The 71,461-nt window shown below is 45.1% G+C and overlaps 1 protein-coding gene, 1 long non-coding RNA gene and 1 pseudogene across 4 annotated transcripts; 2 read left to right on the forward strand and 1 right to left on the reverse strand.

Annotated features, from left to right (window-relative positions):
* The first annotated feature begins 258 nt into the window (after positions 1–258).
* Positions 259–16,842, forward strand: YPEL5 (yippee like 5). Of its 2 annotated transcripts, XM_028099441.2 has the most exons (4): positions 259–388; positions 1,646–1,834; positions 13,043–13,207; positions 14,921–16,842. In XM_028099441.2, the coding sequence occupies exons 3-4, from the start codon at positions 13,067–13,069 to the stop codon at positions 15,143–15,145; spliced, it is 366 nt and encodes a 121-aa protein (XP_027955242.1). In that variant the 5' UTR covers positions 259–388; positions 1,646–1,834; positions 13,043–13,066; the 3' UTR covers positions 15,146–16,842. The 2 variants fall into 2 exon arrangements, with proteins under 2 accessions (XP_027955242.1, XP_027955241.1); XM_028099440.2 differs by lacking the exon at positions 1,646–1,834 and having other exon boundaries at positions 261–388.
* LOC148163510 (protein mago nashi homolog 2 pseudogene) lies at positions 8,214–8,657 on the reverse strand (annotated as a pseudogene).
* A 3,864-nt stretch (positions 16,843–20,706) lies between the features above and the next one.
* On the forward strand, positions 20,707–48,626 carry LOC114205983 (uncharacterized). 2 transcript variants are annotated; one of them, XR_015768919.1, is made up of 5 exons: positions 20,707–21,464; positions 27,110–27,278; positions 27,929–28,032; positions 44,617–44,726; positions 47,954–48,626. It is a non-coding gene; the product is annotated as an uncharacterized LOC114205983 (long non-coding RNA). The 2 variants fall into 2 exon arrangements; XR_003608520.2 differs by lacking the exon at positions 47,954–48,626 and having other exon boundaries at positions 44,617–46,710.
* Positions 48,627–71,461: the final 22,835 nt, after the last annotated feature.

Below are 71,461 nucleotides of genomic sequence, written 5' to 3' on the forward strand. Positions count from 1 at the left end.
CTGTACGAGTACGAGGAGTAGAGTCAGGGGCGGGGTGAGCTGCGGGAGCTCGCCCTGTGTCTGCGGCTTCTGGGAGGGGTGGGCAGCGACGCGGAGGGGAGAGAGAGTGGGGGAGGGTGAACCAGGGAAGGGGCGGGGCCCAGCGGAAGGGGCAGGGTGCCGGGGATGAGGGCGGGGCCTAGAAATGAAGGGGGTCCTGGGCCAACCGGGAGAGCCGACTGTTCGAGGGGCGGAGCTATATTGAGTGATTGACGCGGAGGCCCAACCAGGGAGAGGCGGGGCCAAGGCCGGGGCCTGACTAAACCTGGAGACTCGGGTGGCCGAGGGGCTTCATCCCAGCTGAGGAGCGAAGAGCCGCTGGCGGCCGCGGATCTCACAGCCGCTCGGGGTGAGTGCGGTGGGCGGGGGGCTGGGCTCGGAACCCGACGGGGGCAGAGGAGCCCTCCGGGCCGACGGCTTCGAAGCACTCTGGGATCGGCCCGGGGCGGGGGGACTCAGGCAGGAAGTGCCTCTTCCTCGTCGGGCTCCCCCCGGGGTCCCAGCGCGGCCGCCCTCGACCCCTCTGGGCGGGCCCCAGTGCCGGGGCTGCGCGCTGGGCTGTTTCCTCTTTGTGAGGCCCAGGCGCGGCCGCCGCCGTCGGCCCGCCCCCGCCGCGCAGCCGGGGCGACCGCAACAGCCGCGACCCCTCAGCTCGGCGGCCGCGCCCTCCCGCCGCAGCCTCCCGCCGGACCAGGTCCCCCGGCGCCGCCTAGGAGGCCCTTCCGCGGGCAGTTTGGCCGGCTATCCCCCCCACCCCCCGCCCCGGCTGCCCCGCCCCCCACGGGCCGCGTCCCCGCCGCAGTGTCGGGGGCGCGCCGGGGTTCCGCGCCACCGCAGACGTCCGGAGGCCTGCTCCTCGGCAGCCTCGTCGCGCCCCCGGCCCCGGAGTGAAGTCCGAACCCGGCGCCGAGCTGCGGGGCCATGATTACGCCGCGGCGCGGCCCCTCTTGAAAAAGGGCCACCGTCCCGGCCCCTGGCACTAGCTCCGGGCGGGGGGCCGTGTTGGCTTTGTGTCTGCCCCGCCTGGTGAATGTCGGCCACCCTGCCCTGTAGCTCGCAGGCTGGCCCCAGAAGCGAGCGTGGGGCCCCGCTGGCCCGGTGGAGGGCGGGGTGCGACTGTTAGACGGCCGTCGGGCGTCCCCGGGCCCCGGCGGCCAGGCCGGGACCCCGCGCCGCCGCCCGCTCAGCTGTTTCCGGCCCGTGTTTGTGGTGCGGGAGGAGGCCGCGCCGCGCTCGGCCCGGCCCCTCCCGATTGGCCCGCGGCGTCACGTGCCCGCAATCAGCTGGGGCCAGCTGGGGCCGCGGGCGGCTGGCGGGGTCTGGGCGGCTGCGGGTCGCGCCCGCCTCGCCCCACGGTGGGAGGGTGGGCGTGCTCTTGCAGCCCCTTTATTCTACCCTCCTTCCAGGTAGCTAGGTAGGACAATGAGTATTGTGAACAGCGGGCGTTGGAAAACGGAACTGCTACCAAAAGATCTGTTTATTCCTGACACCCATTACTCTCCCCCCCTCCTCAAGGGAGAGAGTCTGGGAACGTGTACAGCTCATTTATTTTTAAACTTTTTCTGTTTACAGAGCCCTGTCGGTAATCTGAGGATTTTTATTCCAGGTCTCCTTGACAGATGGAAAACCTGAAGTAACCTCAGGCTAGCTAACCTTGTGTTTTTGGAAAACTAGACTTGCTGGTGAAGTCACACTGGGGGTAATAGGATATTAGCTCACTTTGCGTGGCCGTGTATACAGTTGTTGCAGCAGCGTTCCAACACAGACGAACCAAAATACACGAAGTGTTCCCAGGGTAAATATTTCTGCCAGATGTGAAGTATCTTGGTCGTTCTTTTCCTAAAACTTGATTGCATATTTGTACTGTGTTAGATAAGAAGGAAGTTACCAAGAACTTTGGAAGCCTGTAGCTTAGTAAAAAGTCATAGACAAATGAAATTGAGTAACAGTACAAACGTACGTGTTAGCAAACTATGAAATGAGTGTCATGGGAGTTTCAAAATGGGGCAGTGGAAAAAAAAAAATGGGTGAGTGAAGTGGGAAGCATTCTTAAATGGATTGGTATTGCTTAGACCTAGAAAATGGGAGAGTCTTTGGGTGGCTTGTGGGCAGACAGGCCTAGAAGGAAAAACAGGCCTGGAGCATTTACAGATAGTGAGAAGGTGGAGCTTGTGGAATTTGGCACACAATGTGTTTTTCCATTTATCCCATTATCTTTCTGGGAACGTAGTGGAACACCAGGTAGAATGTACCTCCTTGGAAAGGACATATCTAACTTTATCATATCCTCACCCATCTCAGTGCCCACTATAGGCCTACTGGTTGACTTTCTTTTTTAAGTTTATCTCTAGCAACCATCTTATCTGTAGGGGAGGGAGATAATAAAATGTGCTCAGGTAAATTATTTAATTCTATACAGGGGAACTACAGAAATTGGATTTTTAGGAAACAACTTTTCTAAAAAGGTTAGTAACATGCATGTGGTTTCTAAAAATAATATATGGTTGGATCATCAAGGACCTTTCCCCACTTACCTGTCTTTCACTTTACTGAAGTGATAGAAGAGAGAAAAAGGTTTAGAAACAAAAGGGAAGGGAAATAAAGCCAAAATTAAGTCTAAAAAGATTTTTTTTTTTAAAGATTTTATTTATTTGAGAGAGAGAGAATGAGAGACAGCAGGAGAGGGAAGAGGGTCAGAGGGAGAAGCAGACTCCCTGCTTGGGGACTCCAGGATCATGACCTGAGCCGAAGGCAGTCACTTAACCAACTGAGCTACCCAGGCACCCTAAAAAGAAGATATTAAATTAGACACTACCCTCCAACATAGTCCTAAATATGTTCATGAGATGTGAAAGCTAGTTCTAAATATATTCATGAGATGTGAAGATAGTCCTAAGTACATTTGTGCCCAAAATACCATTTTAGGTTTTATAGAGCCTAAATGGCTATATAAATCATTATCTGTTTTTCTGGTAATCCTGTGTCCTAATATCTGGGTAATGTAGGAACTGAATCTTAGCTATGACATGAATTTGTCACTTGACACCTTAATCGGGAAACCAGACAGTTAATATACTCCAGTCCACCCAATAAGGCTTTTTTGACTCATGGTATTGCATCACAACAACTGAGAGATCTCAATTTGTCTTGCCAATGGGGTGTTTTGGGGAGATTACCAACTCAGTTTAGCTGCCTCACTGAGTTACATAACTATTATTTTCTAGTGATGACTAAACAATAAGTATTAATAGAAATACAGTAAACCTGGAAAACATTCAACAACAAAGGCATTATTTGAAGGACAAAAACAAAAATATAGGTTACTGCCCATTGAAGACCTGATTCCACAACCCAAACATTTGACACAGCAAAGGAAACTGGTCGGGTATTACAAGAGAACAAGAGGAAAACAACTTTCGCTTGTCACTGAAACCTTGGTTTGGTAAATATTTTGTACAAAAATTGGTAAATTGGTTTTATGGATTGAACTCAATTTATTTTCTCCCTTTTAAGTTTTCAATAGAATTTAGTCACAAGTCAGTATGAAAATAGTTGATGAGAGAACAATAGCATTAAATGTTAATTATAGTAATCGACCGAAAACAAAAGTCTTTAGGTTTTGTTCCTTCTTTTGTCTTGGAGAGGGGAGAGACTGAAAAACAGATAAACAGGCTTCAGCGTGTTTTCATTTTACCAGAACCATCGCAAAATACAATTTCCTCTGGAAGGGCAGATTTCTTGAACCCTTTCTGCACTAGGCCTCTGCACATTCAGTTCCCTGCTAGAGTCTTTGTAGGTTGCATTTGCCAGCCACCTCCTGGCATTGGAAAAACCCCACTCACTTGTCCAGCAATAGGTAGAGTCCCAGTATTGTCTGTTCTGTGGTCCATGGAAATGCCCTGAGGAAATAATTGGTTTACAGAGGAAAAGTCTGTGAACAGGGTGTTTTTCTCATCAGTGGGTCCTTACAGATGCAAATCAATACTTACTATTCTCCCTGGTATTTTTAGGGCTGGGCAGTGTGATGCTTTCTTTGGCCAAATCTACCTGCCAGGGTTGGATCCCAACTGGATTATTAATTACAAGGAGGCCTGGAACTGTGACAATGAGAATTTGAGATGCTTCAGAAGGTTTCTAACTTCCCTTCTGCTTGTAATTTCTGTCACCTCTTCGCTTAGCTTAGCTTTGTAGTAATTAACATGAGGTGAAGCCAGTTAACTGTTATTTGTCTCATGTTCTTTCTGTGTTTTGCTTTCTTCCTCCTCTTTTTTTTTTTTAAGAGATTTTATTTATTTGAGAGAGAGAGCATGAGCATGGGGGTGGGGGGTGGGGGGGTAGGGAGCCTGATGGAGGATTTGATCCTAGGACCCTGGGTTCATGACCTGAGCCAAAGGCAGGCGCTTAACCGACAGAGCCACCCAGGCGTCAACCTTCTTCCTCTTTAATAGGATGGGGAAGTTGGGGTGGGGAATGTGGATGAAGGAAATCTGATTTTACTGCATTGACCTTTGTTTAACATTTGTGGTGTGCCGGGCACTATTCTCATAATGTATAATCTATACTGAATTCTCACAACTCAGAGATGGATACTGGTATCTCCATTTTACAGATGAAGAAGCAGAGGATACCTTATCCAAAGTTTACACAGCTTTTAAGGGGCAGGGCTGAGTTTTGAACCCAGGCTGTCTGATTCCAGAAATCAAGTATCTGGGCCACATTGTTTAAATCCTGGGGATGCAGAGAGAGGAGGCAGCAGTTAGGTGGTATATATTATTTATTTTTGCAATCTTTTTAGAGCTGATCTGATTATAGAAAGTTAAAGATTTTAGCTAGGAATATCTGTGAAGAAAAGGGGAGCAGGATTAAATTGATCCTGTCTAATACTCCTGTTGATCCTTAAATCTGAGTGCCAACTAAGTTTATTTTTTTACTGAGAAAGACTGCTTTTTAAATGAAAAGCCCTTTTCGCCGTCTGAAAGCATTTTTAACAGGGGTCAGCATACTTTGTCAGGGGCCAGATAGGGAATATTGTGAATTTTACAAGCCATAAGGTTTCAGCCACAACTATTCAGACTCTGCTATGGCAGTGAGAGAGCTTTCCAGTATAAACAAATGGATGTGGCTGTGTCCCAATAAAACTTTATTTATGGATGCAAATTTGAATTTCATGTAGTTCTTCTGTGTCACAAAATAATCTTTTGATGTCTTTTTCCTACCATTTAAAAGCATAAAAACTATTCTTAGCTTGTGGGCCATTACGAAACAGGTGGTGAACTGAATTTTACCCACAGGCCTTAGTTTGCTGACCCCTGCTTTTAAGGAAAGTATATAGCAGTGAGCCAAAGAACAAGATACCGTATTTGTCACTGATTTTGTGTGTGTGTGTGTATGCATATATATATATATGTATATATATATTAGCTGTGAACAAGTAGAATTTGAAATGAAAAACAACATTTAGCATCCAAAAAAATGAAATACCTAGGTATAAATCTAACAAAATGTTACAAGATCCATATGAGGAAAAATAAATGAAATCAGGAGGGGCATCTGGGTGGCTCGGTTGAGTGTCTGCCTTCGGCTCAGGTCATGATCCCGGGGTCCTGGGATCGAGCCCCACATTGGGCTCCCTGCTCCGCGGGAAGCCTGCTTCTCTCTCTCCCACTCCCCCTGCTTGTGTTCCCTCTCTCACTGTGTCTCTCTCTGTCAAATAAATAAAATCTTTAAAAAAAAAAAATGAAATCAAGAAGGAAATAAATGGAGAGACTACATGTTCATAGATAGGAAGACTCAGTGCTGTCACACTATTAGTCCCAATTTTGGATTCATTGCAATACCACTTAAAATCCCAACAAATTACTTTGTGAATATCAACAAACTGATTCTAAAGTTTCTATAGAGAGGCAAAAGAATAGCCAATCTGATATTGAAAGAGAACAGTCAGAAGATTGACACTACCTGACTTTAAGACTTAATATAAAGGTACAGTAATCAAGACAGTATGGTGTTGACCAGAGTAGACAAATAGATCAATGGAACAGAATAGAGAGCCCAGAAAGAGATCCACATAAATATCATGAACTGATACTTGACAGGTGCAAAGGCAGTACAGTGGAAATGAAATACAATTTCATTTTTTTTAAATTGTTTTTTACAATTTCATTTTCAATTTCCTCATATAGATAGTATTTTCTTTTTTCTTTTTTTTTTTTTTAAAGATTTTATTTATTTTTTTGAGAGACAATGAAAGTACAAGAGGGAAGAGGGTCAGAGGGAGAAGCAGACTCCCCGTTGAGCAGGGACCCCGATATGGGACTCGATCCCGGGACTCCAGGATCATGACCTGAGCCGAAGGCAGTCACTTAACCAACTGAGCCACCCAGGCGCCCTAGATAGTATTTTCAATAAACCAGTGCTAAAATAACTGGACCTCCACATGCAAAAAAAAAAAAAAAAAAAAAATCTAGACACAGACCTTACACCTCATTCACAAAAATTAAAATCAGTCACAGACCTACATGTAAAATGCAAAATTATAAAACTCCTAGAAGGTAACATAGAAAATCTAGATGGCATTGTGTATAGCAGTGACTTTCTGAATACAACACCAAAGGCATGATCCATGAAAGAAATAATTGATAAGCTGGACTTCATTAAAATTAAAAACTGTGCAAAAGACATCAAGAGTGCAAGAAGATAAGCCACAGGCTGGGAGAAAAAATTTGCAAAGACATCAATAAAGGTCTTATCCAGTATATACAAAGAACTCTTAAAAACTCAACAAAAAGAAAACAACCTGATTTTAAAAATGGCAAATAGCATATGAAAAGATGCTCCATATCATATGCCATTAGGGAAATGCAAATTAAAACAACGAGATACCCCTACACACACACCGATTGGAATGGCCAAAATCCTGAACCCTGACATCATCAAATGCTGAAGAGGATGTGTAGAGTAACAGGAACTTTCATTCCTTACTGGTGGGACTGTAAAATGGTACAGCCACTTTGGAAGACTTGGCATATGATCCAGCAGTTATACTCCTTGGTATTTACCCAAAGGAACCAAAAACTTATATGGATACAAAAACCTGCCTTTCATGGATTTCTTAAAGAGAAAAATCTTGGCAGGCGTTTTTTTGCTGTGAACCTAAAACTGCTTTAAGAAAAAACCCTTAAATCTCAACTAAAAATAGCCATTTTTAGAAAGTTGTTTTATTGACTTGGACTCAAGGAAATTACATAGTCCATATTGTCTAATTTTTGAAATAGTTGACTTTGGACACAGGTTGGAACTGCATGAGTCTGCTTATGTGTGGGTTTTTTTCAATAAATACAGTACTGTAGATGTATTTTTTCATGGTTTTTGTAATGTTTTCTGTTCCAGCTTACTTTATTGTAAGAATACAGTATATAATGCATTCAACATACGAAAGGTGTTATTTGATGCTTATGTTTATGTTGTCAGGCTTCCGGTCAACCTGTTAAGTTTTTGGGGAGTCGTTATATGCAGATTTTCCACTGTGCAGGGGGGGCGCGTGGTTGACATCCTTAACCACCACCCCCACATTGTTCAAGGGTCAACTGTTACACATTCCTGGAGACATTGTATTTTGTGAATTTTTCAAAGCAAAACTTTTTTTCTCTTACAGATTCTGTAAATCCTGTGAATTTTTTTTAAATTCTATAAAAAGAGTTCAAAAATGTGATTGCTTCACTGGGGTCTCCTATTAAAATAGAAATGGAAAATTCTAGCTAGCTAAATGTACTGTTGAAGGGGGAAGGAAATTGAAACAATTACTAAAATGTGATCTTTAGATCATCTATGAATTTCACTTATATTTTTAACCTGGCCCTTCAGTTTCCATTACTTTCAGATACTGATAATAGGCTCCTAGTAAACAACCATGTTTGGTACTTATTTCAAGCTTTTAATGATTTTAATTACCTGGAAGTAAGAAAAGCTAGTACCAAAGAGGACTTACTTATAAAATTATCTGGGAAATGGTACTTATTAAAATTAAGATTATTACTGTTTTTTGCTTGAGATTGTAAAAAGCAAGAAAACATCTTAAAGCTTTAGCTATGATGATTTTGGCCCTAGTTTTGGTTATAAACTTGAACTTCAACACTGACAGATGCCAAAGCATTTTTTTTTTTTTTTTTTACAATTTAGATTGGTTTAATCTTGAAACGTAATCCGATAAGACTAAAAACTAAACATTTCAGGTCCTGTACTAAATAGTAAAATACTCAAAGGCCTTCAGGATCCTTTGACTGATTTACATCAATAAGTGAACCTATTTTCGATGTTGTAAAAGAAATATGTTCATCTCCAATTACAATTTCAAGCTCCTGTCGGCCAACTCTGTCAGGGGGAGGCCATAACGCATCATCTTTTGTAATTTCACTGTCGTCAATAATCCTCTTCAGTTCCTCCATTACACTCTTGTGCACATAAGCCTCCTTTCTGATCATGACATCATTTTTGTAATTGCTGTTGTTGGCATATCTTAGCTTTCCGTCTGGCCGAAACTCGAATTCCAGAAACTTGTGTCCAAACTTGCGCTTGTGCCCTACATAGTAGCGCCAGTAGAAATCGCTGGCCATAGCCATTTTTGTCCCCCTGAAGCCAGCCCAAGGCCTCCCAAAGCATGTATTTTATTACTTAGAGACACAGTAAGGTGCCCCTAGAGTCAGCACCGAGAACATTAGTCTTGTGTAAAAGCAGCTCAATTTTAAGGTGTTTTTAAAATACGTGGCTGGGGCGCCTGGGTGGCTCAGTCGGTTAAGCATCTGCCTTCGGCTCAGGTCATGATCCCAGGGTCCTGGGGTCGGGCCCCGCATCGGGCTCCCTGCTCTGCAGGAAGCCTGCTTTTCCCTCTCCCACTCCCCCTGCTTGTGTTCCCTCTCTTGCTATATCTCTCTCTCTGTCAAATAAATAAATAAAATCTTAAAAAATAAAATATGTGGCTGAAGAGATTTGGAACTCTTCTAAGTCTAAGCAAGATACTTAGCATATCTGGGAAATATTTTGAATGTAAAAACAAAAACAAAGTAGATCACTGGTTGCCTGTGACTGCAGAGGGCTTTGTGGGAATTTTGGGGAGGTGATAGAAATATTCTAATGCTGGGTTGTGATATAAAGTAGTGGCACAACCCTATAAATCTAAAAATCGTTCAATTGTATACTTAAACAGTGGCTAAATTTTATGGTATGTAAATTATTCCTTGAAAAATCTGGAGACTTTTTTGCTAAAAGAATTAGCTATATTCTATTCTGTCAGAAGAAAAGTTTTGAAGTTTGTAGAGGAGTGGTCTGTATGAGCTCAGAAAAAGATGGTGGGGCACCTGGGTGGCTCAGTCAATTTGGGCTCAGGAGTAATCTCAGAGTGGTGAGATCAAGCCCCAAGTTGTCTCTGTGCTGGGTGTGGAGCTTGCTTGGGATTCTCTCTCTCATCCTCTGCCCCTCTCCTCTCTCTCTCTCCTCCCTCTCTCAAAAAAAAAAAAAAAAAAAAAAAAGAATGATGACTAAAGCACATGCCTTTGACCTTATTTTTGTAGTGCTATCAAATTTAGCAGAAATGTACGGGTACCTGTGAATGTGCATTGCATTTAATAATATACACTCCCTGGCCACAAGAGGTTTATCTAGAAGGGATAAGAATTTGAATTAAGACATTGATGGGGAAGGAGGAAAGACCTCCAAAAGTGATTTAGGAAGTTTTGTGAGAGGTTGCCAGGGTTTACTAGTTTAGGAGAGTGTGTCTTTCGAACTGGCCACCACCTAAGAAAGGAAATACAGGAGGGATCAGCATGGAGGCAGGAAGGGTACATGATAAATCTGAGGGAGAAAGGCCATGAATCTGGCAGCCCTCTGGTCCCTAGAGAATGAGGAGAGGGAAAAGAACAACTGGAGCAAGGTTTCATTTCAGGCCCCAGTTTGGCCAGTGTCAGGAAGTCACATAGACTTTTATTTCTTCCTCTGCAGAAATAGAGTGACGATTAAAAAACTGTCAGGATTAAATGTGGTATATGAAGTAGTGTCCCATACAGTGTAGACACTAATTACTAGGTCTAAAGCAGAGTTCAGTATATCCTCCAGGTCCAAAGGAGTCTGATTCAGGCACTACGTCTTAGCTTTTTAATGACCTTTCTCCTTAAATATAAAGTGGCATTCTGATTGATAGCAGCCTCTTGAGAATTTGGATAGTGTGAGTCAGTAGGTTGTTTCTAGCCTTGCAAAACTAAGGCTTAACACCTAGAACGTAATGACCCTGCAGAGGTTTTTCTACTTCCAAAAGATCAGACCTTTGATAGAAAGGGACGTTTTGCTTGCTTTTGCTAGATTCCATGGCATTCTAGCCTCTCTTTTTTGGCAAATAAGAACTAATTTTACAGTTTTATATCCATATATAGTACTCTATAAATGGAAATCACAACTAGGAATAGTGATTGTGCACAGATATTTTTGGTCTTGGTAATGAATCATACAATTGAATCCAGTAAAAATACTTGGGTAAAAGTAAAAAATAGACTGAATTTGAAGCAAGGAAGAAAAAACATGTTAAATCTCTTTACCCCATTTAGGAATAAAGAGATTGCCTATATCCAGTAGCAAATGGTCATAGCTATATGGTAATTTTGAGTTAAAGATAGAATGATGTAGGCAGAAGTTACAGGGAGAGTTCATTTTGAAGTCTCAGTACGTTTTCCACAGCAACCTTGTGTTTGCCATGGCCAGTTCAAAAACATCTAGTTAATACTGCATTATGGTTGAAAGAAGTTACAATATGAATATTTAAAAGTTTGAAGGAAAATTCGTTTTAAAGTAATGAGTCCCAGAAGCCCAAGCAGGAGGCTAAATCACTGCACTATACTGGTTTTCAGAGAACTATGGAATCTGAGGACTGTGTCGTAAGAGGTAAGACTGTAAAACCTTGCTATTGATTACTTTCTGTAGTTGAGCAGCAGTAAGAAACATGACCCAGATCACCTGCTCACAAGTTGTTGTATGCTGTGGTTATATGAAGAGTCATAAACCCAGATGTCTTACGGGGGAAGTAATTATGTGATGCAAAGTGGTGACTGAGCAGACCCAATGACCTTGGGGGAGTGCAGCTACCACTCACCTCCAGTCATTGTTGCCACAGGAGAACACGTGCCCTGTGGGCCAGATCTCCCTATTGTTTAAAAAAAAAAAAAAAAACAAAAAAAAAACCAGGCTCTTTAATGAAATCTTTCATGTTTGATGGTGGCCCAGGTGTTTTTTATTAATAAACTTTGTGGGCCAAATTAAACATGTCCACATATGTTTTGTAAGGGAAGGGTTGTTTTGTTCACTGTTTCATCCCTATGCCACCAAATGAATTCAGCCTGCAGGCCTAAATTTTGCAACCTCTGACCTTTATGTAACAAATACTGTGCTCTGAAGCATCTGAAAAAAGTAGTGCTATCATTTTAAAGGCTGTAAAACAATAGTAACTCTTTTGTTGTCATTTTGCAGAAATGTAATCAAAAAGCTAAATATTTCTTAAGTCTTGTTTTCACCCAGGGTTTATTCATTGACATGTTTGTTAATGGGCAGTGGTTTTCCTTTCACTAGCCACAAATTTTAATTGTATTTACCATTTTTCATTCTTATTAAACTTCCATATCAAAATGTTTAATGGAAGTCATAACCTTTGTGATGACTTTTTTGATGACATTAGGACTGCCTAATAACTAAAGGAAGTTCACAGATGTAAGAAGGAATGATGGAATTTTTAATTTGTAATGAAATTTCCCCAAATTTAAAATGACAGTGGATTCTTACTAGAAACATAGATTTTAGAGTTTGTTTTCATAGTGGCAGCTACATCAGCTCTGCATGCCATTTTAAAGATAGGTGATACAAATATTCAAAACGCAGGAGCTGAAAACTATACCAGGAATAAATTCTTTAATGAGAGCTGTAGTGTATTCTTGGCTATATCTATATCTTTAAAAAATAGTGTTTAAGGGGATTAATTGCTATGAATTCAAGGAGTTGCACATATTAACTCTAACTTTTGAAATACTGAAGTGATTATCCTTGTTTCAGAATCTGGGTTTCAAAGCTTCTTGTTTCAGTGTTTCAGCACTTCTGTGATTTATTGAATCAGTATGGTTTCTTAAATACAAGTTATGTAATAATGGCTCATCTTTCCCTTCTTTTCTGTGCTTGTTTTCCTAGCCTTATGCCAGGGTAATGCAAGACTTTTGGCTTTAGGGTGGGTGAACTGCATTCCGGTCATGATTTTCTGTACTTGAAAGCCCTGTGACCTTTGATCAGTTAATAACCTTGGATAATTTATGAAATGGGGGTGATAACCTCACAGAGTTGTTGGGATGATTTTGAAATAAGAAAAGCACCGAGTACAGTGCCTCACAGACTCCCAGCATACTGCTGGTAGTGCCATCGCCCCCCATGGTTGTAGGGTGCCTGATGGCCAGAGCTACCCCCTCTCTTAACCGGGACTACTCTCTTCCCATTTCTGATTGTCCCTTTTTCTGCTCTTGTGATCACCCACACGTGCCCCACAAGTCTTTCCTCAGATTACATATGCTCAGAATGTACCCTTAACACTTAGGCTAAAGCCTTTTTTCTCACATCTCTGCCTGTGCTTCTCATTATTCGGTTTCTGATACTCCACTTTCTTCCTGTGTTTGTCATACCAGCCAAAAGAGAAGTGATATTGTTCCAACCTTGCCTAAACATGTTTGCTTCCTTGGCTCACTGCTTCTAAACAGTTCTTAGCTTGGTATGCCTGTTTGTTCCGTGCATGAACCTTGGATCCTTTAGCACAGAGTCAACTACTTCCCATACTGAGAACTACAAAGCAGAGATCATTATATATATATATATATATATATATATATATATATATATATATAAATGGTTTTCTATGACCCCCACCAAGTAGATACCAACAATTTTTTTTAATCCTAATGCTTTCTTGTTCTTTTCCATTTGCTTCTAGGTTTTTAGAACTTCAGCTATAAAAATGGGCAGAATTTTCCTCGATCATATCGGTGGTACCCGTCTGTTTTCTTGTGCAAACTGCGATACAATCCTGACCAACCGCTCAGAGCTCATCTCCACACGGTTCACAGGCGCCACTGGCAGAGCATTTCTTTTTAACAAGGTTGGTGGGAAAACCAGCTTCATTTCCTAAGTGAGTTCAGTGGATATTTTTGACAGCAATACCAGAATATCCCTCAGAGCTTGGAGATAGCAGAAAGAGTCCAAATGAGAGCTGTAATCTGCATGCAGGAAAGAGTGTCCACTAGTTTGTCTTTGGGACCTCAGGAAGGCATTCCTAGAATGTGATGTTTTACTATGGGAGTTTGAAGACTGTGTTACAATAAGAAGGGCAGTCTTCATTGCTTCATGAAACATTCAGTGTAAGAATTTAGTAGTGACTTCACACACTATGGAAGAAGGGGCAGAAGTACCCCTATACCCATGTCACTGATTTATCCTAGGGAGAGCTGCATTAAGCTTTCATAGTTTGACAGTGCAAGTGAATAAAGATCATCTAACCAGTTTCCCTTGTTCTAATTTATGCTCACCAGTCATCCTGATTATGTTGTGGTTTATTGCATGCCAACAGGAAGAGTGTTCCCTGATTTACAAATTAATGACTAGTCTGTCTCCTCTGATTTCTGGCTTGCTTTAAAATTGGTTGATGTGAGGGACACCTGGGTGGCTCAGTCGGTTAAGCGTCTGCCTTTGGCTTGGGTCGTGATCCCAGGGTCCTGGGATTGAGCCCACATGGGGCTCCCCGCTCAGCTGGGAGCCTGCTTCTCCCTCTCCCACTCCCCCTGCTTGTGTTCCCTCTCTCACTGTCTCTCTCTGTCAAATAAATAAAATTTTTTAAAAAATGAAATAAAATAAAATTGATTGATGTGATTCTGCCTCCTGGAGTCTGATGTGTTTTAGCAGAGTTGAATTTCCAAATCTTTTAGGCTGAGGGGCAGAACTAGTCCAGGGTACTGCTCTTAAAGGTCAGCTAGACTTCCCCAGTGGACACCCCTCTGTTCCATTTAGAAATAAGCTTTTCTCTGAAAGAAATGATAGTGCAGATCTCTTGATCTTTCTTTAGGTACAGAGCAGGAGTTGGTATACTATGGCAGGCCAGCTACCTGTTGCTGTAAATGAAGTTTAATAAAGCACAGCGTGCTCATTCATGTACGGATGGCCTCTGGAATAGTTAAAACAAAAATCATACAGCCCTCAAAGCCAGAAATATTTACTGTCTGGCCGTTTACAGGAAAGTAAAGCATAGAGGATTATTGGATGTTCAGAATCACTGGAAATGCTTCACAGATTATTTGAACCCATTTGAAAACTGTATCACAGTGTAGTAGGCCTCGTGTGTCCCAGTCGGTTTGTATATAAAATGTATTTCTAGAAACAAATTTGGCAAGCTTTTTTGTTGTTGTGGAATACCTGTTATATACTAGGTTCTCTTTCATTGGTAGCCTTATTTGAACTCCTCATTGAATGGTGAATGATAACAGTTGGACCCAAACCAACATTTTATGGCTCCAGGTGGAGGACTCTTCACTGCAAGAGAAATATAACTACAGGATATATAAGTAGTGCAGCTTGGACTAGTACATGGTACGGTAATGCAAGATTGCATTAGATGGCCAGTGCAGTGCAGTTGCCAGATATTTGCCTTTCCCAGCAACTTCTAAAAATAGCTCTTGGGAAGGGTATTGTAGGTTTGACTAAAGTAACAACTGCTGTTTGCTTTTCTGAAGTTGCTCTTATTGCACCAACCAAAATAATGTGTACTTCTTTGGCAGATAACTCACAGGGCTTGGCAATTTTGTGTTCCCATGTTTCTTAGGTAGTTAACCTGCAGTACAGTGAAGTTCAAGACCGGGTCATGCTCACTGGCCGCCACATGGTTCGAGACGTGAGCTGCAAGAACTGCAATAGCAAACTGGGATGGATCTATGAGTTCGCCACTGAAGACAGCCAGCGCTATAAGGAAGGCCGTGTGATCCTGGAACGCGCTCTAGTACGAGAGAGTGAGGGCTTCGAGGAGCACGTACCATCTGATAACTCTTGAAGAAAAAGAGATAACTCCCATCTTTTCCCAGGTCTCCTTCACTGAAAACAAAAATCTACTTACATACACTGTCACCTTAGCATCAGGGTCGGATTCATGAACTGCGGAACAAGAAGTTGTGAGAATCTAAGATGGAACCTTTCTTTCTTTCTTTCTTTTTTTTTTTAATTTTCAATTTTCCATCCAGCAGCAGTGTGTAGAGAGAATATTATGCAGATGCCGTTAATTTTTTTTTTCCCTATGTTTACATCTTGAGGCAGAATAGTCTATCTGCAGCTACATGATGGGCTATGTGAGGAAAAAAAAATCTGGGCTGTTAGAGTGAAAAAGTGTGTTTTATGTAAATTTTGAAAGGAAAAATGTGTCAAGAGCATGGTTTTTAAACTTATTTGGGCTTCATTTAAAAAAATGTTTTTTAAACCCAGTTATTTCACTTGATTTGCTAGCTTCAGGGAAGAGACCCGACTTTGTGACCAGCGCTAAAGGTTCAGTGTTAGTATGGCTTGTGCTGGCCGCTGTGCCATATTCTTGTTGGAGATGAACCGTAGCACCAGAGCCCATCCTTCCTTGTCAGTCATGACCCAAAGATGTCACCGTTCCTAGTTCTCTGTCACCACAAAATTGGTGTTGATTGGAAACTTTTCCTGAAATGGGGCAGAACTGCTTGGTTGTCTTTTCCATGTAACTTAAGCATAGTAATATAAATAAAGTAATAGTTGGATGTTTTTGGTCCTGTGTTGCTTTTAAAAACACCTTCTAAAAGAAGAGCGGAGTATTTGATAAGTAATTTTCATGGTAGTGTTTCTTTTCCTCTCTCGAGCTAAATTGACTGTGTAGAAGAGATTACTGTGTTTAAAATTAAAGCATACTGTTTAAACCCATAGTACTGCATTTAGAAAAGAGTTGAACAGAATGTCAGTGTGCGTTCATGCAGAAAGCATTTCATCTGCATCTGTTTTAAAAGAAGGGAAAATGAAGGAGCCTATCTAAAAATAATGCTTTGCAAAGCATTTTCAGCCTATCCTCAGTTTGGTGTTGATTTTGACAAGTCCGTAGAACCTAATAGTTTCATCAAAGGACTAGATCTGTCATTAGCATTATTTTCTCAGATCTTCCCTCCAAAGTTCAGCTATTGAAATTAAAACTGTACTTGGTCCCTTCAGGGATCAAATTTGACTCAGGGTGTTATTTTAGCCCGAAACTTACAACATTATGAAGTATTAAAATATAAATGTTTCTTTATCCAAACTATTTCTAGGTATTCTAGTATTTGTTTCTGGTGGAATAAATGACATTAAAATTGGCTAATTATTTAAATGTATGAATGGATGTTTGAGTGCTCAATCTCTAGGTCTTTGTCTATAAAGGATGTTTGCCTCAACTAGCAAAATCTTTCTGTCATTGATATTAGAAGTGACTCTTGAGTACAGTTAAGATTAAGTTTCTCTTCTTTGCTTTCTGGCTCTTGGTTAGAGGCATAGGTGTCTGATTAAGTAGGTGTATAATACTGCATTTGAGATAAGTGGACACAAATGATCTTTCCTTCACCATGGAATAAATCTTCAAGCTTTAAGAAACAGCTTTCATTCCCATTCATTTCCATACTGGCCTTTGATTATATGCAGATCCCTGGTAGCATGCCTTACCTGCAGCGCTATGTGCATTTGCTGTCACAATAAAGTATATTTTGTCTTGCATTGGTGCAATACTACTTATTTCCCACTGATCCTTGTCTTAGTTTTAACTTAGTTTTTATCATCTTATCTTAATTTTAATGTGAACACATATGTAATACCTTTGAGTAGCTATGGCTTTCTTCAGTTAGTGATAAGGTGATATTCTGGCTTAGTTAATTTAACCTAATCTACACCAGGAGATACTGAATTTACCAGTAGTAACTTCTGTGTGATGATTTTGCCTCAGACACTGACAAACTACAGTTTAGTATATATGAACAAAAAAATGTGCTATCACTAGGTTAACTTAGGCAACTGGCAGGTACCACAACAAACAACGAAGTCCTCTGTGCCTTCCTTTTAAAAACTTGTATTTGCAAAACTGAAAAAAAGGCAACATGAACGATGAAGTCAGATTGGATTGTTTATTGAAAAATGAACACACTGTTCACTGGAGATGGGAAAGCACTTAATGGGAATGATTTTGCTTTGGGATGAAGAGGTTGACCAAATACAGGGGAGAGTATACCACAAGATAAGCGGATTACTGGGGGGTGTACAGGTAAAGCTTTAATCTTTGAAGACTTCAGAACCCTTCCTCTTCATTTTAGGTGACAGTGGCCATAAGTTGTTTTGATTTTAAACATGAGTGCTTTTATTTAAAGAGAACCTAAAGTGAGTATTTTGGGGGTTAAGCGTTTGTTAGTAATTACTGTAACAATTTAAGTTACCCTTGTAAGTGGCTACTTTTGGATTGGAGGAGAAAAATAGCGTATCTATTTTCTAAATTTATTTATTCATAAAAATCTTATGGGATGCTTCAGTACAGAGGTGGCCCCAACCCTGGGCCGAAATCAGTCCACAGGCAGTTTGGATCCAGCGGTATTGGGAAACTACCAGTTGTAAAAGATTCAGAGACATGTTTATGATGGTTCATTTCCACACCAGTTATAAAAATATCTCAGTTTAGACATCCACTATTCCATGCCTGTTTTTAACACCAACTTCCCACCAGGAGCCATATAAAACCTTCTAGGGAAGGAAGGTGTGAATTGGGAGTAGAGCAAGATTAAACTGAAAAACTCCTGTTAGGCTAGCACTTTGCACTAATATGAGAATTCTAGAAATAAAGCGGAAAAGGAAAAATTAGGATGCATACCCATCTAAAATTGAGTATGAATTATATGGCTTCTTTATTTTAGAATAGTGGGACTTAACAAATTGAAACATATATTTTGGCATAAAATATACATCCCAAAGCACCATTAAGGGTTTTGTGATCCTGGACAACACTCAACATACTTAGGCTTTTAACATCTGTAATCTGACCACCTGGGAGACTTGGTAAACAGTGAATTATGCCTCTCCCAATACTGGATTGGTCTCTGAGGTAAAGCCAAGAAATCCAGATTTTTTACCCAAATGCAAACATAACTTACCTGCAAATACATGACCATCACTATTGAAAGGGTTATTCAAACTCACGATATAGAAGTCTCCCTTTATCCATGGTCTCTGTTTCTGAGATTTCAATCACCTGCGGGTCAGGAAGCAGATGATCCTCCCGACATACAGTCAGAGGTCAGGAGTAGCCTGACCTACATCAAAATGCCTACATCATCCACCTCACTTCCTCTAGTCATGTTGGCATTTTATCATTTCACATCATCACAAGAAGAGGAAGGGTGAGAATAGTACAATATATTTTGAGAGAAACCATATTCACATAACTTTCGTTACAGTATCTTACAATTGTTCTATTTTATTGTTAATCTCTTACTGTGCCTAATTTATAAATTATAGGAAAAAGCAACATGTATAGGGTTTGGTACTATCCGCAGTTTCAGGCATCAACTGGGGCCTTGGATGTATTCCCTGCGGGTAAGGGTGCTAACGCAATGTATGGTTTATGGTATGTTACCACCTGGTACAAACAGGTATTTCTCAAAAAGAGGCCAAAAGACTTAGAAGCATGAACAAGAAAAAGATTAATACGATGTCCACCTGCTTAAAAACAGTGATTCTTAAAAATGAGTAAATACAACAGATAATCTTTTCCCTAAGATATGCTTTTTAAAAGGAGGGGAAAAGTCTCCGGGAAAAATCTTTCTAGAAAGATCACTAGATTTTAAAGGCCTGTCTTTAATAACGAGTGTGATTTACTAACTATGTGACTTTGGGAAGTGTGTGACTTAACCTCTTAACCTTTGTTTTCTCAAGTATGAATTATAAAAAGTCCTATCTTAAATGATTCTTGTTAAAACATAGTGAAATACATGGCCTAAAAACCTGTTAAGTATTATATAATGTGTCTATACTTTTTTCCAGTAAACCTTTACAGTCCTTCACAATTTACTCTAATTTTACTCTAATGAATGGCCAGAATGCTTTCAAAGTTCTTTAAATCCTTCCTGGTTTGATATGCCTTTATAGCAAATTAGGGCTAGAAATCTGCTGTTTATTAACTGTTACCATCTTGACATTTTTGCCATAAGGAACCTTTCATAATCTGCTTCAATAGACATTTTACTTCACTTTCAATAATTGTCAAGGCTCCTATTTTTCTCCTACCATGGAACAAAAGGAAACCAAGGTAAAGTTTAGTGAATACAACCTCAGTGATAAGGTAAATAAATTTAAAAAAGCCTCCATTTCCCCCCCAGCCAGACAAGGTGACTTTTGAGAAGAATCCTGTAAGAATTTTCACTACAGGTATTGACTAGTTCCTTTACAAACCTAATTTTCTTTCTCCTGTGTTTGTCTTAGCCTATTTCACGCTAGTGCTCTAATGGAGTTAGTCCAATTTTTAAAGAGTCCAAAGATTATGAGAAAAATGGTTTTATATATCAAATCATCTCATTTCAGTCCTCTGTGGATTTGCCCTAACGATGAACAAGTCATCTCTTGTCCCTGGATTTAATGCCAAGTACAAAAAGCAATTCCATCTAATAATTTTAAAAAACATACCGAGAGCAAAGCCCAGCTTTGGAAAAGGAGGTATTTATGTTCCTGAGGATTGGCCAGAAGTTTTCAGGGACTGGTGCAGTTGGGAGATCCCACCTGGTGTGCCCCTGGGTCAGGAGGGTGGGCTTCAGCTGTTCCCAGAATTTCACTTCCACCAACTGTTGAGGTCCCATGGAGTGAGCTGTCAGCACCTGGCCACACTACCTTCTCAGCTAACCAACTCTACCTGTAGCCCTCCTAGAAAACACCGGGCAAAGTGGAGGCGTTACTGTGACCACATGAAGATTCTGTGAGTGTTCTCTTTTCCTAGCTAAGCCATCTCCCTTCCCCCAGGTTCCAAGCCAATTGGAAGGTACTCAGAGGCATTTCTAAAACCTGCCAAAATGCCAAAAGGAATCCAAGCTTTTCAAACCCTTTCCTGAGTAAATCCTGAGTCCTGTTTTAAAGTAGGCTCCTTCGAAAACGGGTCTCAATGATTGAGAGGCGGCAGTATTTTCAAGGACTTGACGAATAATGAGTAAAACATCTGAGTGGCCCTGAAGTTTACACTGCAGAAAAATGTTTTTTTAATATAACGTCCGCTGGAACGCATGCTACCAGAAAAGCACCAGTAGATGGCACGAGTATGCAAGTTTTGTTCTTAACTGTCAGTCTGACATGTCTTTTGGAAAGATCATCAGGGCAGTCTCTTAGGGTCGGCTCACCCAATGAGAGAGGATTTTACTCCGACGGGGGAGAGTTGTTGCAGGGGGCCAAAGGAAATCAGATGTGAGAACATGCTTGGAAACTACAAAGATTATAAAGATTAGGTACTGTTTCCAGTTTTTGTGATAGGTGATTTTCTTTCTGTTTTAGTATCTAAAGCTTTAGCTTCCACAGCTTTAAGCAATAGTTTTTCAACAATTATTTTTTAATATTAGATTTTTTTTGAAAAGGGTAACGCGAGTCCTAGAAAGCTGAACGCCACAGTGTGACTTTGCAGTTAGTTAACCTCCTGAAGCCTTGTTTCCTCAACTTTAAAATATGGAAAATAATTTATGGAGAATGTGTGTGAAAATTCTTTATTAAGCCATACAGTATTCTAAAAATAAAATACATTCCCATAAATTGAGTGACATTCAGTGAGTTATTTCGCATCCCCTCCAGTTGCTAGAAAGTGTGTGAGCGTTCATGTATCCACTGGGCAATGTTTGAGCACCTATTCCCTGTAAGACGATATGCTAACAGTTGGGAACACCTGGCGCCCACTTCCTGGCAGCCAGATGAAGGACTTTTGCAAAGTCCAGTAAAAATGCTCCAAGCTACTTTATCCATACTGAATGTATCCCTGCTGTGGGAAATGAAAGGTATCCAACACAGGAGTGCAGAAGCTCGTGAAGGGCCTTCCTTCTTCCAGCAATTGATTGGTTTCTAAGTTTGAACAGACGGAACATTCCAGATTAAATGAAAATAACAGAAATCATCTCTGTAAGTGTGATGGAGTCTGAAATTGGATTAACCTTCCATTCTAAAACAAGCTTCATCTGTCTCCCTTCCAGAAGCAAATATAAATCAGCATTTCCAGGGCATGTGGCAATGAGAGAGGACAAGGCTCACACCTGGCAGCCATACCAAGTACAGGACATCCATAAAGGTGTACGCCAAGGCTCAGGGCCTTCTCTGCACAAGAAACATCCCAGGTAAAGTGTTCTTTAAGTTGGAGGAGCAGGGACTGGGGGGGAAGGGGGGCTTGTGGGGGGCGGTGCTGGGGCTGTAAATTCGCAGGCCCTCAGATTTAGGCATTTTCCGATGAGTGATCTCACACTCAAGTGCCTTTGGATGCTGGAGAGTTCATTAAGGGAAGCCTGTGGGCCTGTGTGAGACCGCGGAGGGTGGGGGGCTGCAGAGTGGAGAGCCAGAGCACATACCATTTCCAGACCGTCACTTTCGACTCAGATCAAGAGACAAACACAGCTTATTCTCTGGGGCCTCGGGGCTCCAGCTCACATCCCTAATCTAGCCCAACCATACATTTTAAACATTTGGAAACTAAGGTCGGGAGAGGTGAAATGACTAAGCCAAATTCTCATTGTAAGTCGCAGAGAAACTGTGTTCAGGGTGAGGTGTTTCAACACAACAGAGAGCCCAAGGGGAGCAGGCTAAAGGCCGGCGCATTAACGTTTTCTAAGCAGCCTTGGCAGGCAGACTGGTTAAGAGCCTGGACTTTGAGCCAAAGGGCCTGTGCCTGAAGCCCAGCTCTAATACTTACAGCTGGGTGCCCTTAGCCAGGTTACTTAGGCTTTCTGTGCCTTGACTCCCTCATCTCTAAAATGGTGGTGATAATAGTCCTAGCTTCGTGGGGCTGTTGTGAGGATAAAATGAGTTCACATGTGGAAAGGACTAGCCTTTAAGTACTATCATTTCCATTTACAGACAAGGAAACATGCATTCTCAGAGGTCAAGGTCACACAGTTTTACTTAGAGATCAAAAATCTGTGCATGCACGTATGTACACAGGCACGCGCAGCTGGTATAGTGCCGGGCCCCCGCCACCAGCCCCCAAGACCTCCTGATTTCAGAGCCTGGCCTCCTGGAGCCTCACATCTGCAGTGACCAACTCGGGGAGAATTGCAAAAGGAGGGGCTGGGACAGAGGCCAGAGCTGGTTGGCGGAGTGGGTTTTTCCACTTTCCAGGAGTAGGTTTCCAGAAAAGCAAGCCCAGGGGTGAAGTCGTTTCCACACACCAGTGTTTCTCAAACTTCAGCGTGCGTTAGAATCAGCAGGGCTCTGACACTGGGTACCGATTGTGCACCAGAGTTCCTGGGTCGGTGGGTCTTGGGCATTTCTAACATTCCCAGGTGATGCTGAAGCTGCCGTTCTGGGAACTATAAGAACCCCATACATTTTTTTCTAATTCTCAAAATAACCTTATGAGTTTGGCATTTTCTCCATTTGATAATGGAGAAAAGTAAGACTGGAGAATGTGGCTGACTTCCTCAATATCACACCATTTGTAAGGAGTAGAACTAGGTCTTGAATCAAGGCGGTCTGACTCTGGAGTCTGAGCTTTTCCTACTGGACCATGTGGGGTGAGGTATGAGTGTTCGTTCTCCACCAGGCACCTCGCTCTGGGCCAGGGGCACAAAGACAGGAGGCCTGATGTGAGATGCAGTGTGCAGGTAGAGAAGATGTAGGAGAGGAGACTGCCCTGAAGAAGGAAAGACCTCCCTACTGGTTCCTATCGTCTCCCCTCCCAGTCCACCAACTGCCCTACCTCCTGGGCATTCACAGCTACTAAGTGTGACTAGGTCACATCCCTGACACCCCTTTTGTTGACTCTGCACTTCCTGCTCCCTTCATGGCCTTGTCTGCCTCTGCAGCCTAACTACCCCAAAGCTGTAGTCACACTAAGTTTTTGTCCACCCCTGAAGGTGACCCGCGCCCTCTCTAGCTCACTGTGCTGTGCTCCGCTTTCCCTCTGAGTATGGTACCCACCCCCATCTTTGGCTGGAACACCCCTTCTTGTCCTTGAAGACTCAGCAGCTCTGGCCACCCATCCCTCAACCTCACCAGTGGGGGTTACGTGTACTTCCTGCACCTTCCCAAGAATATCGTGCCTTATGTCTTTCACAACACTTGCATACGTTGTTGGGCAAATACGTATTTATTGATGTATTTCTCCTTCTACACTAAATATCTAGTATAAACCAACTTTTATCTCTAAATCCTCAAGGGCTATTACAGTATGTGGTACAGGGTGGGGCGGTGGTCCCGGAACTGGGTCTGCACATTATAATCACCCGGGGATCTTTGAAAAATTCAAGCCCAGGCCACATTCCAGATCAGTGAAGTCACAGTCTCTGAAGGTGGGACACGGGGCATCAGGATGTTTTTCAAATCATCCCCAGGTGATCCAGTATGCGGACAAGATTGGGAAGCACTGAAGTAGAATTTCAGGGTGCAGGATGGTTGGATGGTTGGAAGGGTGGTTGGATAATTAGGTTGAAGTTTGAAAAGGAGAGTATCATGCAGAGAGAGGGATAAGAACTTTTTTTTAAAAGATTTTATTTATTTATTTGACCACACAAGCAGAGGGAGTGGCAGGCAGAGGGAGAGGGAGAAGCAGGCTCCCTGCTGAGCAGGGAGCCAACCACATCACGACCTCAGCCTAAGGCAGACGCTCCACCACTGAGCTACCCAGGCGCCCCGGGGTGGTGGGGGGGAGAACTTTTAATAAAAAGTAACAGCATAAACAAAAGCCCAAAGGTAACTAAGTACACAGGACCTGCTCGAAGATCAAACTAAAAAGGTAGCGAGCAGGCAGACTATGAAAGATCCAACTTGCCGTCCTCAGGAATTTAAATTTTATGCTGTAAGTGGATGAAAAGCCCTGGAAGAGTATAAGCAGAAGGTGAAATAAACATCTATTCTTTCAGGGACGCCTGGGTGGCTCAGTCGTTAATCGTCTGCCTTCGGCCCCAGTCATGATCCCGGGTCCTGGGATCCAGTGGGGCGCCCTGCTCAGCCGGGAGCCTGCTTCTCTCTCTCCCTCTGCCTCTCCCCCTGCTCATGCACGCGCTCTCTCTCTCTCAAATAAGTAAATAAATAAAATCTTTAAAAAAAAATAAACATCTGTTTTTTGGAAAACCAATTGGCAACTGTGAGCTCTTTTTGGAGTGGGAAGAGGCTAGAGGCAGGAACAAAAGCGCTTTTTCTGCTTCAGCCTCCTGCCAGGGAGTGGCCTCTAGAAGGCTGCCAAACTTTTAGGAGAGGCAGCCCAAGTGAAGCTTGACTGAGGGGGCACCTGAGGCTATTGGGGAGGGGGCGGGAATCCCCCCTCTACATCTGCTGCTAAAACTAGGACTCACATGCATGACTTTCTGCCTCCGACTCTCCTAACCTTTAAACTTGAAATGATCAGCAACGCGGGTGGGTTCCGACTCCATGTCCTGGTGTGGAAGTCATCCTTGACAAATTCAAACACAAAGGCAAGCAGACGTTAACTGATCAATGGCCACTAACAAAGCTGAACCTGCCAATTAAACAATCCGTTTTGTTTGATACCGTCTAGTTTTCTCTCTAGGTAGTCAGTCTGTCAATCTGCTCTCTGATACTCTAACCATTAGCATCTGGATTGGGTCTCTCTGGCTCTCCCGGGAGGCTACTCACCCTGCTGCCACCCCATTTTACTGGAAACTAGGGTTTCCTCAGGCCAGCTTCATGCTGGAGTGTCCTTTCTACTCCCCATTCCTCCAACTAGTGATGGAGCTGGGGAAGGAGATGAGGGGGAGCTGGTGAACTGGAGTCCGAGGCCCCCACACACTTGATCTTCTGCTTCCCCAGCTAGTCATGCTGGAGCTCCCAGTTACTCGTAGAGAAGGTCCCGAGCACCTGCCTAGGAGCACTCAACAGACCCCATATACTTGGTCTGGTTTTTCTTTGCCATTTCTTTTCCCCTCTTTCTTCATCTCCTAATTTTGTTCTCTCTTTTCTCTATTTTTTCTCCCCTCTTTTTCTAGCCCCCTACATCCACCCTCGTACACTATAACCACATCTCTCCCATTTGTCTGCCTGTTCCCTTCCTGCCCCAGGGTTGCCACACTCAGATGTTGCCCTGACCAGGAAGAAAGTGGGGAGAGCTTGCCAAGGCCAGAAGCATCTGCAGAACTATAGCTGCCCAAAAGGGAGCAGCCTTTCTGATAGGCACATAGGCCCTAGATGGGCTAGTTACCCTGTTCTTCGTGTTCTTCTCTCCTTTGTGTCCCTCTCCCCCATTCCAGAGCAATGCAGTGGGCTGGACAGAGCATGGGCTCTGGAGTCAGGCCTCTATTCAAACCCTGGCTCTGCCATTTGCTGATTCAGTAACCTTGACCATGTTATTTGAGCTCTCTGTGCCCACCTGCTTGGTTGTTGGTTCTAAATGCCCAGGGAGGCATTCCAGCATAGTGAACACAGACCAAAGTCTCGAATGCTCAGTCAACCACTTACTGGCTGTGTGACCTCGGTACCTAACCTCCCCAAGCCCTAATTTCCTCCTCTCTCCAATGGGTAACAGAAGGACCAAACTTGTCAGGTTGTGGTGAAGATTAATGAGCTAATTCAGGGAAAGTACTTAGCATGAAATAATTGCTACTGTATGCCCTGGTTGTTGTTGTTATATATTATTTATATACCGCCTAGCACATGGTAGGTACTTATTGTATCCAGCTTCCAAGATGGTCCCCAGGGAGCCTCACCATCTGGAATGCATGTCCTTGTGTAGTGTCCCCCTACACCGAATCACAAATCACAGCTCGTGTGAATTAGCATGAATGCAGTGCAAGTGACCACGTGCCTTGCAAGACCAAGTCCGAAAAGCCATTGCAGCTCCCACTTCAGCTTCTTGAGTCATTTGCTCTGGGGGAAGTCAGCTGCCATGCCATGAGGCCCAATAGAAAGGCCCCTGTGGAGAGGTGCTGAGGTCTCCTGCCAACAGCTAGCGCCACCCTGCCAACTGAGAGAGTCTACCACCTCAGCAGCGGAGTTCCCAGTGCCTGTCAAACCAGGAGAGGGCTGCAAGACTGGCTAGCATCTGATGGCAGCCTCCTGGGGGCCCTGGAGCCATAACTGCCCAGCCAAACCAAATTCCTGACCCCTAGAAACGGGGGGAGATAATAAGTTGTTTGTTGTAAGCCACACATTTGTTACACAGCAACAGTTACCTAACACCGTGCTTTCAAACAAACAAACAAACAAAAAAAGTGTCTTCCAAGTGAGAACAGATTGGCGTTTCCATTGCAAATCCATACGGTCTAGCATGCGAACAGCAGGGGGCGCCATCGGACCATTTTCTGGTCTCGCCACGCCAGGCTTTTTCCTCCCTCCAGCCCTGGGCACATCCGGGTTGGGTCAAAGGAAAGGCCAGACTGGGCCACCCTGCTTCTCGTGGGCAGAGATGAAGGTGGTCCCAGGGGAATAGCCAGTCTCAATATCGGCTCAGAGCGGTCCCCTTCCCCCTGTGGCCAGGAAGCCCAGCAAGTGGCTCAGAGTCCCGCGTCACTGCTTTAGAGCAAGTTTCCAGGCAGGTGTGGCTACAACTCCTCAGTGGCTTTCCTGTTCTGGGGCTTAAAGCAGAGCCCCCGGTCAGGGTGCTGTGGTTCTGAGCCACCGTTTAGGGAAGGGTTTCTAGGCCTCTTCCAAATGACCTCTTTGCCACTGAGAAGAAAGGGAGCCTGACCCAAGTGATGGCTTGCTCCCTCTGCTGTCCTGGTGACCGCAGCCCACATACCCGGGCGATTGCCTCAAGGTCAGCAGGTGAGGGTGTTGCTGCAGGAGGGCCATTGACCTTTCCCATCTCGTGCCTCAGGCTTTGGGACCTCTCGGCACATAGGAGCACACCCAGGTCTGGCCTCAAAGAGTGAGACCCTGTCAGACCCTGTCAACTGGGGGAGCACACCTAACGACCAGACAGCCAGCCACACAGCACACTGGAGGCATCTGGAGTCCTTGCGCGGGGCCACAGTTCCCGCTGGGAGGTGAGCAAGATGGCTGAGTCCACCTCCCTGCTCTGCTTCTGTGTTCTCCAGGAAGAGTGGAGAGCCTGCTGGCACCCATCTCCTCCGAGCCAGACACTCAGGGTATCCTAGGCCTGCTGGGTCGTCTTACCCCTTCTGGCTCAGGAAAAGCAGGGCTTTGGCGGGGAGGGAGCCAAGGGATAGAACACATCCCGGACACTTCGCCTGCTTCCTTGTTGACAAATGAGGCCAGGGTAGGGGTGGGTGGGGAGAGGTCCTCTGATGGGGTGAGAAGGTAAAGATCAACGCACTGCAAGTTGATTGACCCCTGGCCCCAGGAATGATCTTTGGTACCTGCTTCCTTGGCCAGGAGAACTGGAGAGGAGGCAGGACCACACTCCAGGGGATTAGAGAAATGCAGGGAAGGCACATTTTCTCTCTGATGTGGTGTGCTTAAGTACCACATCCACCAGTGCCTCCATCTTGGACTTCCCATCCTCCAGAATGGTGAGGAATATAATATTGTTGTGATAGCAGCCTGAACGAACCCGGACACAAGGTTATAGCTTGTCTGGGGAAGCCCCCAGGTGACGAGTCTAATAGTCTGATTCTGCAGTTCTGGTCTTAAAATACCCCATAGCTGATCTTCTCCATCCTGTGTGTTGCACCAGGACCCTCACCTTTTCCAGACCTCGGTCCTAGCAGTGAGGTAAACTCCAGTCCCTGGGAGGATCTATCGTGGCAATGACTGCACCAGCTCTCGTCTGCCCGGCGGGTCAGTTTCCTTCTCCAGACTCACCACGTTGTTACTGTATGTGTTAGTATTTGATAAAGTTAACTGTGCTCATTCCTTGTGTTTTTGAAATTTTCCTGTCACATGGCAGGCCCTCGATAAATATTTCTATAAACAAATGCTTCAAGGGGCCTTTGGTCTCAACAGCATGATCAAACTAAATAGAATAAAGAAATGATGTCATAGGAATATAATCATTCAACAAAGAATGATTGAATGCCTACCTCACATAAGGTTCTGGGCACCACGCTGTGGAGGAGTCTAAAGTAAGCCAGGAATAGTCCCTGTGGACAAGTACTTAAGAAAACAACCCACGTTGCTGTCTCCCACCTTCATCGCACATGGAGTGAAGTGGAGACCTGTGTCTACCAGCTGGAGGAGGTGTGTGGCCACTGTGAACATGTCTAAGGTGTTAGTCAGCTAGAAATACTCAGCAGTGAATAAAATGAGAAGTGTACTGAGACCCCTGAGGAGCTGGGGTGGTCCCATGTGGCCTAGGGGAGAGAGTGGGGAGCCATGAGGATCACCAGGGGCCTGGAGGAGAAGCCGGGTGCTGATACATTCAAAACAAGACAAAACAAAACTCCATAAAGGAACTCTGTGGAAGATTTGGATGAGATGGAAGAATACCTCCACCTCAGGGACACTCAGCTTTCCCATCTGCAGTCTAGTGGGGGCGTTCTCACCTGCAGGAGGTAAGAACTAAGAAAATCACCAGAGGCTCCATCAGTCCACGATGAAGAGGATGCCCAAAGGAGAATGTGTAGAAAACTCTACGAGAATCATATGGCCCCCCTCAACATGAAAAGTCTCTGCCAGAAATGTCTTTACTTCCTCACAAAGAAACAAGCTACTTCCAACAGGTTGGACTCGCTTACCCGCTTCTCCACAGTCAGGAAATTGATTTTCTGTTCTCTCTGGACTCCCTCTGGACGGTGGAACTCAGTTAGGAAGCTTCACTTCCTGTTCTCTCGGTAACCCTATTTGGTGAAATTAGAATTAGGACTTTAATTCAATGTAGTGCAAAACCCAATGAGATTAGCTTTATGGTTTCAAGACCTTGACTTGGAAACAGAATCCCGCATTCTCTATTCCTCTTCTAACAATTGACAGATGTCTAAAGTGCAGGGGTGGGAAGGCACCCTGGCCTGGGGGTTGGTATCACTCTCCTGGGTTCTGTGCCCCCCACTGCCTGGACTGTTGTGACTTTGAACTCTTTCAGCGCTAGGTAGCTACCAGTGTATTCTGTGAGGCGTGGCCGGTACCCATCTTTAAAACAAAAGTGACTATTAGATTTCTTTTCCATGCTGTGTAAAAATCAGGTGGCAAACAGCCCAAACCCAAATAGCTACTATTCTTCAGGCACCTCCCAAGTGGGACACGGTTGGCATGTGCCATTTCACGTGATTCTTACCTGTGGCTGGCTTTATGGGCAGAGGACCCCCGGCAGTTCAGAGGGCCCCACTCTCAGAAGGACCCCACACTTGCTTTACTGCTCTGTTGTTGTTGTCTTGAAATGTTTAACCACTCTTGAGCAAAGGATTTGTATTTACGTTTGCATTTTGCACTGTACTCTGCAAATCATACCCAGTTCTGTTCCCACTACAACTCCATCATGTGGTGGATATTGTTGATCCCACTTTTAAAATGGGAAACAGATGTTGAGAGTGGGTTCAGTAACTTACCCCAGGTCATAAAGATAGAAAATGGCAGAGCTGGGATTTGACGCCAGGACCCTGCTACCAACCCCACAGCCATGTTCTGTCAACTCTGCAATGCCTTATTTCTATCTACTTCAAGTCAGTCTGCCTCTCTGAATTAGGATATTAACTCTGGACACTACAGGTTCAAGTGCATTAGCAGGTGGGTTTTGTTCTTTTATCCGCACAATTGCTTTAGATCTCTGGGTAGTTCTGCATTGTAGTATTTATTTTCTGACAAAATGGTTTCCAGCAAAATGCAACAAATTTTGTCTTTGAAACCTTGGCAATCTTGTTATCCTTATATACTTTTAAAATGGCATTACAAACGTTGACATGAAGAACATTTGCCCTATAACAAAATTACATTTCTTTCTAAGATGTAGTGATTTAATAATTAAAACAATATCCATGAAATATAAATACAAGGTATTCATAAATAAATTAGACTGTGGCTGCTAAGAGCCAATTATCACATAAGATGTCTTCGATGACTGAAATAATAAGAGGGCAGAATATTAATTCTGACATTCTCTATAGGCCATGATTATAAATTGCTAAAACGGTTTAATAGGCTATGGAATTTTATTGAGATTTCAGATGGCCCTTAAAATATTCATTGTGTGTTAGAAATTATTTGCCTTGATTGATTTTAGTTATAATTCTGTTATATGTTTACAAGATGGGAACAGGAGGGGTGCTATCGAACTGAGAAGAAAAGTCTACTCTACTTATGAAATAATAATGTGACTAAGATAATGGCACCATGATTAAGAAGCTCAGACCTAGGGCGCCTGGGTGGCTCAGTTGGTTAAGCGGCTGCCTTCGGCTCAGGTCATGATCCTGGAGTCCCGGGATCGAGTCCCGCATGGGGCTCCCTGCTCAGCGGGGAGTCTGCTTCTCCCTCTGACCCTCCCCCCTCTCGTGCTCTCTCTCTCTCTCTCTCTCTCTCTCTCTCTCTCATTCTCGCTCTCAAATAAAAAAAAAAAAAAAAAAAAGAGGCTCAGACCTAGATCTGAATCCCAGTTTCACTACCTTCTGGCTGTGTGACCTTGAGCAAATTACTTCTCAAATGTCCTCCTTGTCAGGGAAGGGTTGTGATGAGGAATGAATTAGATAATGCATAAAGCCCATAGCACAGAACCTGGCTTCTTCGTTCTTAGGATTTCTGCTGCCACAAAGGGGGACCTTGAAGGATTTGGGAAGACAGCCTTTCCTACCTCAGTGATTATGCTTTAACTTCTATCTCAAGGGCCATAATATTTCCTTTAGCACCAACCTGAAAAATTATTGGGATATTCTCAGTGGTGTGTTGGAAAAGGTTTACCAGCCAGCTCTGGGTGGCAGGGTGAGCTGGGGAGCCTGGATTTGCTTGCTGATTTCCATGGTGTAAATTCTCACCGTGACTGGAGTTGGGAAGAGAGGCAGGCACTGGTCTCTGGGGAGCTGACATGACAGTCCCCACATACCACTGGAAAACTGTGGGTCTGTGGGTTCTCCCGCATTCTTTATATATATATATATATACACACACACATACACACACACACGTATGTATTTAAATTAACATATAATGTATTATTTGTTTCAGGGGTATAGGTCTGTGATTCATCAGTCTTATATAATAGCCAGTGCTCATTACAATACATACCCTCCCCAATGTCCATCACCAGGTTACCCCATCCCCCCACCCACCTACCCTCCAGCAGCCCTCAGTTTGTTTCCTGAGGTTGAGTCTCTTATGGTTTGTCTCCCTCTCTGGTTTCATCTTTTTTCATTTTTTCCTCCTCTTCCCCTATGATCCTCTGTCTTGTTTCTCAAATTCCTCATATCAGTGAGATTGTATGATAGTTGTCTTTCTCCGATTGACTTATTTCACTTGCATAATACCCTCTAGTTCCATCCACATCGTTGCAAATGGCAAGATTTCATTTTTTGATGTCTGCATCATATTCTGTGTGTGTGTGTGTGTGTGTGTGTGTGTGTGTGTGTGTGTCACATCTTTTTTATCCATTCATCTGTCAATGGACATCTGGCCTTTTTCCACAGTTTGGCTATTGTGGACATTGCTGCTATAAACATTGGGGTGCAGGTGCCCCTTTGGATCCCTACATTTGTATCTTTGGGGTAAATACCTAGGAGTGCAATTGCCGGGTTGTACAGTAGCTCTATTTTCAACTTTCTGTTTTCCAGAGTGGTTGCACCAGCTTGCATTCCCACCAACAGTGTAGGAGGGTTCCCCTTTCTCCACATCCCCGCCAACATCTGTCGTTTCCTGACTTGTTCATTTTAGCCATTCTGACTGGTGTGAGGTGGTATCTCACTGAGGTTTTGATTTGGATTTCCCTGATGCCGAGTGATGTTGAGCACTTTTTCATGTGTCTGTTGGCCATTTGGATGTCTTCTTTGGAGAAATGTCTGTTCATGTCTTCAGCTCATTTCTTGATTGGATTATTTGTTCTTTGGGTGTTGAGTTTGATGAGTTCTTTATAGATTTTGGATACTAGCCCTTTATCTGATGTGTCATTTACAAGTATCTTCTCCCATTCTGTCGGTTGTCTTTTGCTTTTGTCGACTGTTCCCTTTGCTGTGCAAAAGCTTTTTATCTTGATGAAGTCCCAATAGTTCATTTTTGTCCTTGTTTATCTTGCCTTTGGTGATGTTTCTAGGAAGAAGTTGCTGCAGCTGAGGTGGAAGAGGTTGCTGACTGTGTTCTCCTCTAGGATTTTGATGGATTCCTGTCTCACATTGAGGTCTTTCATCCATTTTGAGTCTATTTTTGTGTGTGGTATAAGGAAATGGTCCAGTTTCATTCTTCTGCATGTGGCTGTCCAATTTTCCCAACACCATTTGTTGAAGAGACTGTCTTTCCCATTGGATATTCTTTTCCTGCTTTGTCGAGGATTAGTTCACTATAGAGTTGAGGGTCCATTTCTGGGCTCTCTATTCTGTTCCATTGATCTATGTGTCTGTTTTTGTGCCAGTACCATACTGTCTTGATGATTACAGCTTTGTAATAGAGCTTGAAGTCAGGCATTGTGATGCCCCCAGCTTTGGTTTTCTTTTTCAACATTCTTTTGGCTATTGGGGGTCTTTTCTGGCTCCATACAAATTTTAGGATTATTTGTTCCAGTTCTGTGAAAACCGTTGATGGTATTTTAATAGGGATTGCGTTGAATGTGTAGATTGCTCTAGGTAGCATAGACATTTTAACAATATTTGCTCTTCCAATCCATAAGCATGGAACATTTTTCCATTTCTTTATGTCTTCCTCAATTTCTTTCATGAGTATTCTATAGTTTTCTGAGTACAGATCCTTTGCCTCCTTGGTTAGGTTTACTCCTAGTTATCTTATGGTTTTGGATGCAATTATAAATGGGATTGACTCCTTAATTTCTCTTTCTTGTGTCTCATTGTTGGTGTATAGAAATGCAACTGATTTCTGTGCATTGATTTTATATCCTTCCACTTTACTGAATTCCTATATGAGTTCTAGCAGTTTTGGGGTGGTCTTTTGGGTTTTCTGCATAGAGTATCATGTCATCTGCCAAGAGTGAGAGTTTGACTTCTCCTCTGCTGATTTGGATGCCTTTTGTTTCTTTTTGTTGTCTGATTGCTGAAGCTAGGCCTTCTAGTACTATGATGAATAGCAGAGGTGATAGTGGTTCTCCCTCATTCTGACAAAGGATAGTTGGAAGAGAGGCAGGCAGGGACAAGGGCCTCACACCCTAAGAGGAAACCACCCTTAAAAGGATTTTACACCACCCTGGAAGGAGCCCTCCACCCTTTCCCACGTGATAGGTAGATGACAAAAACCTGACTGGGTGACAGGCACAGGGAAGGTTAATCAGATTAAAACAGGCTGCCAATAAGCCTATAAAACCCCCTAGATCTAAATGACATATTGGCAACCCTCTCAGATCCCGTCCTTCTTTGGGAGCTTTGTACTATCACTCCTTAAAGTTTGTTTTGCTTCCACTACTCTTCCTCTGGTCTACCTCTTAATTCTTTGAAGGGGTGCCACCCAGAGCCAAGGTCACCGAAGGAGGAAGGAAATCCTGTACAGTTCTGGCCCAGCTGTCCTCGAGCTGCCGGACCCTGGGCAAGCCCTACCTTCCCCAGGCCTCACCTTCTTCATCTGTAATATGCAGATAGTAATACCTACCTGGCAGGCCTCATAGGGTTGATATGACAAATAAATAGAGGACATGAAAAACTACTGAAACTGAAACACAAGGGAAATTCAGTTGGCAGTAGTGTTGAGGCCCAATGTAGTTACAGAAGTGGCTTTGTCTGATTTAAACGTCCCAAGGGGGCACCTGGGTGGCTCAGTTGGTTAAGCGACTGCCTTCAGCTCAGATCATGGTCCTGGAGTACCGGAATCGAGTCCCACATCGGGCTCCCTGCTCAGCAGGGAGTCTGCTTCTCCCTCTGACTCTCCCCCCCCCATGCTCTCTCTCTCTCTCTCTCTCTTTCATTCTCTCTCTCAAATAAATAAATAAATAAAATCTTTACAAAAAATAAATAAATAAACGTCCCAAGGCTGGCCATTCCTTTGTCTTTGATCTGCTCCTCAGCTGGGCCCTGGAGCTCCTGGTTTATTTACCCTAATCTTTTTTTCTTCTCTCTGACCTTTTAGCTCATAATGACTATCTGCACAATTAACATAATAAAGCAAGTTAGTTAGGCTCTTTCAGGCCCCGGTAAACAAAGACTGGCTGCTATTACTTGAGGCCCAGTGCCGCAATCGGGACTGAGCTCTGAAAACCATCAATGTTATGCCCCACCCACCCCTGGAGCACGGAACAAGGGCTCCTTGTCCTTCGGGGACCAATGCTGTCCTGGTGACCTGGGCTTCTTACTTTCCCCTCCCAAGTGGGTGTCCCTCGAGTTCCCCATTCTAGTCTTGAGTCAGGGACAGGCGGGGCTCTGTAAGGAGAGAAAGGTAGGGGGCCGCGGGATCAGGCTCACAAAATACCAAAAATGTGGAGGCGAAAGGAAGCCAGAGATAAGGAAACCAATCAGACCATCCTGTCCCGGGTGTTGGAGGTGGGGTCTTGTTATGACAGCTACTTGTGGTCGACAAAAAATTACCTGACCCTAGAAAGGAAGGAAGCCATTAAAGGTGTTATCACTAATCCTTGCTCAGTGGTGATCTCAATAGAGACGTTAAGAGGATTTAAGTTCCCTGGGTACCTTCCGATGAAAGACCAACCTTAAAAGCCCCCAGTGGCAACCCTGTCGGGACCCCTCTCACTCCTGAAAGCTTGCTCTGTCTCCTCATTTAATTAACCTCTATCGCTTTACCCACACTCCTTTGTCCCCTAGATTCATTCTTGGGCTCCGTGAGACGAGAATCTCGCTCTCCCGCTTCAGTCTCACTGAGAGTCACAGAACTCTTGGCTCCACACTGCTTCTGCTCCCACCACGTTGGCAACAGCCAGGGTCAGGCTAGCAGCCAGAGTCAGACTGCAGGGTTCAGACCTTGGTGCCACCAGGTGCTTACTTCCGGCTGTTAGGTCACGTTCCTGTGCTTCCTTCTCATCTGTAGAATGGGCACACTGGCGCTTGCCTCAGAGGGCTACTACCAGATGAAAAGAGTGAGAGCACGTAAAGTGTTTCGGAGAGTGTAGGGCACCTAGGAGTCTTTGCTGACCGCTGTTCGGCTCCCGTGCCTTTGCCATCTCTGTGACCTCTCCACCCAGCCTGGGCTTTGATGACCTCTCTTTGTCTCTGTCTAACACAGGGTTTCCCTCCTGGATGGACAGTGCTCATGGGCCTCTGGCTTCCCTCTGGCCTGCCTAAACATGGCTGTCTTTGGCTACGAGGCACTGTCGCAAGACCCAAAGCAGGACACATTACGGTGAGGAGCCTCCTTCATGTGAGGAGGTGTGTGGCTCTGCAGACCCTGAGTCCCTCCTCCCTCCTTCCTCCTTGATAGCAGGCAGTCCTTCCTGAACCCTGAAGAGGAGGCAACCTCAGCCACAAGCATCTCCAGCAGGACATAGTCCACGGCTGGGTAAAGAAGGGTTCAGAGGATTATAATCAGAGAAAAATACAAGGGCACTTGGTTACTTTTTCATTAGTGGATGTTTCAGAAGTTTGTCCTGTACTCTCCTTGATTTAAAAATTCATTTCTCAAAGGCTGTGCTGGTCGTCAACCTTTTCCCATCCCAGCACCCTTGAGAGGCCCACTCCCATCAGGAACAGCCTCTGAGAATGTCAGGGAGTCTCAGGCTGGGGTGTGATTATCTCCAAGGGCACGGTTAGCTTGATAGGAAACAGCTTCTTCATTTTCCTCAGAGGGAAAGCATTTAAGAGCGTGTTTCCAAGGTTCAGCTGCTCGTCTAATAACAATAATAATTACCTTAATGTTCTTTAATAGGGGGTTAGTTAAACAAATTATGGTACATCCTTGGTACATGATGCAGCCATTAAATTAAATGAAGTAGAACAATACAGTGTACCTGTTTCTCCCGCTATCCGAAAGTAGAGTGTTCCTACGAAACGTGAAATGACATTCAGTGAAGAAGCGATTACCATTAATTTGTATAGAAAATTTTTTGATCATTCCCATACCCCCCCCCCCCAAATAAGCTCTTTTAGGCTCTTCTGATACCTTAGGACACGTCTTGCTCACCCATGCACAAAATAAATCACAGCTATGGCGGCTTGAGGCTGCGACACTGGGTGCAGTTCCCAGAGATGGCGCTTGGTGGCGCCACTCAGGACTGGGGGTGTGCTGCCTCCATGAGGACTGCTGCCAAAGAAACCCTAGAGGCTATTTTTGTTTTTCGTCTTTTTTCCTTAAAAGTGAAAATCCTCTTTGGATTTCTTTTGGTTAGCGAGAACAGGTACTGTAGGTCTTTCATAAAAGTGAAGTGGTGGTTTTGTGAGTGGTGCAGCTTGGGGTGGGGGCTTGCTGTGCCGGATTTTGGACCTGCAGGGCAGTGCCCAGTTGCATCTGGAATTAAAAACATGTCTCTGGATGCGAGCCAAAAGTGCATGTCCATACTGGCCACCTCTCCTGGGGAGGGAGAAAGGTCTGCCAGAGCAAGTTTCCTGGAACACCGTGGCAAAGCCACAGGGATACTGCAGGGATGAGGCTGAGGCTGGAATTACAATTTCTGGGAGAGGCACGGTTCAGAACTGGATGTTCCAAGTAGAGAGCAATTGTGTGAGTCACTAAATTGAGGAAGTCTCTGAGACTCCCTTGTGGAATCAGAGTAGGCTGGTTCAGGGCCAGCAAGCTGCTCGCCCACCAGCACTGCTTTGGGGCCTGAACATCTGGGAAACACCAGAAGAGACTACTTTCCACTGGAGAGATCTGCAGCGAGCTCTGTACTGGGGAGCAGAGACAAGGTTCGGGGAGGGCTTAGAACAGGCTACAGAAACAGCACAAGGATGAATAGGGAGATGCGTCTGTGTGAGCATTTTCAAGGCCCCACCCAAAGGAGGACTTGGCAGGAGGGCATTTCTGGGCAGCTTGCCCTCACTGCTCTGAAATGAGCATATGGCAGGGCGGGTAGCAACTGGGATGGGTATGTTGAATTTATAACCTTACAGCAGGAACTGGGGGAATGTTGATGTCTCCCAAAATTATTGCAGTGTGCCTTCTGCCTGGTACCCAAAGAACAAGGCGTGGGGATCCATGCATGCTCTCACTGAGCTCCTGATGCAATGACATGCAGCTAAAAATCAGTAAACCACGGCGTACTGGCCCTTATTGTTTCCCTGGGGTACCACCTAACGGGAGTGCCAATGCGCTGAGGAAGAAAGAGAAGGAGCGCTAGTAGCCAACCCAAGAAGCAGGAGTGACAAATGGAGCTCAGCTCTGAGAAGTCCAGGCAGGCCTCAGTCCAAGCCAGGACAGTTGTGGCTCTACACTTTGAGGACAGATCTCTGACTTTGCAGGTCTTGTGGGTGTAGACAAGCAGGTTCCGAGGCCCAGGACTCTCCAGCAACGGAAAGGAGTCTTTTTGCTTCTCAGGTAGCGGGAGAGTCAATAAATGACAGCGTTGTATTCTAGTCATTCACCCTCTGACATTTTACCCTGTGAATGAGATAACCCTAAAAACCCAGGGGGTTGGAAATGGCTTTGTATTAGGTGTCCATTGCTGAGTAACAAATTAGCCCAATAACTAGTAGCTTAAGACAATAATAATTTGTTATCTCTCAGTGTTTCTATGGCTCCGAAATTCAGACTCAGCGCTGTGGGGATGGCTCGTGTCTGCCCCACGATGTCTGGGGCCTTAGCTGGAATTATCAGGAGGCTCATCCCCTCACATGGCTAACTCTTGATGCTGACTGTAGGCTGAAGGCCCAAAAACTGACACATGGCCTCTCCATGTGGCCTGGGCTTCCTCAGAATATGGTGGCTAGGTACCAAGACAAGGGTCCTAAGAGAGAGAGCCAAGTAGACACTATATCCTTTATATGCGCTACCTTCAGAAGTCACAGAGTTTCACTTCACCATACTGCATTTATTAGAAGTCACTAACCCATATTTAAAGTAAGGATTAGGGGGCACCTGGGTGGCTTGGTCATTAAGCATCTGCCTTTGGCTCAGGTCATGATCCCAGGGTCCTGGGATCAAGCCCTGCATTGGGCTCCCTGCTTCGTGGGGAGCCTGCTTCTCCCTCTCCCACTCCCCCCGGCTTGTGTTCCCTCTCTCACTGTCTCTCTCTCTCTGTCAAATAAATAAAATCTTTAAAAAAATTTTTTTTTAAAAAGGAAGGATTAGGCTCCATTTTCTGTGGACCTATTTTAAAACTACCGTAAGACTTGGCAGGGCACCTGGGTGGTGCAGTTGGTTAAGTGTCCGTGATCTTATGGTTGTGAGATTGAGCCCTGTTGTTGGGCTCTGTGCTCGGTGCAGTGCCTGCTTGGGATTCTCTCTCTCCCTCTCCACTGCCCCTCTCTGCGTGCTTTCTCTCTCAAATGAATGAATAAATCTTTAAAAAAACCCAAAAACCCAAAAAACTATCGTAGTCCTCATAGTTACATGGATGATGACAAATAGAAACATTTAAAAGCTGTTGCTCCCCACATTCCCTTTTCCTCACCATAGCTAAGATGTTGACGCTCACAGGGGTAGAGACTAAAAGATGTCATTAAGTTTGGCTCTCATGGTGCCCTTCCATCCCCAGCCTAGTAATGAAGGATAGTTGGGAGAAAGGCAGGCAGGGACAAGGGGCCCCCGCCCTAAGAGGAAACCACCCTGAAAAGGATTTTACACCACCTGGAAGGAGCCCTCTGCCCTTTCGCAGGTGAACAACTACCTGATAGGTTGATGAGCCCATGGATAAAATCCTGATTGGGTGACAGGCACATGGAAGGCTAATCAGATTAAAACAGCCCACCAACAATCTCATAAAAACCCCTCGATTTAGAAACTCCCGATTGCAACCCTCTCGGGCCCCCTCCCTCTTTGGGAGCTTTGACCTATTGCTCAATAAACTTTGCTTTGCTGCCCACCACTCTTCGTCTGGTCTACCTCTTCATTCTTTGAAGTGGCGTGACCAAGAACCATGGGCACTGAAGGAAGAAGGAAATCCTTTAACACTAGTAACTGAGAAGGTGGGAAGAAGGATTCACTCAGGCTCTAGCTAGTAGTACCCACAGAATTCCCGTAGAGGAATTAAATATGGTCCTAAGAAGATCATGATGTGAGGAAGGAAGTTTTAGCCTGTAAAGGGGGGGATACTTCATAGGAGGCATCATTAGACATTGGATGTCTTTTTGAGAAGGTCCTAAAAGTCAACAGAGGGTGAGGGGGACTGGATAAAACCTATTAGCATTTGATCCTGGCCTCTGGAATAATCTAGCTATTTAAATTGCAAGCACCTAAACACAGCTTCTTAGCTTGTTTGAGCTTTAGTTTTCTCATCCATAAAATGTGAATGAGGACAACACCCATCTGGTAGTTTGCATGAGAATTAACTTAGATGAGACAGCTTTTCTTATGTGAGCAAAGGATCAAGAGAAAAAAAAGAGAAACCAGGACTCACGCTGAGGGAGTTTTTCTAGGGAATTTTGGAAAAACAAAATGCAGAATAGCTCAGGTATGTGAGCCAAGTGGATGGGAGAGAAAAGTAAGATTTTTCAGACAAATCTTTCATCTGGTTAAATAATGCAATTATGAGCTTGAGTTTATTTTTAACTTTTAGTTGTTGAGGTTTTTTTTTTTTGGTCAGGACACCACTCAGATTCTGGACCATCTGGAGACAGTCTTATATGTGTTACATATTTTATATATGTTACATATTTTTAACTAAAACTAAGGCTGTTGGTACAGCATTCTTACATTTGTGCAGGTTTTTGCATAGAAAATTTCTAGAAGAAATACGAGCAACCATTGACAGTAATTTTCTCTGGGCTGAGAGAGAGACTATTTTTCATTTTATATCCTTTGGTTCTACTAAATTTTTCTTCAACCTGGGTATGTACCACTTTTTCAACCTACCTAGCATAAATTAGGTGGTTTTATGTTTTGAAGAGTCATTTATTAACCATTAACTATCTGTGTTAGGAATTTTTTTTTAAGGAGGCTCCATGCCCAGTGTGGAGCCCAAAGTGGGGCTTGAACCCACAACCTTGAGATAGGACTTGAACTGAGATCAAGAATCAGATACTTAACCAACTGAACCACCCAGGCACCCCTGCGTTAGGAATTTTTATGTATTGTATCTGATCTTTCCAAAAACTTTTCAAGATTGGTTTCATTATATCCTATTTTATAGATAAGCAAATTCTATATAGAGAGATTTTTAAGAGAGAAAAATACTTTAAGGAATTGGCTTATGTGATTGTGGAAACTAGCAAATCCGAAATCCTTATGGCAGGCCAGCAGGTTGGAAATTGGGATAAAAGCGGAATTTGCAGTCTTGAGTCTGAATTCAGCATGGCAGTAGGCTAGAAACTCAGTCAAGGTTTCTATGCTGCAGTCCTGAGAAGAATTTCTTCTGGAAACCTCAGTCTTTGCTCATAAGGCCATCAGCTGATGGGATGATGCCCATCCACATTATGGAGTGCAATCTGCTTTAATCAAAGTGTACTGATTGTAAATGTTAATCACCTCTAAAAATATGTCTTAAAACTACATCTAGAATGGTGTTGACCAGACAACTGGACGTCATAGCCTCCCCAAGTTGACTCAAGATTAACCATCACAGTGAGTTGGACAAAATTTTACAGCTAGTAAGTGGATAGACCAGGAAGCTAGATATCTCTAGGGTCAAAGGCCAGAAGTGGGTGAGCAAACTGTACACAGAGAGTACACAGTTGGCCGGTTGTCTTGGATAGGGGGTGGGCCAATGAGAGGGTAAAGTTGCACTCCATAGAGATAATCTCTGGGCCAGAGGAGCTCTTCTAAGCTTCTAGACTGAGTTACAGTGCCAACTAACTATGGGATACTAGGCAAGTCACACCTCTTTGGGTCCATTTTGTTTATTATTTCTCTTCTGAAGGGAGGGATTGGAGTAGATGGTCTTTTAGGTTCTTTCAAGCCATACATGCTAATATTCAATGCTACAAAGAGGAAACACAAATTTATACTATAACACTGTATCACTACATACCCACCAGAATGGCTAAGCATAGGAAGACTGAAAATACCAAGTTTTGGAGAGAATGTGAAACAACTAGAACTCTCATAAATCAGCAGCGGGAGTACCTGTTGGCACAACTACTTAGACATTCACCAGGAGATACTGTAAGAGCTAACTGTATTCCTACTCTATCATCCAGCAATTACATTCCTGCATACCTCAGACCCAAAAGAGACAAGCACATTAGTCCCAAAAAGGCATGCATAAGAATGAGCATAGGAAAAAAAAAAAAAAAGCAAAAGTGGGGAGAAGTTAATTAAGTTTAAATGAAGTCATAAGGGGAGAACCTACTTCAATAGGACTAGTGTTCTTATAAGAAGAGGAAGAGATACCACACACACACAAAGGAAAGGCCATGTGAGGACTTAGGGAAAAGGCAACCAACCATCTACAAACCAGGAAGAGAAGGTTCATCAGAAAACCAATCCTGATGACACCTTGATCTTGGACTCCTAGCCTCCAGAACTGTGAGAAAATAAATTTCTGTTATTTAAACTAAAGGAGAAGAAAAGGAGAAGAGGAAGGAGAAGGGGAAGGGGTTAACAAAGTTACAACATACATATAGTGAAATTCACAAATTTTGCTGATTTTTTGCATATGAATAAACCTGTGTGATTACTACCCAACTCAAGAACATTTCCAGCATCCCAGCAGATTCCTTTGTGCCCATTCTCAGCCAATACTCCCCAAGGGCAACCACCGTTCTAACCTCTACCACTCCAGGTAAGTTTTACCTATTTTTAAACTTAGCATAAATGGAAGCTGGTATTTGGAGTCTGTTTTTTCCCCCACACTTAATAATACCTGAGATTTACCCATGTTGTTGCATGTAAACAGTAGTTGGTTCTTTTTTATTATGGTGTAATATTTCATTGTATAAATATGTCCCCCAATATTTATCCATTCTACTGATAAACATTGGGTTGTTTCCAGGTTTTAAGTGTTATAAATATATATGAGTAAAGCTTCTGTGCACATTCCTTTTCTCTCTTTTTTTAAGATTTTATTTATTTATTTGACAGAGAGAGAGAGGGAACACAAACAGGGGGTTGGGAGAGGGAGAAGCAGACTCTTCACTGAGCAGGGAGCCCGATGCAGGGTTTGATCTCAGGACCCTGGGATCATGACCTGAGCCGAAGGCAGACACTTAACCGACTGAGCCATGCAGGCACCCCAGTTGTTATTCTCTTGATGCAACTGAAGATTGGAGGCTTGGGGAAGGACCCCCAGCCAGAGTGGCTTCAGCTCAGAAGGCCAGCTCCCAGGTTCTGCTGCCCCGCTCTTATTTCAGGGCACTTGATCAACAGGAGGTGTGTTTGATTGTAGACAGCTCATTCCATTTCCCTCAAGAAATAGTATTTTCTTCTCTTGCCTGATGGGTTGATTACCTTTCAGACAGGATTAGTGGGGTTGATGCCATTAAGTAAAAAGTCATCTCTTTTGGAAACAGTCCAGAATGTCTGGATTCCATTTTTAAAAGCCTCAGATCCCATTAAGATGTAATAGAACTATGTGGATTCAGATTCAATGGGAGAAGACAGAACTCTGAGTACCAGCCGGCTCATGTGGACAACTGGGGAGTGGGAGGAGGAAGGTGGTAAATGAGGAAAATACAATTTGTCGGTAAGTTCAGAGAATTCTCAGCAACTCTCTTTCTCAAGAACAAGGGATCAGAAAATCAAATACTGTCCATCTGTCATGGACTGGCTAAATAAATTGCAGTACACCTATGCCATGAAATTATGTACATCCCATGAACTTAGAGTTACACCAGTGCCCTTGGGTGGGTTTCTACCAGCAAAGTACTTTAACTTTTCAAGTATCTAAAATATGATCTTATCATATAAAACAATGACAAACAACGTCCCCATTTCTGTACATGAGTACTTATGTCCATATGCCTGTATATGAATCTACATGTATAGAAAGAAACATACCAAGTTGTTAATATAGTTCCCCCGGAAGGATTTGGAGTGGTAGTGGGGACTGAAGAGGGTAGAGGAGAAAGGAGACCACAACAAACAACCAACAAGTATGATGTGATCACGTGTGTGTTTGTGTAAAAATGAATAAGGAGGCAGGAATTATACTACGTATTGTATCTCTGCAGTCGCTAGCCCTGACCCCAGCATTGCAAAGAACAGAGGAAGACTCTCCCTATCAGAGGCTTAATCTCCTTTTGGGGAAACAAGGCATAAGCCTATACAGCACTTGGTGAACGTGTCCACATAATTCAACATTCTCATTCTCTCGCTCCTGTATTCCTACCACTCTATCACACTGTTTATTTAACAAGCATTTCCTGAGCCCACACTAGGTTCTAGGCACAATCACTACTCAAAGGAACATTTCTAGTTGTGGAAAATATAATTAGAGATGGGTACATAGAGATGCTAAGACAATATTTATTGAATGGGGTTAAAGTAGCTATAATTTAGACAGAAAGAGGTGCTACGTAAGATTTTGTCATTATTGTCTTTGCAACCCATCACATCACACTCCAGTGAGACCTTACTACTTACCTAGTCTAACTTCCATCTTCTATATCTGGGGAAGCTGAGGCCCAGGGTAGGGTAGAGTTGCAATCCCAACCCACGGCTCAAGAACCAGTCTTGTTTCTTGCCACCATACTAGGAAGTCTTCAGGCAGAACTGAGAGCAGATAATGCCTGAGAGTGAAGCATTTGCCATTTTAGTCATCTTTCATATGAGGCAGCTAATATAATGGGGGAAACGTGGTGCTATGGGTTGATTTGTGTCCCCCCAAAAGATAGGTTCAAATCTTAGCTTCTGGAACCTGTGAATGTGACCTTATTTAGAAATAGAGTCTTTGCAGATATAATCAAGTCAAGATGAGATCATACAGGATGAGGGTGGTCTCTAAATCCAATATGCTGGTGTCCTTATAAGAAGAGGGACATTTGGGCACAGAGATACAGACGCAGGGGAGAAGGCCAAATGAAGATGGAGGCAGAGGTTGGAGTGCTGTATCAGTAAACCAAGGAGCACTAAGGTTTACTGGCAACCACCAGAAGCCAGAAGAGGCAAGCAAGGATTCTTCCTTAGAGCCTCAGAGGGAAATGGCCCTGCTGACACTGATTTCAGACTTAAACACCTTCCAGAACTGCAGAAGAATATATTTCTATTGTTTGAAGCCACCCAGTTTGTGGTACTTTGTTATTGCAGCCACAGGACAATAACACACATGGGTTGGAATTTGTTAGATATGGGGTAAAATCTGGTTTTTGTTACTTACAGGTTGGGTGATCGTGGGCAAGTCAACACACTGGATCCATGGATTTTTTTATCTGTACAACAGGACAATAGCAGAATCTCACCTGCTGTGAGGATTAAACCAGGTAATTTAGGTATGGCACCCAGCTTTCTGATCCCTTGGCTGAACTCTGAGAGAGGGAATGGACCAGGCTGGGCAGCAGGCTTGAAGCGCCTCTTCCCTCTTCCCCATGTGCAGTGAGGCTGGCCAATCCTTCATCTTTTCAGCTGTAATTAACCTGCAGTAGTGGCTGGCATGTTGTAGAATAATGATGCTGGTGGCTAACGTTTGTCCCTCTCTGACATCAATAACAACTTCACTCTTTGTCTAAAGAGTGACTGCTCTAGGGCGCCTGGGTGGCTCAGTTGGTTAAGCGACTGCCTTCGGCTCAGGTCATGATCCTGGAGTTCCGGGATCGAGTCCCACATCGGGCTCCCTGCTCAGCGGGGAGTCTGCTTCTCCCTCTGACCCTCTTCCCTCTCATGCTCTCTATCTCTCATTCTCTCTCAAATAAATAAATAAAATCTTTAAAAAAAAAAAAAGAGTGACTGCTCTAGAAATATTGGGTTCAAGCTGGTGAGAGAGGAGATTGGTTTGAGATAGAAGACCCTGGTTCTATTCCTGGCTTGGAGATATGCTCTGTGACTTTGGAATTTGCATCCCAGTGGAAAAACAATACCGCCTTCTGCCTAGTTTGTTTGTTTGTTTTGCAAGCCCTTTGAATAATGGGGCAAAAGAGTTAATAAAACCACAAACTGATTCAGCTATAAATACAGACGGAAATTTGGATTCACCTTCTAGAGTAGAAGAAAGACCAAATTCCCCCCATTTCTGTATGTATCTGTGAAATATTTTTTGAATAATCGCTAGGATCTGAGGACACAAAGCTGAATAAGGCAGAGTCCCCTGTGCCCAAGTCCTCACAATCTGATGTGGAAGACAGAATGTTGTAAGTTCATGGGCTCATGAGATCTTTCAGAAGCTGCGATCCTGCTGAAAAAGAGCTGGAGGTTTCTGGAGCTGAAGGTAGCAGGCAGGAGGTTCAGGGAAGGCCTTTTAGAGGAGAAAATCCTATGCCATTTTTCCATTGCTGGTTGTAAAAAGTGATTCTGGTCTCAGGGTTTCAAGAAGAGGTTATCACAATGGAGGTTGAAATCACCTCCAATTTACCCACAATATATGAAAAACCCTTTATCTCCCTCTGCTTTAAGCCTTCTTAAAAATGAGGTGCCTAGAAAACTTATGGCCACAGAAAAACCTGCACATGGATGCCTGAGATAACAGAAAAATATATATTGGTCTCTACCTCCCACCCCCTGCATTTCTGACATAGAACTCCTGAAACCCTTGACATTCTCTGGATGAAAAGGGCATGAGGAGCATCTTTCGTTTAATCTAACATTTGGTCTTTGATCCTGGTTCCTGACATAGGGCTTCTGAAAACCTGGCAAATTCCTGGATGATAGGAGTATTTTTGTCCTAATGACGTTCCTGGATGGTTCCTGGGGAGGAGGGAGAAGGGCTGAAAATGGAGTTTCTGATCCATCATGACTATATAAAATCCCAATATATTTTCGGGCTTGAGGAACTTCACGATGAGTGAACACATCCACACTGGGAGGGTGACACACCCCAGCTCCACAGGGACGGAAGCTCCTGTGCTTGGGATGCTCCCAGACCCCTGCACGTCTCTTCATCTGGCTGTTCATCTGTATCCTTTAACATATCTTCTGATAAACTGGTAAATATTAAGTGTTTCCTTGGGTTATGTAGCCACTCTAGCCAATTAATCAAACCTGAGGAGGGAATCATGCAAATCTCTGATGTGTAGTCAAATTGGACAGAAGTTGTGAGTAACCTGGGGACCTACTATTTGTGATTGGCATCTGAAGTGGGATGGAAACAGTCTTGTGGGACTGAGCCCTTAGCCTGTGGGATTGGACACTGTCACCAGGTAGAAGGTTTAGAAATGAGTTAAATTGTAGGACACGCGCCTGGTGTCATGGATGATGGCTTCATGTGGGGAAAAACCTCCACACATTTGGTGACCTGAAGTGTCAGAAGTGAAGTGTTCTCTGTGAAGGTAAAAGAGCCATACAATATAAAGATACAGTGCAGGGGAGGGAAGAGAGAGAGAAGCTGAATTTTTCCTGTTACAGGATGTGTGTAGCAGCTTTGTCCATAATTGCCAAAATGATGTCCTTCAGTGGGTGAATGAATCAGTTAACTGCGGTACATCCAGACAATGGAATATTTTTCAGTGCTAAAAAGAAATGAGCTAGTGGGGGCGCCTGGGTGGCTCAGTCGGTTAAGCAGCTGCCTTCAGCTCAGGTCATGATCCTGGCGTCCTGGGATTGATCCCCACATGGGGCTCCATGCTCAGCGGGGAGCCTGCTTCTCCTTCTCCCTTTGTGCCTCCCCGCCGCCAACGTGCTTGCTCACTCTCTCTCTCTCTCAGATAAATAAATAAAATCTTAAACAAACAAAAAAGAAATGAGCTATCAAACCATGAAAAGACATGAAGGAAATTTAAATGCATATTACTAAGTGGAAGAAGCCAATCTGAAAAGTCTATATGCTGTATGATTCCAACTGCATGATATTCTGGAAAAGGCAGAACTATAGAGACAGAAAAAAGATCAGCGGTGTCAGGAACTGGAGGGGAGGGGAGAATGAACAGGCAGAGCACAGAAGATCTTTAGGGCAGGGAAAGTATACTGTGTGATACCATCATGCTGGAAATATGTCATTACACATTTGTCCAAGCCCACAGAACATCCAACACCAGGAGTGAACCTAATGTCAACTATGGACACTGCATGATTTTGGTGCCTCAAATAGCCTCATTGATTTTAACCAACGTACCACTCTGGAGGGGCTGTTAATATGGGGGAGGTCATTTGTGAGTGCAGGTAGGTTTATATAGGAACTCTCTGTACTTTCGGCTCAATTCTGCTGCAAACCTAAAATTGCAAACTTAGAGTCTATTTTATTTTATTTATTTTTATTGTTTTAAAGATTTTATTTATCCATTCGACAGAGAGAGACACAGTGAGAGAGGGAACACAAGCAGGGGGAGGGGGAGAGGGAGAAGCAGGCTTCCTGTTGGAGCAGGAAGCCCGATGCGGGGCTTGATGCCAGGACCCTGGGATCATGACCTGAGCCGAAGGCAGATGCTCAACAACTGAGCCACTCAGGCGCCCCTAGAGTCTATTTTAAAAAAGAGAGAGAGAGAGATGCCAGTGCTTATCTCTTGATAAACTGAAGAATGCCTCTCTTAGCTCTCTCTTCTCTGATCACCAAACTGTCTCCTGTGAACAGTGGCCATTGGATGGGATTACCCTGACTGCCCGGTGGAGGGAAAGAGATGTCCATATGCAAGGGAAGAAGAAATGCTGACTGCAGTCTGGAGCCTGTTAGCTTGAAAACACCAAGGTGCTCTTCAGGAATCTTGTCTGACAAGGGGTCAGCAGGGGGCGCCCTCGGTAGCACGAGCACCCACCCCTGTATACTGTCGCGGAAAGAGGCGCGCCCATCTGTTTGTCAATGTCACCCCGAAATGAAAGTGCCTGGATGGTGGCAGAACCCCCTGCTGAGGTGAAAGGGTCAGTAATTCCAGGGCTGTGGGCTGGACGGCAAAAAGGGACCCAGCGATGAGGAAGGGGAAATGTTACAGTGGCCCCTTTCTTGAAGGCGGTGAAACCGGAGGGAAAGAGCGAGGCAGCTGTGGCCGGAGGGGGTTGTCCCCGCTCTTCCCCGCATCTTCCCCGCCTCCTTATCATTGATGGAGCTGTTGTGCTAAGCACTTCACATGCGTTTCTTAATCTTCCACTTAGAGTCTGAAGATGAACCCACTCTTAGGAGCTGTGCGATCCCGAACCTCTGTTCCCAATTGTGAAATGGGGACATTAGCACCTGCCCCAGACCACCTTCCTTCCTTTTTAATTTAATTTTTATTTTATTTTCCATAGTAAGCAGAATAACTTATTCCAAAGGAAGGCAGAGATAAGAAATTCATCCTGGGCGCCTGGGTGGCTCAGATGGTTAAGCGTCTGCCTTCGGCTCAGGTCATGATCCTAGGGTCCTGGGATCGAGTCCCGCATCGGGCTCCCTGCTCCTTGGGAGCCTGCTTCTCCCTCTGCTTCTCTCTCCCTCTGTCTCTCTCATGAATAAATGAATAAAATCTTAAAAAAAAAAAAAGAAATTCATCCTGAAAAAAATACTTTGGTGTAATTCTGTTGGGACAGACCTTCCCTCTGTGAACACGCCCTCCTGTTGACTGGCCCGCTGGAAGCTTAGTGTCTTGTGACAGTTTTTATTTATTTATTTTTAAAGATTTTATTTATTTATTTGACAGAGAGAGACACAGCAAGAGAGGGAACACAAGCAGGGGAGTGTGAGAGGGGAGAAGCAGGTTTCCTGTGGAGCAGGGAGGCCGATGAGGGGCTCTGTCCCAGGACCCCGGGACCATGACCTGAGCTGATTAACAACTGAGCCACCCAGGCGCCCCTTGTGACAGTTTTTAAACACTTCGCCGATTCCCATGTTGGGAGTAGGCAGGAGCCACCTTCAAATCCACAGATTTCAAGGCGAGAGTAACGTTATTTCTCAGAATAACACCTTCTATCTCAGAAGATTGCATACGCTTTTTGTGGAGTTGGCAGAATTTAGGTTAAGTAGGCACATAATTCATCAGAGTGTTAAAAAGGTGGCAGGAAAAAAATACCACACTGTGGACTAAGGTATTCAAATGTGGCGTGAATATTTAAGGCAGCTGGTCCCAGTGACTGAAGGCACTGCCAAGTGCAGGCTCCTCCTGGGGCAGCCCTCTGTGACTCCTGACACTTCTCCTCACCAGCTCCTGTCGCCCCCTTGCGGTCGATCGTACCTCTTGCGTGGCCTTCGGGGGAGAATTTAAAGAACTTAATGAGAACTTAAAGACCCACCATTTTGTATTTCCCTGATGCTGAGTGATGTTGAGCGTTTGTTTCATGTCTCTGTTGGCCATTTGTAGGTCTTCTTGGGGAAATGTCTGTTCATGTCTTCTGCCACAATGAGAGGCCACCTCACACCAGTCAGAATGGCTAAAATTAACAAGTCAGGAAACAACAGATGTTGGCGGGGATGCGGAGAAAGGGGAGCCCTCCTACACTGTTGGTGGGAATGCAAGCTGGTGCAGCCGCTCTAGAAAACAGTATGGAGGTTCCTCAAAAAGTTAAAAATAGAGCTTTCTGTGGCCCAGCAATTGTACTATTAGGTATTTATCCAAAGGATACAAACATAGTGAACCGAAGGGGCACGTGCACCCCAATGTTTATAGCTGCAATGTCTACAACAGCCAAACTGTGGAAAGAGCCCAGATGTCCATCGACAGATGAATGGATAAAGCAAATGTGGTATATGTATGCAATGGAATATTTCCCAGCCATCAAAAAGAATGAAATCTTGCCATTTGCAATGACGTGGATTGAACTAGAGGGTATTATGCTAAGCTAAATAAGTCAATCAGAGAAAGACAAATACCATATGATTTCACATGTATGTGGAATTTAAGAAACAGGGCAGAGAATCATAGGGAAAGAGAGGAAAAAATGAAAGAAGATGAAACCAGAGAGGGAGATAAACCATAAGAGATTCTTAATCTTAGGAAACAGAATGAGGGTTGCTGGAGGGGAGGGGGTTAAGAGGAAGGGATAATTGGGTGATGGGCATTAAGGAGGACAATTCATGTAATGGGCACTGGGCACATGCAACTGATAAACAGCTGGACACTTGATGTAAGGGGCACATGCAACTGATGAACCATTAAATCTACCCCTGAAACTAAAACACAAAGACCCACCATCTCAACATCTGCTCTGTGCCTGCCATTACACTAGAGCTCTAACACCTCATCTCACTGAACACACGGCTCCCACCAACTACACATGAGAGATTCAATTTTCCCATTTCACAGACAAGGAAACTGAGGATCAGAGAGTTTAGGTCTCTGAACTAGGACTCAAAGCCAGGCCCGTGGGTGCACTTTTAGGATCAATGGCCACAGTACAACAGGCTCTCAGACCGTTGGTCCCCTGCCCCTAAGCTCACAGGCCTGCTCTAAGAACCAATGACTGGGTATTTCTAAACAACAAAATGAAAGCAGGACTTTGTAAATGTAGGCAGCTTAAAAATGTACCTCTATTTTTTAAGTTGATGTTTTAAAACTAAGAAAACATCACAAGTTTTACGTTCTCGTGTATAGTCTTGTTTAGACTAGGATGACAAAAAATGTTCAACAAAACCATTGCTACAATTCCCCCAAATCGTTTATTTACAAGCATCCTCAAATATGTTTTTATGGTACTGATGCAGTTTTGAATGTCAGATGACAGTCTGCAGAAAATCAAAATAGAGTTTGTTGGGAAGAAAAAAAAACAACTAAACATCAACAGGACATCATTTCACCCACATGGGAGGTATTCAATAAAAAATACAAAGAATGCTTTTCTGGTTCTGGTGGTGGTCACCTGTGGCCTGTGTTCTCCGTCTGCCCTGCGTCCCCCCAGTGCTGCCTCCTCTGTGCACATCTGCACCGGTTCCTGGTTTCATTTCTTCAGTTCCCTCTCCGGTGGGCATTGATGCTGTTCAGTTGTGCCTTCCAGAAGCTGGGGATGAAGGACCCTAGGTTGGAGGAGAGGGCTGCAGGTGAGGTCCCCTGGCCAGGGCCAGCTTCGTGCACATGTGAGCCCGCGCCGTCACACAGGCCCCCATGGCTCCTAAGGGAGCCCCTGCTCTGGGATTCGATGCTCTTGCAGTTGCTGCCCTGAAATTCTTAGCCGTTTTGTCTTTCGGACAGTGGAGCTTCATCTCCTTCTCTGAGCCCCGGGGCTCTAGTCCCTACGTGGCCTGCCCCTCCCACCCCTGGCCCCCAGCCACTGCTGTCCTCTGCCCAGGGTGGCTCCTAGGTCACTTGGCATGGACTCGAGGGTCTAAGTACAGGCATGAGGAGGGTCAGGGTGGGGCCACATCTCATGGCACCTCAGGGTGGGGGTCAGCAGCTGTCCCCCTTCAGGGCTGGCTTTGGTGGCTTGGCCAGAACCTTCTGCCTCCCCTTGCTGGAGGTACAAGGTACAAGGTACAATACTCTGCATTCTTGTGCAGAGCCCGGAATCCCTGAGTGTCATGTGGCCTCTGATTGGAGATGGGAGCCAGCAGACTGTGGGAAAGGGAGCATGACTTCCCTGACCCAACAGACGCCCTGCAGTTTTATTTGGCATGGAGCCCACAAATGATGTAGCAGGCTTTCCCCCTGGCTACTTCTTCCTGTCCTTCAGTGAGCACCAGGGTCCCCAGGTTGCGTGTCATTCCCTCCCTGCCTCCCGGATGCCCCTCCCACTGTCCTCCTTTGCCACCTCCGGTCTCTTCAGAGCTCTATTTAGATGCCCCCTGGGCCGGCCCCACACTAGCCCCTGCTGGTGCCCCCATCCTGTCTCTGCCTTCTGCACTGAATGTGCCTGGGCCACCATCTGGCTTTTGAGCTTGTACTCCTGACCTCTCTGGGCCTCAGTTGCTTCTTTATAATGGGGGCAGAAAGGGTTGGCAAGCTCTTTTACCTCCAGCTTCCAGTCTCTAGTTGCACATGTGTGCGTCACCCCCCAGAGAGAGGATGGGGCCTGGAGTTCCTCTCATTTGTGCTCAGCGCGTCCATCGCCAGCATTTTTTTTTTTTTAAGATTTTTATTTATTTGACAGAAAGAGAGACAGAGAGAGAGGGAACACAAGCAGAAGGAGTAGGAGAGGGAGAAGCAGGCTTCCCGCTGAGCAGGGAGCCCGATGCGGGGCTCGATCCCAGGACCCTGGGATCATGACCTGAGCCGAAGGCAGACGCTTAACGACTGAGCCACTCAGGCGCCCCATCGCCAGCATTTGATACCCGCGCATGGAATTGGATTGTGGAAGTCTGCAAAACACCCGATTTCTTAGCTCTTTCGCACTCCTGCAGGGGGATCTCTTCAGCTGTGTGGCCCCGTGCAGCCTCGCGCTTTCATATCCATTGTGAGTCTCCCAGTTCTTCCCACTGTTCCCAGTGGACTGAGGCCATCACAGTGGAAAGCCTGGCTCAACCCAGAAGTGGCCTTTCCTGGCCATGTGTCCAGTGGAGGTCATTGCTCTCCCAACATGGGGGCCCCATGTGAGCTCCCCCATGCACTGGGAGCCTCCTACTCAAGTAGGGTGCACATTCGACCTTTCTCCCCAGTGCAAGTCAGCTGCTCTTGCCCTAGAAGGTCAGCTGCAGCCACTTGGCCAGACACTGCAGGGGACGAGAGTATGAAGCCAGGTGGCCAGTCTGGAGGTTCAGCCTTCAGATGTCAGCCCCGTTCCAGGGGGAGCAGCATGGGCCCTGATGCTCGGAAAAAAGTAAGAGACAAGCACCTCCTCCAAAGAGTGTGGATGCCAGAGACAGCTCAGGTTTGAACACATATGGTAGGGAAAGGAAGACCAACTCTACTCCCTTGCATTTCTCAAACTTTAGAGTGCAGGGGAACCTCTTAGGGAGATTCTTTGTCATCTGCCTCCCCAAACCTCACTCTCCAGCAAGTACAACTCAGCAGATCTGGGGTGGGGCCCTGGAATCTGGATTTGTAACAAGCACCTCTGCTGGCTCTGCTGTCCCCACCCACAGAGAGCAATTCCCCTGATCCCTGAGGAGAAGCCACCAGACTCCAGCTGTCCAGGCCACGGCCAGTGATCGGTGGGCCATCCACACACTGACCCGTGAGTGGTGAAGCTTGATCAAGCAACTGAGGCGAAATACCAGACAGAAAAGAAACTTGCCAGTTGGAGTAGGCCCTAATCTAGTAGGTCATGTGGATCCAGGGCTGGGGGAGCCAGGTTGGGCCATGTTAGGATGTTAAACAGAGAAGGCAAATGGACCAGATGGCGCAAGAGAGGCAAAGATGCTGAGAAAGAGAGAGTGCGGGAGAAGGGGGAAGGGGGGAAAGGGGGAGGGGGGAGAGGGAGCAGGGAGAGAGGGGGAAGGAGGGAGGGAGAGGAGGGAGAGGAATTGAGCGAGGGAGGGAGGGAGAGTGTTTTCTCTCCACCTCTGGCACTGCCTTCCTCCCCCGCCCCCACCTGCCCCCCTCTGAGACCTGAGGCCTCAGCCACATTTCCATGGGTTTCCGCGCCCTCTGTTCCTGGGGTGACTCAGTTTTGCTGCCAGAGGGCTGTCACGCACAGGGCAGGCACTGACCCACTGCAGGCAGGAGCAGGCCTGACTCCCTGGGAGTGGTGGGGAGCACCTGCCTTCCCCAGCTTGCGGGGGGGGGGGGGGGGGGAGGCGGAGAGAGGAGGAGAGGGGAGGGGGCCCTGGGCCCTGGGCCCTGGTGCCTCCCTGGGAGGTGTAGCAAGGTGCATTCTTAGTCCACATTTCCTCAGGTAGCTATCAGGAAAGGGATTACTGAATCTGAAGGTATGGATTTGTTCCAGGTTTTTGTTTTTTTTTTTAAGATTATTTACTTATTTATTTATTTATTTGAGAGAGAGAGTGAGAGAGAGAGAAAGCACATGAGATGGGGGGAGGTCAGGGGGAGAAGCAGACTCCCTGCCAAGCAGGGAGCCCGATGCGGGACTCGATCCAGGGACTCCAGGATCATGACCTGAGCCGAAGGCAGTCGCTTAACCAACTGAGCCACCCAGGCGCCCCGTGTTTCAGGTTTTCTTGCCTGTTGCCCCCCTATTATCCCGAAACCCCGATGGAGCACCTGCTCTGCGGGGAGGCACCAGGCCAGTGAAGGTCCCAGCTGGAGAGACTGCAGGTGATGGGAGTCAAGCAGGTGTGCAAGATACTGGGAATGCCTCTCAGCAGGGCCCAGCTGGCTCTCTGGAGGTTCTGTTTTCTTCAAAGAAAGCAGATCCCAGCTCGAGCTCTAACAATTCCAAGTGTTGTATCAATGCTAGTCAGGGGTTCCAGTTGCCAAGGCAGCTGACCTTTGAACAACATGGGTTTGAACAGCATGGGTCCACTTGCACGTGGATTTTTTTTTCAATAAATACGGTATGGTACCGCAAATGTTATTTTCTCTTCCTTATGATTTTCTTTTCTTTTTTTTTTTTAAAGATTTTATTTATTTGTTTGACAGAGAGAGATAAAGCGAAAGAGGGAACACAAACAGGGGCAGATGGAGAGGGAGAAGCAGGCTTCTTGCCGAGCAGGGAATCCGATGCGGGGCTCGATCCCAGGACCCTGGGCTCATGACCTGAGCCGAAGGCAGACTCTTAATGACTGAGCCACCCAGGTGCCCCCTTCCTTATGATTTTCTTAATAGCATTTTCTTAACTGACTGTTCCCAATAAGGCTTCTAGTCAACAGTAGGCTATCAGCAGTTCAGTTTTTAGGGAATCAAAAATTATATGTGGATTTTCAACTGCGCAGGAAGTCAGCAGCCCTAACCCCGTGTTGTTCCAGGGTCAACGGAAATTGAAACGGTTCTTGGTTTTCTGAAACAGGATGAAGATTTATTGGAGGGCATGGTCAGATGCATAATGGTATTGGAAGATGTCCAGGTCCTATTTCCTGGAGCCAGTGAATATGTCACCTTATGTGGAAAAATGGGCTTTGCAGATGTGAGTAAATTAAGGATCTTGAGATGGGGAGATTATCCTGGATTATCCGGGTGGGTCTGATGTAACCACAAGGGTCCTTCGAGGAGGGAAGCAGGTCAGAGTCAGAAAAAGAGATGTGACGTTGGAAGGGAAGGTCAGAAAGAGATTTGAAGGTGCTCTGCTGCTGGCTTTGAAGATAGATGAAGGGGCCATGAGTCAAGGAATGCAGGAGAAGGCCTTGTCTAGAAGCTGGGAAAGACAAGGAAATGGGTTCTCCCCAGAGCCTCCAGAAGGAACCAGTCTAGCCAACACCCTGAGTTGATCTCTGTCAGACTTTTTTTTTTTTTAAGATTTTATTTATTTATTTGACAGAGAGAGAGACACAGTGAGAGAGGGAACACAGCAGGGGGAGTGGGAGGGAGAAACAGGCTTCCCGCAGAGCAGGGAGCCTGATGTGGGGCATGGTCCCAGGACCCTGGTACCATGACCTGAGCCGAAGGCAGACGCTTAACGACTGAGCCACCCAGGCACCCCGATCCCTGTTAGACTTGTTTTAGACTTCTGACCTCCAGAGTGTTGTAAGATGGTCAGTTTGTGTTGTTTGAAGTCCCGACATTTGTGGTAAGTGGTTACAAAAGTGATAGGAAACCAACCCAGCAAGGAAGACGGCCACTCAGAGAACAGGAGGGCAGGCCAGGCCCAGCGACTCGGCGCTGGCCACTAGCTTTGTGGGCACCACCACCCCGGACACGTCCTGCTGCTGCCACCTCCTACCTCGTTTCACACCTTCATCTTCCCACCTATGATTCGGGTGGCAGCATTGACCTGGGGGGAGCGACCACCCCCGACTCAGGAGCCCCTTCCCCAGCTGCCAGGGCTGAGTGTGGAGAGTCCGACCTCCCTCAGCGTCCAGTCTCCAAGGTGCAGGGGTCCGTGCCTGCTAGCTATCTCAGGAGCACCCCCCCCCCCCCCCCCCCGCCCAGAGGAAAGTGTTCAGATGACAGCTAGCCAGAATGACAAATTACCACCAGAGCGGCTTTGGGCCACTCAGCACACTTCTCTGGGCCTTTGTGTTTTAAGATGGAGAGTTACCATTTCTCTAAGTTCCCTTCCAGTCCTTGCACTGAATAAATATTTATTAATTGGTGAGGCAGGGGGTGGCCAGGGGTGGAATGGAACCTTTTGTTTATTGCCATGAGATTCTGCACGTGGTCCTGGCACAGGGCGCCCGCCTGCTTGCACCGGCCCCAGCCACAGCAGGCATAGAATTCATACACTCCTGGTTTGCACAAACCTGGGTCTTTCCCTGTGTGAACCCAAGCAAAGTTGGATTCCTATGTCAAGACTGGGATGGAGAAAAGGGAGCCTGTAGCTCTCTGTGGACCACAGAAAGTCCTGGATGCTAGTCCCCTCCAGCTTAGCTAAGAGCAGCACATTCGACAGCCATAGAGGCGGCAGGACAAGGGACACACCACACCTGTACTCCTCTGCCCCAGCAGCTTTGGGAAACGTGGGGAAAGGACACCCCGAGCACTGTACCCCTGGCGGAAAGCCATCCTGAGCATCAAGAATGTAGCGTGGGGCGCCTGGGTGGCTCAGTTGGTTAAGTGACTGCCTTCGGCTCAGGTCATGATCCTGGAGTCCCTGGATCGAGTCCTGCATCGGGCTCCTTGCTCAGCAGGGAGTCTGCTTCTTCCTCTGACCCTCTTCCCTCTCATGCTCTCTATCTCTCATTCTCTCTCTCTCAAATAAATAAATAAAATCTTTAAAAAAAAAAAGAATGTAGCGTGGTTCCCCACTCTGTTCTCGGGCAGGGATGCAGCTGGAGGCCCAAACCCCAGCATGTGCCCAAGAACACAGGACTGATTTATTTTTTTTTTTAATATTTATTTATTTGAGAGAGCGCGAGAGAGCACGAGAGGGGGAAGGGCCAGAGGGAGAAGCAGGCTCCCCCATTGAGCAGGGAGCCCCATGTGGGGCTGGATCCCTGGGACTCCTGGATCATGACCTGAGCCAAAGGCAGACGCTTAATGACTGAGCCACCCAGGCGCCCCAGGGCTGATCTAAACATATCCAAAAAAGAGTGAAAGGTAAAAAGAACCTCCGTTATCTGTCACCCAAATTCAACAATCATCAGAAATGTTCCACCCCTGCTTCATTTATCCCTTTTTCCTTTTTTTCTCTTTGCCAAAATATTTTAACACAAATCCCCAGCACTGTGTCATTTTGGAATGTATCTCAAAAATGAGAAATTTTCCTACAGAACTCCGATGTCACTGTCACACCTACCAAAATGAGCTGTAATTCCCTGATGATCCAATATCTAGTGTCTAACTCAGATTTCCCCATTTATCTAAAAGGTATCTCCTCAAAGATGGTTTATTCTAATCAGGATGTAGCCTACACCTTGCACTGGATATTCTTTTTTTTTTTCTTTTTAAAGATTTTATTTATTTGAGAAAGAGAGAATGAGAGACAGAGAACACGAGAGGGAAGAGGGTCAGAGGGAGAAGCAGACTCTCTGCTGAGCAGGGAGCCTGATGCGGAACTCGATCCCTGGACTCCAGGATCATGACCTGAGCCGAAGGCAGTCGCTTAACCGACTGAGCCACCCAGGCACCCTGGATATTCTGTCTTTTATTTCTCTTATAACCTAGCAATCCATTCTCCCCTCTTCTTCACTCCTATTTTTTCTCCATGCTATTGACTTTCTGCAGAAATTGGGCCAATATCAATCTATCCCATAGAATAGATAACCCCGGGTGTTGAAGACTGAAAGACGGGGGGGGGAGGGGGGGCACGCTGTTATAGAAGAAGTTCAGCCTTTGTAGCGTGTCTAGGTATCAACACCTGGACCTGGCATTTGTGTGTCTTTGAGCCCCTCACTATATCCAGTGGGTCTGATCAGAGAGGCAGAACCTCTATGAGTGATATGAAATAAAGGTATTTGGGGGGATTATATCTTGTGCAATTGTGGATGCTGGTTGAGCAGTCTACATAAAGTGGTTATTCCTGCATCAGGTGTTGGGCCTGCAGTCCCTAGGGCTGGCAGGTGGGAAGGGAAGATTGACCTGGAGTGGGGGGAAAACGACAAACCAGAACCCACAGAGACAGGTGGGGACCCTTGGAGAGAAACTGGAGCTTGCATTTGCCTTGCTTCCTTTCAGTGACGCAGGTGACATGCAGAATTGGTTGGTGGCCCACTGAGCCGCACACACAGCTGGCTCGGATTTGGAGAAGCAGAAGACAGCCTGGCGGGAGCAGGAGTGTGGGGCCTCAGCTGTGCCCCCCACTGAGGAGGGGAGCCAGGCGCCAGGCAGCCTGCACAGGGGGGACACTGAGAGAGCAAGGAGGGCCTTTTATACAAACAGATTTCCCTCCCGAGAAAACATTTTTAAATTCTGACAAGAAAACGTGAAAAATATAGAAAAGATTACATAAGGAAGCAAGTAAACAAAACCATAATTAAATAATCCATAAATAGGTACTATGCATATTTAGGGTTTGGTCTTTTTTCTCATATATTACACACACACATATATAAGCATCCACATTATATACAGTTTCACAGTTGTTAATTTTTTATACAGTTATGAATCCCACTTTTTTCTATTCACGTGATTCTTGTATATTCCCAGTCATCAAAATTCTTGGGAACATTACCTTTATTGGGTATCATTGTCCCCCCATAAAGCTGAACCATAATTTTTTAACCACATCCTTGCTGTTGAACATTTATGCTACTTTCATTGAACATTTATGCTACTTTGCTGAACATTATGTAATCTTAAGGAGCAATGTCCGGAACATTTGTGTGGCCCTGTGTTCGTATCCCTGAATATGTCCTCAGGAGGATGGAATTCCTGGTTAAAGAGCACCAACATTTAAAGTTTTATCCACAAACAAACCATGACTTGAACATCTAGAAAAAAAAAAAAAAGCCAGAGAAAGAAAACATTTCTTTTCCACTCTCAACCTGCAAGCCAGGAATGCATCCAATTTTGCTTATTTGGCTGGTACTGGGTCAGAAATGAATAGTTGCTCAGTAATACCCAGCTCCGCTTCTTAAGTAATTAAGGCACAACCCCAAGGCAGCGATGAGCATGCAGCTCAGGGCCTCTCCAGACCAAATTGCTCCCAGCACAGCCACTGTTGTAAACCTGGCTCCCCAACACCCTCCCCATAGGAGCCCTCCAGGGGGAATCCATGTTCCTGAGGCCCGTGCATGTGAGGCTTGCTCTTGGCCCAAATCCAGAACAAGGAAAGGGAAACTGCATCTGAGTCAAGGTGAGCCTGTCTGGTGGGAGGTCCCCGGCTATGGGAAGGAAGGGCATGCACAGCCGTGAGCCAAGTGTGGTGCTGAAGGAGAACAAATGTTTGTTCACGGGTACCTTGTCCTATAGAACAGATTACCCTGAGTATCAACAATTAAAAGAGGAGGGGCCCACTGGGAGAGTGTGGGGTGGGGGCCCTGCTGGGGATGCCCGTCTAGCTATGGCTCACAGGGATTTCTGGGAGAGCAACTAATCCCCTCGCTCCTCCAACCCTCCATATCTGGCCCCAGCCCAGTGTGCTGGCTGCTTTGTTACTCTGGAACACTCCGGCTCTTCCCTCAGAGAAACAACTTGACAAGAACACCAGAAAGAAGGCTTGAGATTCTATATCACTTTCTAGATAGACCTGGTCCCCAGACAGAGGAAGGACAAGGCACTGGCTCAGAGCTGGGGACGAGGAGGAGGTAACTGGCCTGTTACCTGTACAGAGTGTCCTATATCCAGGGGCTATGTCATCCACTCCTTCTGGAAGGTCTCCAGTGAGCAGAGGAGCTGCCAGGGACCTGCCCTGCGGGTGCCTGCGCCTTGGCAGATCTGCCCCAAGTTCCCCCTGGGAGCTTGGCTGAGCGTTCCCACTGCCCCAGCACGGGCAGCCCTGAGGTTGCCTTTAAAGGCTCTGGATGGAGCCCAGCCACCTCAGATGGGACCACAGAGGACCAGCCACGCACCCGAGAGCTCCTTCCTGGCCCGCCTGGGAAACATCTCATTTTCTATTTGCAGAATCACAGATGTTGACTTTTGATCTCTTCCTCTCTCCCTCTGGGCCTCAGATCAGTGATGATAGCTATTTCCTTTCTTTTTTCTGTTCCCTATAGACAGAAAAACCCAGGAGGGCTCAGAAAGGTTGTTCAAATATTGGAAGAGTTACATACTGGCTACTGGGGCGAGTAAGAAAAGATCAAGCCTCTCCATGTGAGGCCGGGGGCGGTCTTCAGAAGACGGGAAGTGGGCACCCTTCAAGGCAGTGCTTCTTAACCTTTGGTGTGTTTGTCAATCTCCCAGGAATCTTGCGATGATGCAGATTCAGATCAGTAGTTCTAGGGACCAGCAGATGAGGTCCATGCTGCTGGTTCAGGACTATACTTAGAGAAACAGGTGTCAAGGGGCTTCCTGCTCCTACCTTGCTCTAGTCCTGAAGTGCCGTGATCAGCAGATCCTCTCTGCCAACTTCATGCAGCTGGGTGTGCGCAGGTAAGGCGCTGGCCATGCAAGCTGCTCTTAGCAGATACTTCAATATAACCAAAACCCACATTTAGATTTATATCGCTTCTACCCCATTTAAACATAAGGGCATTCAGATATACACAGATTTCCAAGGAAGGTGTCTGTGGACCAGGATCTGCCCCAACAGGTCATACAGAGACTCTTACTGGAAGGTGGGGGTCTTCTTTCTCTTACTCTATTCCATCCCTAGCCTTATTTGTCCCCCTTTAAAAAATACTCAGCTCAAGCACTATATTATATGGCATCTTTTGCCATTCCACGAGTGGGCAAGTCTCTGAATACCCGATGAAAATTACCTTTTTCCCTTTTATATTTCCTAGCTCCTTTTTAAAAATTTTAAGTTCCATATATTTTGTGTACATGGGCTCTACTTTAAGAAAATGCATTACAAGATAACTCAAACATAATACAATGGATAATTATCATGCATTAGAAAGTGATTCTCAGCTTTATAAAAGGATTCACTGCATCCTGCCTTCAGGAAATGAGTTCTCTCTGGGCATTTAAACTTTGAAAATCTTGCTATCAAGATTCCGATTTAATTGGTCCAAGTAGGGACTAGGGCACTAATATTTTTTTTTTAAACCTCCCAAGGTAATTTTAATGCACGTCCAGGTTTGAGGGCTACTAGACTGAATGATATCAGGTTTCTAACTTCAAATGACTCAGATGACTTGCTGGCCATTTAAATGCAACAAGCATTTCTGTGCACCTGCTGTATACCAGGCACTCTGTGAGGCTCCAGAGACATGAGGAAATCAGTCCCAGGTCCTACCCTGAAGGCACCGACTATCTAGCAGGGGAGATAAAACATGCAGAATTGATTTCATCTAGAGGCCCCACAAGTAGCAAAACAGGGAAACGTTGCTGTAAACACCAATAGAAGGAGAGGCAAGAGTGGGGGGACCTGGTCCTCCATGGTCATTCCTTTCCCTCCCCCTTCCTCCCGGAAGGTCTGAACTCAGGTTCCATAAGAACGCGGGGAACTGTGTAGCCTTCCGGACTGGGTGACTTCTTATGGTTCCCATAAGGGGCCAAGGCTGAGAATGAGATGATTTTCAGCATCTCCTCCGCCAGACTGTCGAATGATGGCCGCGCCGTCTTCTCCATTGTCCTCTTACTCGTTTTCTGGACGCTTCTCCAACCTCCGGCTTTGGGTGCTCTTCTTCCCAGATGGCTTCAACTCGTCCCCTCCCTGCTCTCCATCCTTCACCCCATCCAGGCTTGCCTGTCCCCAGATTACCTGTCAGCGATGGCAGTCCCGTGCTGTGGGCGCCAAGGTATGGACTCCACACGGAGCTATGAATGGCCAAGAGACCCACTCAGGAACTCCTGCTTTGTAAGGCAGGAGTCTATTACTCCAAAAGCCACTCCATAGCGGGGAAATCCAGAACGAGATATTTTAATAAAGGCAAAACCAGGTAGCCCCCAATTTAATTCACCAAAGGAGAAAGCAAATGGATTTTTGGCAGAACACCGCACAGGCCCCAGGCCTGCCCTTTGACCTCACTTCTGGGCCTCAGCACGTGTAGTCAAGGATGGGTCCCACAGTACCTGCTCCCAGGCAGAGCTGCTCAAAGAGGAAATGGACTGCTTCGTGAGAGAGGCGAGTGTTGCTCTGGAAACCTTTTCCCAGGGGATATGAGGTGAGGTTTTGGAACAGGAGTATTTGAGCAATGCTTGGGGTGTTGGCGACTTCTAACGAGCCTTGCAGGGAACCTCTGAAACCTGCTTTGTGGCCTGCCTTTCACTGCCTTCCAATTCTACGGTTCTTTGAATTACTTGACTTGAGTTCAGTGCAAGTACAGGGGCGGCAACAGTTCTGCAGAGCCCGGAGGATGAGCCGATAGAACCTGGGACTTTCCTCGAGCCCCGCTCCAGGACCCTCAGGTATGTCCCACCGCTCAACCCTCACAGCCCCTCCCATGTGTAGACAGCATTCCCACTTTACAATTAAGGAAACTGAGGCTGAAAGATTTGCCCAATACCCCACAGAAGACAAGTGGTTTGAGTCCAGGTTTCCTGACTTTCCATCTGAGGCTCATAGTATGATATCATGATGTGTAATCTGTTCAGACACAGTAAAAACTGAAAAATTCCCCGGAGTATTTACCTTTAAGAAAGAAAATGAGCTCAATGAAGTGGATTTGGTGGAATTTAGCAATGGGTTAGCTGCCAGGGCAATGCTCATGAGTCACCAGGAGGCGGCAGAAGCCTGCCATTCTCGAGGCTTCCATCCTTTTAAAGCCCAGGTTGGCCTCAGAAGTAAGTAGAGTAAGACGTTATCATGGGGAGAGAACGCAGAGGAAACGCGGGGCTGCTGGAAAGGCCAGTTTCAGGCAGCGTGCACCTGAGAGCCAGGGGCATGGAAAGAAAAGCCCTCCCCTCTGTGGCCTGCCTCCAGAAGGTGGGAGGGTGCCCCCAGAAGGCCTACAGCAGCACAGGATTTGAATACAAACGATCTAAAACTTGGGTCATCCGTCTGCCATGTCATCTTTCCCGTGCCCTCCCTCCTCTCTCTGCCTGCTCCCACATCAAGGAAAAGTAGATCCTAACAACCTCTTCACAGGACTATTGGAATGGTTGGGTAAAAGCACTTTGCAAACTATAACGTGCCTTGCAAGTTGCACACAGGTTAGTTGAGGTGAGTTCGCAGTCAGCTCCCCTAAAATCGTCTCTCACTAGCATGTGAGCTGGTGACATGGTGACCCTGTGGACGCCTGTGCTGGGGAGCTGGGGGAGGGGCGCCAGCTGGCCCTGAGGGGATGAGCAGAGGGAGAGGGGGATGCCACTGCCTCCAGTCTCTGGTAGGGGTCGCCCTACCAGAGCTTCGGACACTCCAGCCCAGTGTGGTGTGCCTCCGGTGGGCTCTCTGCCCCCTGGGGTCCTTTGTCCTCAGGGGAAAGCCCTGAACCTCCCTGGGCAGCAGCTGAGAAGCATGAGGGTCAACGATGTGACCCAGCTCCCTCTGCCCCAGGGACCATGGGCAGAGTCCCCTCCAGGCCACACAGCTCAGAACTGAAAGGCAAGAGGGAGACCACAGAGCCCAAAGCCTTCTGGCTGCTCACCGGAACCGGCAGTCATCACAGGAACAACCCTTCATGCTTCTGCCCAGGGGCGCAACTTCAGGTCACATTCATGGTTTTATTTATCAGGCTAACAATCCTGAGAGGCAGGTAGGACAGATTTGCCTTTAACCCCATTTTTTAAGATGAAGAAATGTTGCCAGCTTAACTGATTTGTCCAAAATCATACAGTGGTTAAAAAACAAACTCAGAATCTGGTCTTAGGGCCCTAGAGACACCACCGGGCCCTAATGTTTCCACCAACAGACATCTCGCATCCCTCTCCATCTGATCTTTCTTTCTTTTTAAATTTCTGGTATAGAAATGTCAGGTCATCATTCTCAACTTACGATGTGTCACCATTATCAAGCTGTGCAAAGACCCTCTCTGGCTGGTTTAATTTCTTCCATTTTGTCTTCGCATCGTTCCCAATTTGCATTCCCACTCCTCCACACTCCTTCTTAGCCCCCAAATCGGCACTCCCTCCAATTTGGTTGGTTGGGTGATTAGTTCGTTCGTTCATTCATTCATTCATTCATTCATTTGGAAGCTAGAGCCAGATACATTTCTGACCACTACTATGTTTGTGATGCTTTCAACAAGTGTTTCTTTTTTGGTATTGTTCTTTTCAACCCATGAACCCTAACCTCTGGTCCTTCTTCTGCTATATTCCTAGTGATTTATAAGCGTTCCCCACTCCTGCCATCCTGAAATATATAACTTGTTACTTTACCTATTTCATTTGCTTTATTCTTACTGCTTCTGATTTGTTTTATATTACTCTGGATCTTAATTCTCGCCTTGGAGGTGTTTCCTGGCTCATTTTGTATGATTTGCTTATTTACTGTACATGCTTTTGACTCCTGCGTCCAATGCAGTGATGGTGATGTTCAGAATCAGTCACTTTAGGTCAGTCCTCAGTCATCACCTAAAAGTCCAAGTTAACTCCTTATAACACTGACAGTAAATCATTGACACTCTTGCTTTGGCCCTCTTGTCTTGATCCTCTATACAAGTTTTACATATTCTAATAGTTGAATAATAGACCAGTGATGTCCAATGGAACAATCCATAAAATGGAAATGTTCTGTATTTTTGTGCCGTTCAATATGGTAGCCGCTGGTGACATGTGGCTATTAAGAGTTGCAATGTGGCTTGTGTGACAGAGGAGCTAAATTTTATATTTAATTAATTTAAAATAAAATTGAAATATACTCATGTGGCTAGTGGTTGCCAACTGGACAGTGCAGATCTACTGTATTTCTACCCACGATGTGGTGCCCAGACCAGCAGCATTGCCATCCCTCGGGAGCATGTTAGAAGCATGTGCAGAATACCAGGCACATCTAGTTCTACTGAATTAGATCTGCATTTTAAGAAGCTCTCCAGGTGGGGGCGCCTGGGTGGCTCAGTCGTTAAGCGTCTGCCTTCGGCTCGGGTGGTGATCCCCGGGGTCCTGGGACGGAGCCCCGCATCGGGCTCCCTGCTCAGCAGGAAGCCTGCTTCTCCCTCTCCCGCTCCCCCTGCTTGTGTTCTCTCTCTCGCTGTGTCTCTCTGTCAAATAAATAAAATCTTTAAAAAAAAAAAAAGATCTCCAGGTGATTTCTATGCACACTCAAGTCCCCCCCCACCCAATTTATTGAGATATAATGGACATAATAACATTGTGTAAGTTTAAGTTGTACAGGAGTATTGATTTGATACACTTATATATTGCAAAATGATTACCACCATAGTGTTAGCTAACAGATCCCTCATATCGCATAATTACCATCTCTTTTTTTTGTGGGGAAAACATTTAAATTTTACTCTCTTAGCAACTTCCAAGTATATAATACAGAATTATTAACTATAATCACCATGCTGCAGATTCCCCGGGACTGACTTACTCATCTTGTGACTGGAAGTTTATACTCTTTTACCAACATTTACCCATTTCCCCCACCCTCCAGCCCCTGGTAAACACCATTAGTCTATTTCCATGAGTTAGCTTTTGTAGATTTTGCATATAAGTGGTATAATACAGTGTTTGTCCTTCTCTCTTTGACTTGTTTCACTTAGCATAAGGTGCTCAAGTTCCATCTGTGTTGTCACAAATGGCAGGATGTCCTTCTTTCTCATTGCTGAATAATATTCCGTGTGTGTGTGTGTGTGTGTGTGTGTGTGTGTGTGTGTGTACATATATATACCACATCTTCTTTATCCAGGTGCCCCCAAATTGTACACTTTAAAAATATTTTCTATTTTAACATACTTTCCGTTGCTGATGTAGAGGAAAGATATCATCTTTATAATATTATCTTTATTCAGCAAACTGGCTGAGCTTTCGTATTACTACTAATAATTTGTTGATTATGTTCTGTTTTCAGTGTGGTCAGTCATAGTTCTCCTCCTTCCTCTAGCTCTTCTTTCTTCTGATTATATTGCTGTGGCTAAGCCTCCAGTACTGGGCTAGTCCACAGCAGTGAGAGCAGGCACCTGGGCTGGCAGGGATGCATTTAAACTTTCTCCATACACCGTATTTGCTATAGATACTCAATAAATAGTCTTCATCAAGTTGAGAAAATATACATTTACTCTAGTTTTGTGAGATATATTTTTTTAATTCAAAGGTCAGTCCTCAGTCATCAAAAAGAGGTGTTCATCAAATGCTTGAAATGCATGAAATTTTTCTCCTTTAGCTCATTAATGGTAAAAACTACCTTAAATTTTTTTTTATTAAAGATTTTATTTGTTTACTTGACAGAGAGAGAGAGAGAACAAGAGCAGGAACACAAGCAGGTGGAGTGGGAGAGGGAGAAGCAGGCTTCCCGCCGAGCAGGGAGCCCCATGTGGGGCTCGATCCCAGGACCCTGGGCTCATGACAGGAGCCGAAGGCAGACGCCTAACGACTGAGCCACCCGGGCGCCCCTACCTTAATAGTATTTTTTCCTCAAATTAAAGTTTCCCATATTCTAGGATAAACCTTAGTTGGTCATAACTCTTTAAATACATGGTGGGATACAGTTAACGAATATTTTATTTATAATTTTCATATCTAGATTCAAATATGAAATAGCATGATCGTTTTTTTGTTTGTTTTTACAAAACTTATCTGACTTTGTAATAAAGGCTACACCAATCTTATAACAAAGGAGAAACCGATTTCTAGTTTCTAGAACAATTTATATATCTCATGTGATTATCTCCTCCTTAGAAGTGGGTGGAACTTTTCTGTAAAACCATCTGAGCCTAGGGCTTTTCAGGAAGAGGGAGGTCTTTGATTGTGTTGTAATTCTTAACTGGGTCCTTGCAATTCAGTGCGCTATTTATTCTTATTCTAATTTTGGAAATCACATTTTGCCAAAATCATATCAATTTTATTGTCTCCTAATTACAATTCTTCATAATATTGTTAGTCTTAAAACTTTCTGTTGTGTTTGTGGTTTCTTTCAGTGTTTATTACTTGTTTATCTTCTCTTTCTTTCCCCCATTAATTTTGTCATGTATTTGTATATTTTATAATCTTTTCAAAAACACCAGCTAGTTTAATGTCTTGTTGCTCCAGTCTACTTCTCTGATTTTTGACCTTAGCTATATGTTTTCTTCCCTTCCTTCCTTCCTTTTCTCCTCCTCCTCCATCTTCCTCTTTTTCCTGTTCTTCTTCCTCTTCTTCCTTCCCCCCCCCCCCCCCCCCCCCGCCTCCACTTCTCCTCCTCCTCTTCTTCTTCTTCTTCAGGTTTGTTCTGGAGCCTTTATCTAGCTTCCTTCCTGCACTAAAAAATTAGCTCCAAGAATGTTTCAAAAAGGGGTTTTTGGTTAAGCTATCTGAAGCCTCATATACCTGATATTATTTTTATTTTATTCACATTTAAATAGTATTTTAGCTGGATATAAAATTCTAGATTTGAATTATTTTTCCATCAACACTTTAAAATATTACTTCATTGTCTGTGTCCAGTTCTGTTATTGGGGTTTCATGTCATGCTGATTCTTTTTCCTTTTTCCTTATTTTTTTTTACAGATTTATTAATTCACTTGGGGGGCGTTGGGAGGAGCAGAGGGGTAGGGAGAGAGAGTCCCAAGCAGACTCTGCACAGAGTGCGGAGCCTGACTCGTGGCTCGGTCCCACCACCCTGAGATCACAACCTGAGCCGAAGCCAAGAGTCAGGTGCTTGGGCTCCTGGGTGGCTCAGTTGGTTAAGCGACTGCCTTCGGCTCAGGTCATGATCCTGGAGTCCTGGGATCAAGTCCTGCATTGGGCTCCCTACTCAGCAGGGAGTCTGCTTCTCCCTCTGACCCTCTTCCCTCTCATGCTCTCTATCTCTCATTCTCTCTCTCTGAAATAAATAAATAAAATCTTTAAAAAAAAAAAGAGTCGGGTGCTTAACCAACTGAACCACCCAGGTACCCCAATTCTTTTTCTTTTTTAATTGATCTACTTTTTCTTTATAGATGTTTTGAGAATTTTCTCTGTGTCATTAAGGTTCTTAAATTTCACTACAACATATCCAGCTGTGAGTTCCTTTTTTATTTATCTTGTTTAACACTCTGTCCTTTCAATCTGAAGTTTTATATTTTCTTTATTTCTAAGAAAGTCTCAGTCATTATACCTTCAAATATATCCTCTCTCCATAACTTATTTTCCCATTCTGGCTCCAGAGTCTGATCCTAATCACTGCACTACCCTCCCTCTCTGAAGAGTCAACATTTTGTTGCCCTTTTCTGTTTAGGTACTGCCTGCCCCCACCACACGGTGGGAGGCAATGATAGGGTCCGATTTTCTGTCTGTAATCCTAGTGCATCAGTGCCCACTGTGTGTTAAATGAATGAATGAATGAATGAATGAATGAACTAAGAGAATGGAGGAGTGGGAGAGGCCGTAGAGCCAGAGCATGAGGTGCCCTGGGGCCAGGGCAGCAATCAAGATTCATGACAATACCACGTGCCCACACCCAGATGCATGACCTCTAAAGGGGGGCAGCCCGTTTGTCAGATCCCTCCCTGTGGGAATGCACTTGGGGCAGCCAGCCTGGCCCAGCCATGCTCTGAGATAACGACTGCCATATCCACAGCCAATTCTGGCCTCGAGCTCTATTCTGACAGTGGTGGGGATCCCGAGGTGAAATTGGCCTGACTTTTTCCTGTCCAGCTTGGGACCTATGGCAAGTTGTCCTGCTCTTTGACCCTCAGTTTTCTCTTCTATAACTTGGAGATAATGACATTGTCTTGTCCAGCTTGTAAGGGTGTGAAGAGCAACAAAAGAGGTGTTTATTTTTTTATTTTTTTATTTTATTTTTTTTTAAAGATTTTTATTTATTTAATAGAGAGAGAGAGAGACAGAGAGAGAGGGAACACGAGCAGGGGGAGTGGGAGAGGGAGAAGCAGGCCTCCCGCCGAGCAGGGAGCCCGATGCGGGGCTCGATCCCAGGACCCTGGGATCATGACCTGAGCCGAAGGCAGTCGCTTAACCAACTGAGCCACCCAGGCGCCCCTTATTTTTATTTTTTAAAAGAGATGTTTAAATGCTCTGTAAGTATGAAGAGCTGCACATAACAAGGTGACACATCACGATGCACCCAAGAACCTCTAGCCCTTGGGTCTGAGTTGTGAAGGCAGAGTCCCCCTTTGTGATGTGGAGTCCTTGATTTAAATCCTGCTTCCTTAGAGGTGGTCAAGACTCCCCACAGGTCTGTGGCTCTCCAGATCACTGGGAAGAAGCTTCTGGGGGCCAGAGCCAGCTTCCTTTCAGATGGAGCAGCAACTCTAGGCTGGTGGTTCTGCCCACTCTTCGCTCTCCCCTCTCACATGCTCAACCACCACTTTGTACTGTATTTCTCCACTCCATCCCCCACGTCCTCCCCTCCTTTGGTTTCATTGAGTTCCCATTCTGGTCTCCCCTGCTTGTGAGAGAGCCCCATACTCTGAGCATTACCCTTCCCCTCTGCCTAGCAGAACTTCCTTCACTGCGTTTGTACCTTATGACCCTGCTCTCAGCTAGGCCTATGCTGAGGAATTCAGTCTAAGGGTCTCCTAGCTGATATGGGTTTACTCCTCATGAGCTCTCTCTCTATATATATATATAGAAGAAATATATATATATAGAAAATATACTTTCAATAGGGCACCTAAAGTCTTAACCCAAAGAGGGTAACAGTGGTGGGAAATGTCAGGTCCCCTGGAGCCTGGTGGCAAGGAGGGGGAAGGACATCTTCCAAACCCCTCAAATAGCCCACATAGGCAGTAATGTATAATCTTGACAAATACTCCCTTGGTTTCCAAGGCACAGACATTTTTCTGGCTAGGACTCTCTCTCCTGTACCTAGGCTATCAGCTTTTAGAAAACACCCTTTCACTTTTGGCTTCTCTTAATGGCCACTCTGAGCAAACTTTGAACCTTTATCGATTCATGTGATTTTCTACCATTTCCTCTTTCTTATTTTTTAACTAGGTTTGATATTCTTTCAATATTCCTGCCTTTCTGGTCTTTCATAAAAGTCTTCCTTTTGTATAGCTTTATTTGAAGAGACTTCAAGTATGAGGTGGGAAATTGGATTGGATTATCTTGGGCACCACCCAACCCTAAACTCATTGATTCTGTGAAATTTACGACATAGTTAACACTAAACTAGCACCACCGGAGGGTCACTAATGATTAAAACTTCAATTATGTGGATAGTGTCCATGTGCTTACTGAGAAGATACAAAGCTAACCAGCAACTTCTTTGTTCTGTGTTAGGATTAATGAGTTACTCTGACATTGTCTAGTTTGAACATTCAAACTAGTCATATTTCCAATGTGCTCTGGAAATCCTATCTTAGTAATGATAATAACAGATAACACACAGTACACCAGGCACTGTCCCAAGTACTTTCAATACATTAACTTATTTCTCATAATATTACGAGATAATTAATATTTTTACCCCTACATTACAGAAGGGAGAACTGAGGCACAGAGACACTAAGTAATTTGCCCAAGATCTGAGTCAGTAAATGATAGAGCGAGGATTCAAACTTAGCAGTCTGGCCTCTTAACTACTACCCATGCTACCTCCTGAAGCTCAGAAAAGATTATTGTGCACCCCCTCATATGTAATTATGCTGTCGTATCTCCTCCCAGGAGACTAAGAGAGCCCCTCCTCGGGGCACCTGGGTGGCTCAGTCGTTGGGCGTCTGCCTTCGGCTCAGGTCATGATCCGGGAGTCCTGGGATCGAGCCCCGCATGGGGCTCCCTGCTCCGCGGGAAGCCTGCTTCTCCCTCTCCCACCCCCCCTGCTTGTGTTCCCTCTCTCGCTGTATTTCTCTCTGTCAAGTAAATAAATAAAATCTTAAAAAAAAAAAAAAAGAACCGCTCCTCTACCCTCTTATCATTATAATGTGTGTCTGGGTTTTACCTGTTGCACGCTGAAAAGAAGAATTAGGAGACCTTTGAAAGAGGTGAGTACGGAAGTGATACCGAAGCTACAATAAGAAACAGGAAGTAAGCAATGTTTGAGTCAAGGTCAGAAGGGTTGGAGAGGGGAGCAGAGGAGGAAATGAGGGTCTGTTGAAGGCTGCAAAATCATAAGCACATGCCATACAAAAGAATATGAATGGGAACACTCAAAATCATAAAGTTGTCAAATTCATCAATAGAATTTT

This window comes from Eumetopias jubatus, unplaced genomic scaffold, assembly GCF_037043125.1.
Source record: "Eumetopias jubatus isolate StellerSeaLion01/CBP00866 unplaced genomic scaffold, mEumJub1_p1.0 scaffold_9, whole genome shotgun sequence".
Lineage (NCBI taxonomy): Eukaryota > Metazoa > Chordata > Mammalia > Carnivora > Otariidae > Eumetopias > Eumetopias jubatus.

Excerpts from the sequence above, each read along its gene's own strand:
- YPEL5 (XM_028099441.2), top strand. The coding sequence starts at position 13,067 with ATGGGCAGAATTTTCCTCGATCATATCGGTGGTACCCGTCTGTTTTCT. Across the intron at positions 13,208-14,920 it reads GAGCATTTCTTTTTAACAAG|GTAGTTAACCTGCAGTACAG; the intron begins GTTGGTGGGAAA and ends CATGTTTCTTAG.